Source organism: Aotus nancymaae, unplaced genomic scaffold (genome assembly GCF_030222135.1).
Source record: "Aotus nancymaae isolate 86718 unplaced genomic scaffold, 86718_ANA_hifiasm-v0.15.2.pri h1tg000250l, whole genome shotgun sequence".
Lineage (NCBI taxonomy): Eukaryota > Metazoa > Chordata > Mammalia > Primates > Aotidae > Aotus > Aotus nancymaae.
In genome coordinates this window covers 2,832,524-2,883,154 of record NW_026988665.1, presented here as the reverse complement: position 1 = coordinate 2,883,154, position 50,631 = coordinate 2,832,524, and the positions used below count along the sequence as shown (strand labels likewise).

Sequence of the window (50,631 nt, the reverse complement as noted above, 5' to 3'; positions counted from 1 at the left end):
GAGAGCCCCACTGGGAAGGGGACCTTGGCAGGAATCCAGGGACCAGTGGGGGAGACAGACCCCTCAGGGGGAGGTGGTGGGGCCTGGAACAGGTGGTGAGCGCAGGAGGGAGAAAGGGTCCAAGTGGGATGGACCTGGAGGCTGAGGACCGGAGGGGGCGTGGAGGCAGGCAAGGGACGCAGGTGACTCCCAAGTTCAGCTTCTGCCACTGGCAGGACCGGGTTGTCAAGGGGTACAGCAGAGGCCGTCAAAGGAAGCGTCTGAGAGTGTGCCGACACATGAATGCCACCGTTCACAGGGCCAGGGACTGAGAGAGGCGGCCGAGGGGACAGGAAGGGAGCAGAGAGGGAACAGGAGGAGAGGAGTGAGGCCCAGGTCCCCGTCCTTACTCCTCACACAGCCAGAGGTCAGGGAGCCCTGGAGGAGTCGCCGAAATGAGCTGGTCGTGCCACCTCTGCAGGGTGATGCCCAGACAGGTTAAGGGACATCTAGAACCCAGGCAAGGCCCCGGGGGGGTGAGACAGAAGCACATTTAGCCTGGGTGCTGGCAGTCTCAGCAGCCAGTCCCTGACCCGCCCGCAGGCAGGACTGCGCCTGGCTTCCTTTTGCTGCTCCCAAATTATCCACACTGCCTGGTACAGGGCTAGGCCTGGGGCTCAGCACAGCGGGTGATTGTGTGTGACGACAAAGTGCTAGAGCCCAAAGCACCCGGCGGCTTCCCCAGAGCCGGACAGCTTCCTGGTAGGGCTCAGAGTGCCAGCGAGGGATGTGCACACGTATGCATGTGCTCCCATATGTGCACACTCACACACAGGCACACACCAGAGCACACGCACACGTGCACACCCACACAGTCACACACAGACACATGCACACACACAGGCACACACAGGTACACACCAGAGCACATGCACACACGTGCACAGCCACACATACATGAGAGCACACACGTGCACACCCACACAGTCACACACATGGATACATGCACACACATCGGCACACAGGTACACACCAAAGCACATGCACACACGTGCACACCCACAAATCATACACATATGAGAGCACATGCACACACGTGCACACCCACACATACACGAGAGCACACACACGTGCACACCCACACAGTCATACACATGCACACAGGCACACACCAGAGCACACCCACACGTGCACCCCCACAGTCACACACATGCACACTCACATAGGCACACACCAGAGCACACACATGTGCAAACCCACACAGTCACACACATGGACATGCACACACACGCACAGGCACACATCAGAGCACATGCACGTGCACACCCAGTCACACACATGCACAAGTGCCCACACAGGCACACACCAGAGCACACGTGTACACCCACGTGCACACACCAGAGCACACACAAATGCACACCTACAATCACACATGCACATGCAAGAGAACACACGTGCACACCAGTCACACATGCACATGTGCACACTCATGTATAGTCGCACACATGCACACACCAGAACACGTACACACGTGTGTGCACACACAATCACACCAGAACATATACACAGTCATACACATGCACACCCCCAACCACGTGCACACACTCATTTGCACACATGTGCACGCTCCGGTTCACACTCACATGCATACTCACATGCTCATCGGAGCACGCAGCCTTGGGAGCCTTCTGAGTCCGTGTCCTGTGTCCCCAGCCCTGCCTGCCCAGCTCCCTGTCCCGCCTACAGCAGCGGCCTGTCCCCAGCCCTGTGTGTCTTCCGGTGCTGCTCACTGCTCAGCTAGCTCCAGGAGGGGTCCCCTCCATAGTCACAAGGTCAGGGGATGACGAGAGCTGCACCCCAGCGGGGTGGCTGCCAGGGCTGAGCCTCAAGGCTGCCTGGCCCTGCAGGTCCCTTCCTGACCCACGGAGTCACTGCCTATGTGGGTATCGGCTCTTCTATTCTCGCCCGTCACTGGCTGCTGGGCTCCAACAGGAAGGGTGGGCTGGGAGGCTAGAAGCCCAAGTGGCCTCCCCGACAGCGCCCCTGACCCAGCATCCAGGCCCGCAGCTCCAGGACCCCCAGCACGAAGAGCCCAGGCCGGCTGCACTGCAGGGGGGTCCCTTGACTGCTCAGGAGCTGAGCCTCCTGGGTCCAGCTTGAGACCCCAAGCTGGGAACATCTCAGTCCTAGAATCTCCATGCACTCAGAGACTCCGGCCCAGGGGTGGAGTGGAAAGTCCCGGGACCCAGCGCCCAGGGTCGGGGTTGTGGGCTTGTGCTGCAAAGGCACCCGGCGCCTACTCCCAGCCAGCATCTGGCCCTTCCCGCCTCGGCCCTGTCCCTGGCCTGGGCCGCAGGCTCCCCCGCCCTCCCTGCTCTCCCCTCCAGGGCCCTGCTGATGGGGAAGTCCGAGAGCCCCGTGGGGATGGTGGAGAGCGCGGGCCGCGCAGGGCAGAAGCGCCCGGGCTTCCCGGAGTGGGGGCTGCTGCTGCTGCTGGTGACCGCTGCCCTGGTGGCCTTGGGCGTCCTCTACGCAGACCGCAGAGGTGAGTGCGGGTGCCGCCCCCCGCACGTCCCCGCCCGTCCCTGGGCCCGGGTCCGCGCGGGGCACCCAGAGGCTCCCGGGGCCGAGCTGCGGACTCAGACGCGGCGGGAGGGGCACTGACCTGCGGGGAGCCCGCAGCCCCCTGCAGAAAGCTCTGCCCCAGCTCGGACTGGAGCGCTCTGCTTCTGCGGCTCCGCACCCGCCTCCGCCTCGCGGAACTCCCGGGAGGGCGCAGACCCGGCCCCCGCCCCTCCGCCCGCCCCCTCCCCGCCTGGCCGCGCAGCCCCGTGTCCCTCCCGCCGGCCGGACGCACCTGGCGCGTCCCTCCCCGCTGCCATCCTGCGGAGAGATCCCAGGGGCCTCCAGCCCCCGACCCGCTCAAGGCCCGGTCAGGTCAGTGGAGGGGCCGGGCTGGGGTCCCACGGAGACAGAGGCGTGGCCAAGGCTGCACGAGGGGACCTCAGGCCGTCCCAGGAACAACGACTCCCCACCCCGCCCTCGCTCCCCCTTCTCGGGTGAGGGGCTCCCAGGCACCCGCAGACCTGGCCACCTTCCAGCCGCCCCGGCCAGTCCCTCCGCAGGCCCAGCCCTAGTCCCTCGGAGCATGGGCAGCGCACACATCTGGAGCAGCGCTCACCCGCAGGGCAGGGGCAGGGGCAGGGCGCTCCGACCCGGGCAGGCAGGGGATTCAGAGCTCACGGGGGACCGCGCGCCCCACATCCCACAACGGGGCACCCAGCCTGTGTGACTAGAATGCCCCTCGTGTCTGGAGCCCTCCACACGGCCTGGGACCGCCCATCCATCCCCGCGGGAGGCTGCCTCTGTGGAGCAGAAGTGGGTGCTGCGGCGGATGTGGAGGGGTCCCCGCCCGGGGCTGCCTGGTGGGGCCCATGTGCAGTGTGGCTGCTGCCCAGGCCGCCGTCCCTGGCCCTCCAGGGTCTCCGCCTGGGAGAGAGGGGCCCTGCTACCTCCAAGGGCGGTGGGCAGTGGGGGACGGAAAGGCTCGCTCACCCTGAGGAGCCCAGAACCCAGGGAAGCCCCGTTCAGAGCCTGCTGGGCTCAAAACACCTGCTTTCCAGGCTTTCATAAAACAGAGCTGACCCCCCATCACACACACCCTCAGCTGTGGGCTAGGAGGGGGCCCCTCTCTTCTTCTGGGCCGTGCCAAGAGGCCTGAGCCCACCCCTCCTGGAGAGACCCTCCCTGCCCAGCTGGGAGTGCCTGGGAGTGCCCCTTGGTGCCATGGAGCTCAGCAAAGTCTGCCTCCGCCCACTCCAATGCTGAAACCGGCCCTTGACCCCCTCCCTCCAGGGCAGCAGAGCCCTCTGTTCCCCGTCAAGACGCCTGTGTCCCCCACCAGGAATGACCCCACAGCTGACCTCGGCCTCAGTCTAGGATTGTTCGTGGAAGGTTTTCTAAGCAGTCATTCTCATTTATGTCTACGTATTTTCTCATTTCCATTAAGACTTTTTCGCTGACTTGTAAGTCATTTAGAAATTTTTTAATCTCCAGATGAGAGTTTTTAGTTACCTTTTAAAACTCATTGATTCCTAACTTAATTGTGTTGTTAGAACCCGTGGTCTGCGCCATTATTTACGTGGTTCTTTGATATTTGCTGGGCTCGCTTTGAGGCCAACACTTGATCGATTTTATAAATAACTCATCTGGGCTGCGGAACAGGCTCCATCACTAAATGCCGGGTGACAGTGCCTGCATACGCCACTAGATCAGTCAAGTCTTCTCTATGTTTGCCTTTTTTTCCGTCTCTTGATCTAAAAAGAATGAAAGACTTTGAACGATCAAGAGAATGATTTCTTGAAATAATGTATTGACGTGTACATGTTAAAATCTTGCACTAAAGAATCACTCATGCTGGTAGTTATATCAAATCTTACCTAATTTACCTATTTAAGGCTATATTACTATGTAAATGCAAATTTAGGTATGAATTATAAAATTAGCTTCATCAGTGTAATAAATATTCTATTTAGGTGCACATGCGAAGTTAACATGCCTTTCACCGCTTGTAATCGTGTAGCCACCGTTTCTGTTTTAACGAGGCTTTTGGCCTTAAATCCTATTGAGTCTGACGTGCGCACTGGGTGCTCATCACCGTTGGCTTTGCCTGTTTCTCCCATTCTTTTTCTTTGGAACGTTTCGTGTCCTTAGCGTTAGATGTGGTTCTTGCAACAGCGTGGGGCTGGATTTGGGGTTTGTCTTCCTTTAGTCGGGGGATTTGGCAGCTGATTAAATGTCTGCTGTGTTCTCTGCGCTCCTCATGCTTTTCTTCTCTTTTCTCGCCTCGTTTGGGATCAGCCTATCGTTAGTTCCTCTATTTTCCCTCAACTAACTTAGAAGATTTTTATTTCTACCTTTTTGACAGTTATCTTAGATTTTTTGTTTTAGTTATTTATTTTTAAAGTTATAGATAAACCTTCTTTCATAAAATGAATGTTTTTACAAAAACGACAGTGAGAAATGCAGTCTCATGTCCATCCTAGAATTCTATTCCTCCGAAGCAACTGTATTCATTTTCTAGTACAGGGGTGGCGAATTATGGCCCCTGGGCCAAATCTGGCCCCTCGCTTGTTTTTGTAGATAAAGTTTTATTGGAACACAGCCACGCTCATTCATTTATGTATGATCTATGGCTACTTTTCTTCTAGAACAGCAAGGTGGAACAGGTGAGACGGAGCATGCGTGTGGCCCTCAAAGCCTCAAATATTTACATCTGGCCCTTTACAGAAAGTCCAACCCCCAGCCCGGAGTACCCCTCGTGTGTAAACCTCATCTGTGAACACTTCTCTTTATCGTGCAGTTTAGATCATGAGGAGGCGTTACCAGATTGTGGTTAACACCCAGGCTCATAGTTTTTGACCACTCAGAGAGGTCCATCCACGTCCCTCTTCCCCATATTGCTTTGTCACCAATTTTCCAATCATACTTCTTCCAAGTCCCTGACCATCCAGCCAAACCATTGGCTCCAGCCCATGCGTCAGTGTGTGATCACACACCTGGCCACGTCTCCTTCCATGCAGCCCATGCGTCAGTGTGTGATCACACACCTGGCCACGTCTCCTTCCATGCAGCCCATGCGTCAGTGTGTGATTGCACACCTGGCCACTTCTCCTTCCATGCAGCCCATGCATCAGTGTGTGATTGCACGCCTGGCCACTTCTTCCACGCAGCCCATGCGTCAGTGTGTGATCACACGCCTGGCCACTTCTTCCACGCAGCCCATGCATCAGTGTGTGATTGCACACCTGGCCACTTCTTCCACGCAGCCCATTCATCAGTGTGTGATCACACGCCTGGCCACTTCTCCTTCCATGCAGCCCATGCGTCAGTGTGTGATCACACGCCTGGCCACTTCTCCTTCCACGCAGCCCATGCGTCAGTGTGTGATCACACACCTGGCCACTTCTCCTTCCACGCAGCCCATGTGTCAGTGTGTGATCGCACACCTGGCCACTTCTTCCACGCAGCCCATGCGTCAGTGTGTGATCACACGCCTGGCCACTTCTCCTTCCACGCAGCCCATGCGTCAGTGTGTGATCACACGCCTGGCCACTTCTTCCACGCAGCCCATGCGTCAGTGTGTGATCACACACCTGGCCACTTCTCCTTCCACGCAGCCCATGCGTCAGTGTGTGATCACACACCTGGCCACTTCTCCTTCCACGCAGCCCATGCGTCAGTGTGTGATCACACACCTGGCCACTTCTCCTTCCACGCAGCCCATGCGTCAGTGTGTGATCACACACCTGGCCACTTCTCCTTCCACGCAGCCCATGCGTCAGTGTGTGATCACACACCTGGCCACTTCTCCTTCCACGCAGCCCATGCGTCAGTGTGTGATCGCACACCTGGCCACTTCTCCTTCCACGCAGCCCATGCGTCAGTGTGTGATCGCACACCTGGTCACTTCTTCCACGCAGCCCATGCATCAGTGTGTGATCACACGCCTGGCCACTTCTCCTTCCACGCAGCCCATGCGTCAGTGTGTGATCGCACACCTGGTCACTTCTTCCACGCAGCCCATGCATCAGTGTGTGATCACACACCTGGTCACTTCTCCTTCCATGCAACGTGCACAACCAGGTGCCCTGCTCAACGTTCTGCCCACTGGGAAGATTTCCCTTCAGCGCTGTCCCTCAGGGATGTCCTGGAAAGGGGCTGTGGTGCCGCAGTGTCCACGTCCGGGCGGTGCCTGCTTGTCGTGCAGAACCATCTGTGACCCAGACCCTCGTCTCTCCTCCTCTGTCAGCTGACCATAGGGAACGCCCCATGAGGCCATCGGTGCAGGCTGGGGAGAGAAGGCAGGTGGCAGGAGTGGAGACCATGGGCGTTTCGAGACACTTCATGTAACTAACTTGTACCTTCAGGACCTGCTCAAGCCTGATCGCCTGTGTACCACTTCCCTGTGATGGTGGAACGCTGCTGTGCACAACCCACTCTGTGGCTGTGTGGTCAGAAAGCAGCCGGTTCATGGCAGGCAGTTCAGGTCGCACGGTGACTCGATGACTCAGAGTCAGACGTTCTGTTTCCACCAAAGCCCGGTAACAGGCCGAGAGCTGCGTCTCAGAAAGGGAGTAGTCATCTGCAGAAGACGCCGGGGCCTTGCTCCAAAATCCTAGAGGCCTCCGCTGCGGTTCACCTCTGGGGGCCGCCAAAGGCTCCACGCAGCACCCCTATCTGCCGCTGATACCTCGGGCACCACTGGACCTGCTGGGTCACGTGCCCAAGTGGCAAAGGAGCTGGCACAGTAGCCTGGACCTGCTGCACAGCCTCTGTCCCGGACCCCACTCAAAGCTGGCAGCCTTTTGGGTCACTGGATAAATGGGCCGGAGTAACACACCCAAGGGAGGAATGTGTCGCCTCCCAAATCCAAATAGGCCCGTCAGGCCTGAGACACCTAGTCTCAGATGAGACTTTGGACTTCGAATTTTGAGTTAGTGCTGGAAGGAGTTAAGCCTCTGGGGCACTGTTGGGAAGGCACGATTGGTCTCACAACGTGAGGAGGACCTGAGATTTGGGAGGGGCCGGGGCAGAATGATGCGTCACGGCTCTGTGTCCTCACCCACATCTCCTGTCCGACTGTAATCCCATGTGCCACGGGAGAGGCTGGGTGGGAGGTGCTGGATCGTGGGGTGGACCTCCCTCTCGCCGCTCCCGTGATAGTGAGTGAGTTCTCACGAGATCCGGTCGTGTGAAAGTGAGCGGCACCTCCTCCTTCGCGTGTCTCCCTCCCACTCCATGCCCTTTGCCTTCTGCTGTGACTGTAAGCTTCCTGAGGACTCAGCCACGCATCCAGCGCAGCCTGAGGAGCTGTGAGTCGGTGAAACCCCTTTTCTCCATGAATTACCCAGTCTCGGGGAGTTCCTTAGAGCAGCGTGAGAACGGACGCCTGCAAACACAGACGGAGCTAAGCACTGTTTGCACTGGGCCTGGGGCTCGCTGGCAAGGACATGAGCCCCGCTGTCACTGTCCACACTCGGTATTATCGTCAGGACCATCCCGATGCGGCTGGGGGGCGGCACTGAGACACTTCTCTGCAGACTCTGATATTTGTCAAAACACAAAATAGGTTGACCGATTCAACAGGAGTTTCATGAACAGTGTTTAAATGTTTACATTTGGCGTATGGGGCTTTTTAAAATGGCAGAGGCAGGAGGGTTTCCTAATATGCAGAATTAGGCGCCCCTCCTCATCCGCCGGCGCCCGAGTGTGAGGGACTGAATTCCTCTCGCAGGGTTATGCTGGGGGTTCTTTTGCTGTTGTCACTCTTAGCACAGACGCACGTTTCCGCAGCAGTGAGCTCCCATTCCCTGTGCTTAGAGAAGTCAGCCTAGGGACCGGAGGGTCTCTCCTCCTCCCTGCTCCAGCCTTGGCCCTCGGCAGCCCGGATGCCCGTGACATAGAGGCGCCCCCTCCATACCCGGGTCCCTCTGCCAGTGCTGGGTCGCTGTTGCTGTTGCTGGCCAGCACTAGCTCAAGCTGGTGGTGGGGGCTCCCTGGTGCCGTGGCCCAGTCTCAGGCTTAGGCAGGCCTGGGGTACCTGTGGGGGGATCCACCCCTTGGCCTCCCTACCCGACTCCCACGTCAACCAAGCTTCCCCTGTGTCTGAGGCGCCCACCCCTCCTCTGGTGGCAGAAGACCACGGCTTGATGGCAGTCTAGGATTCTGGGCCCACGAGGATTTCCTGCCCTTCCAGGCAGGGGTTTTACTCCTGACCCTCCTACAGAGCAGGGGATTTGCCTGGTCCCGGGGTGAGAGGGGTTCCACCTGCCTCAGTGGTTTAAAGCTTTTGCTCCCTCCCAGGTGTGCACAGTTTCATGCCTCAGCCAAAGCGGGTCCCTGCCCGCATCCCTAGGCCACCAAGGGAGGCTGTCCCCAGCCTTCTGAGTCCCGCCCCAGGCTCTCTCACAGGCGCCTGGGAAGGACCATGGACAGAGCTTGGGGTGAGTGAAAAACTCTCCATGGTGAGAGCTCCCGGCTACTCCAAACTCGTGTGCCAGCCGCGCTTGGCCTGTGAGCATGTGTGAACATGCTTCTTCTGACTCACTCGGCACATCTCTTATGCTCGGGTCTTGGTCGAGGTGAAACAATTGCTGGCCCGGCCTCTCCTCGGAGGGCTCGTCGCTCTGAAATTCCGATTCCCTGTTGTCTGTGACCTCAGGTCTCGGGTGGGCTCCAAAATGTTGTGCTTTTTGTAGATTATTTGGCTTTTTCTTGTTAGGAAGGAAATGATATTCGATTGTAGCTTTTGATGTCCTAGGCAAAAAGCAGAATGTCTCTCCTGTCAATTTTTATGGGCATATTTATCTTAAATATTAAACTCATCAATACCTCTATTATCTCTTCCAAACAATACGAGCATTTAGGACAGTTTAACTCTTCGCATCACTACCCCATCCTGTTCGTATGTTATTCTGTTAAGAACTTGGTTTCTTCTTCTTTTTTTTTTTTTTTTGAGACGTTTCACTCTTTCACCCAGGCTGGAGTGAAGTGACACAATCTCTGCTCACTGCAACCTCCGCCTCCCGGATTCAAGCGATTCTCCTGCCTCAGCATCCTGAGTAGCTGGGATTACAGGTGCCCGCCACCATGCCCAGCTAATTTTTGTATTTTTAATAGAGACAGGGTTTCACCATGTTGGTCAGGCTGGTCTCGAACTCCTGACCTCAGGTGATCCATCCACCTTGGCTTCCCAAAGTGCTGGGATTGCAGGCGTGAGCCCCCGCGCCTGGCCAGGAGCTTGGTTTCTATCTTGCTTTTTGCCTACTGCAGATCAGCCACGTTATTATTTAATACACTCAGTGTTAACTCAGATATTCCCATATTCTCATGAATTCCATTATGCATCTTTCTTCTTACGTCTTGGGCAGTTCTTATTAAATAATTTTTCTTCTTTCTGAAATACGTACTTCGGAGTCTCCTACTCAAAGTGCGGTCCACAGACCAGTGATGTCGGCCATCGCCTGGGAGCTTGTTAGAAATTCAGAAACTCAAGGTCCCGCCAAGGCTGTAGGACCAGCGTCGGTATTTAGCGAGACCCCAGGTGACTCATCTGCACGTGAACGTTTGGGAAGCACTGGTTTAAAACAGGGTTGACCAAATTTGCTTGATAATTGGAATAACCTGGGGAAATTGTTACAAATCCAGATGTTGGGTCCTGCCTCAGTTTGCCTGGGCTACAGTCACAAAATGCTTAGGTGGCTTTAAAACAGAAATGTATTTTCTCAAGTTCTGGAGGCTGTGACGTCCAAGATCTAGATGCCAACTGAATCAGATCCTCTTGTCAATGAAAACAGTCAGACTCTGTAAAATATTTGAAGAGATTTATTCTGAGCCAAATAGCATGGCTCTTGACACAACCCCGGGATACCCTGAGAACACGTACCCTAGGTGCTTAGATGACAGTTTGGTTTTATACACTTTAGGGAGACGTGAGACCTCAATCAGTACGTGTAAGATGGACATTGGTTCAGTCCGGAAAGGTGGGACAACTCCAAGTAGGGGTCTCCAGGGCACAGGTAGAGTCAAAGGTTTTCTGGTTGCAGCTGGCTGGAGCGTTTACCTAAAGACTTGGAACCAATCGAAGGGAATGTCTGGGTTAAATAAGGGATTGTGGAGACCAAGGTCCTTATGATACAGATGAAACCCCAGGTGCAGGCTTCAGAGAAAATAGATTGTGGTTCTTATCCGACTTCGTCTTAAGACTCTCAGTCTTAAGGTCTCTGGTTTTGTTTGCTTTTAAGACAGGGTCTCACTCTGTCACTCAGGCTGGAGTGCAGTGGTGCGATCACGGCTCACTGCAGCCTTGACCTCCTGGGCTCAGGTGATCCTCCCACCTCAGCTGCCCATGCAGCTGGGACCACAGGCGTGCACCACTACACCTGGCTACTTTTTTCTATTTTTTGTAGAGATGGGTCTCACTGTGCTGCCCAGGCTGGTCTCGAACTCCTGGGCTCAAGCAGTCCTCCCACCTCAGCCTCCCAAACTGCTGGGATCATAGGTGTGAGCCACCACGCCTGGCAGGTGTCTGTTTTAAGGTGAATGCTGGTCAGCTGTCCCTGAATTCCAAATAATGGGAAGTGGGGGCTATAAGGAGGCACGTCCAACCCCCACTTCCCATTATAGCCTGAACTAGTTTTTCAGGTTAACTTTGGAATGCCCTTGGCTGAGGGGATGGTCCATCAGCCACTTGGGGGGCAGTTTATTTCTGGTTTACACTCTCTTCCCACAGGCCACACGCTTCTTTAAATTTTATTTTATCGTTTAAAAATGTGTTTCCACTTCAACACGTTGGTCTACCAAATGGCCATCTTCTTGCTGCATCCTTGCGTGGTGGAGAGAGACAGTGAGTTCCGGAATTTCTCCCTCTTCCTGTGAAGGCACCAGCCTTGCTGGATTATGTCGCCCCACCAGCCCTGCCCGTTGAGCTGATATTCAGACCTCCTCACAGGCCCTGTCTCCAAACCGTCACGTGAGGGGTTAGGGCTTTAAACATGAGGTCAGTCCGTAACTGGCCCCAAACAGAGTCAGACCTGGGAGTCTTGAACGGCCCCCAAACAGAGTGAGCAGGAATCTTGTAGGGTAAGACCTCTGATTCCCGCACACATTCGAGGACTTTTTTGTGATCAGACAAGTTGGGGGAGCCCTGCTTGAAAATAATCTCTCAGCAGTCAACTCTTAGCTCTTGTCTATGTGAGAATAACTTCATCTGGCACTCACCCTTCAGTGATGTAATTGGTTCACTGAGTCTGGGCTTCCACGTCTTCTGACACCCCTTGCTGCTGTTCAGAAATCTGCTGTCAGTCTAACTATGCTTCCGCTACTTTTACCACGAGTTGTCTAGCTGTGAAATCGTTTGCATTTATTCTGCTGTGGATTTGTTGTGATCCTGAAGCTGAGCACCGATAGCGTTTGTTGATTTTAGAAAACGGTAGCCACTGTCTTCCTGGGTTCTGTCTCCCTCGTCGTCTCTTTTCCCTCCTGGTACGTTTTCCGCTGCACGCCCGCTCCGTTTTCCCCACTGTTCTCACGTCTTTCCAGTTTTCTTTCGTCATTTCCACCTCTTTGACTCTGTCCTGCATTCTGGGTCAGTTCTTAGAACTACATTTCATTCCACTAAGTCTCTCTTCTGGTTTGTTACGTCTGCTGCTCAATTCAGACTTTTGGGTTTGTAACAGTTTTTATTTTTTAAATCTCAACAACTATGTGGTTTTATTTCTAGAATTTACAATTTATTCTTTTTCAGATTGATTTTTTATTGTTCCTTGTTCCTGTTTTTGTTTTTTTTGGGGGGGGGGGGATAGAGTCTTTGTCGCCCAAGCTAGAGTGCAGTGGTGCAGTCTTGAATCACTGCAACCTCCACCTCCTGGATTCAAGCGATTCTTGTGCCTCGGCCTCCTCAGAAGCTGGGATTGCAGGTCGTTGCCACCACACCAGGCTAATTTTTGTATTTTTTAGTAGAGACAGGTTTTCACCATGTTGCCCAGGCTGGTCTCAAACTCTGGACCTCAAGTGATCTGCCCACCTTGGCCTCTCAAAGTGCTAGGATTACAGGCATGAGCCACCACACCTGGCCTAGTTTTGATTATTTTTAAAGCATTTCAAACATACTTATTTTATTTTAGCAACTGGGGCCTAAAAACCAGCCCAACACTCACTGGCGTAAAGCAATGATTCATTGTGAGGCACCTCCGCTGTTAGGCCGGGCTCAGCTGGGGTGCTCTGTCCATGTCCATTTCATCCTCCTACTGGAGCCAGCAAGCCTGCCTGTGCAGACCCCTCTCCCGGCAGTGAAAGAAATCCAAAGGGCAGGTGAAAACACGCAGGGCCTCTTAGGACCCAGGCTCAGGACGGGAACACTGTCATTCCCACCTCACTCTGTTGGCCGAAGCAAGTCACATGGGCCACCCACAGTCACAAGACAGAAGAAAAAATATCCTTTGCCCCTCTTGTGGGAGCAACTGTGGAGCCACGTGGCCAAGGCACGGAAGCAGAGAGGGGTCAGGACCCGGGGCCCGTGGTGCCGTCTTCCACGCATTCTGGCTCAGATCGTTCGTAACGGGCAATCTTTTGGGTTCTGGTTTTGCTGTTTGTTGTCTCTAACGTAAGATTTTCTTTTTAGAAAATGTAAATACATATTCAGATCGGCTTTATCGATGGGGCTCCTGAGTTACCTGGGCTGAGAAATGTTTCCTCTGGAGAATATGTGTTTGTTTCCACCAGGAACCTTGGGACACGACCAGCCTGGAGTTTCTTTTTTTTTGAGACGGAGTTTCGCTCTTGTTACCCAGGCTGGAGTGCAATGGCGTGATCTCGGCTCACTGCAACCTCCGCCTCCTGGGTTCAGGCAATTCTCCTGCCTCAGCCTCCTGAGTAGCTGAGACCACAGGCATGTGCCACTGTGCCCGCTAATTTTTTGTATTTTTTAGTAGAGACGGGGTTTCACCATGTTGACCAGGATGGTCTCGATCTCTTGACCTCGTGATCCACCTGCCTCGGCCTCCCAAAGTGCTGGGATTAGAGGCGTGAGCCACCGCGCCCGGCAGCCTGGAGTTTCTTTAAATTGGCTTCTCAGAGAAAGGTTTCCTTGGCCACACAGTTCTGTAAACTCACACCCGACGACTGCATGGCAGCCAGTCTGTGATCACTCACTCTCAGGGGAGGGTGCGTCTTTCTCCACTCTGTGAAGTTCTTGGTGGCTTTTTCCTTCTGAAAGAGGGATTGAGAAGAGAGGAGAAATTTAAAAATGTAAATTATTTAAATCAAGGTTGTTTTAGTCCATATGTGTTGCTCCAAAGGAAATCTGAGACTGAGAAATTTACATAAAAAAGAGGTTGATTTGGCTCATGGCTCTGCAGGCGGCTCAGGCTGCTGCATTCATGATGGGAGGTGATGAAGGGGAGCCCATGTGGGCAGGTCATACTTCAGGGGAGGGACAGAGAGACAGAGAGAGAGAGGAGGTGCCAGGCTCTTTTCAAGCCGTTCAGTGGACTCAAACACCTCCCGCCAGGCCCCACCCCCAACATTGGTTCTCACATTTCAACATGAGACTCCGCTGGGCAAAATACACCATATCCAAACCATGGCAGGGGTGTTATTCAAATCAAGAAGTTCGGAAAGCTTTAGGAAAACAAAATGTACAGAGGAGATGTCAAAAATAGTTTTTAAAATGCAGGAAGCCTATGTAAAAATGAGTGGCTTATTACAGAAGTTATCCACGCAAATATAAAAGAATAAAGAGAAGACCCTGTGTCAATGGAGTGTTAAGGAAAGCTGCTCCTTTTTGGAATTATGGAAAAAAAAATATGCTTTTGGAGAGTTCGTTGATGGTGTTTCCAGTGATCATAGTTAGCACTAGGGTAAGACTTTGTTTCTTCTCAGCCATTGTGTCAGAGGGTCTCACTGTTTCTGCTTATTCTCTTAGAAGAACAGAGATGTTGAACACCAGTATGGAGTCTGGAGGTCCCAACCCTGCCGTTCCCCCTAGGAAAGTGACCTTGGGTGTATGATCTTGCCTCCCCAACAGGTTTCCCAAGAAAAGTAGAGATGGGCAACCTCACAAGCTTCTTTTTTGTTTTTGTTTTTGAGATGGAGACTTGCTCTGTCGCCCAGGCTGGAGTGCAGTGACACCATCTTGGCTCACTGCAAACTCTGCCCCCAGGATTCAAACAATTCTCCCACTTCAGCCTCCCAAGTAGCTGGGATTACAGGCGTGTGCCACCACATTTGCTAATTTTTGAATTTTTAGTAAAGACAGGGTTTCACCATGTTGGCCAGGCTAGTCTCGAACTCCTGACCTCAAGTGATCTGCCCGCCTTGTGCTGATTAAATGAGACACTGTAAGTTAAGGGTAAAAACATGCCTAGCTTGTCTAACTCCGTGTTGAAAATGTTGCCGGAGGAGCCCACTGCATCCTCAGGCAGCCCCTGATCTGCAGCATCTGGTGAATTTCCGTGGGGGTTCCCCCACAAGGTCAGGGGAAATCCCATGTTGGGAGTGCAGCGGGGGCAGCAGAGATGGGATGCAGGCATGAAGGAGGCACCAACTAGACTCTTTAGTTACCCAAATGTGTTCTGGATACACCCGACTAGATGGGAAAGAAAGAACTCGAGGCACTGTTAGGGTCTGGGTCTCCAATCACACTTTGCTGCTCCCTCTTTACCCTTCCCCATGCGCCTCATTCCTGCCCACCAATCCGGTCTTCCCACCATTTTTGTGTCCCTTCTGAGTGACGACCTTTTCACATCAGTTGCAGTACGCATCTGGTAGAGACAAATGCTCTCAGCTTCGGTCTAAAATGCCTTTATTTCACTTTCACTTTTGAAATATGTTTTTGCTGGATATAGAATTCTAAGCTGGTATTGTGTTATTGTTTTTTTCAAGCACTTGAAGAGCTCATTCCATCGTCTTCTGGCCTTCATTGTTTCTGATGAGAAGTCACCATCATTCTTACTGTTGTTCCCCTGAATATGTTTTTTTTTTCCTTTGCTTTTTCTTTTTCTTTTTTGAGCGAGGTTCTCACTCTGTTGCCCAGGCTGGAGTGCAATGGCATAATCACAGCTTACTGGAATATCCCCCTCCCAGACTCAAGCAATCCCCCCACCTCAGCCTCCCAAATAGCTGAGACCACAGGTGTGCACCATCATGCCCAGCTAATTTTTGTTTTGTATTTTTTTTGGTAGAGGTGAGGTTTCTTCATGTTGCCCAGGCTGGCCTCAAACTCCTGGACTCGAGCAATCCACCTACCTCAGCCTCCCAAAGTGCCGGAATTCATGCATGAGCTGCCATGCCCCGCTCCACCGACTGCTTTTAAGTATTTCTCGAAGTTTTTATTTCTGAATTTCTCTTTATCTTTAGTCCTCCACAGTTTGACCATGGTGCTGCTGGGTATGATTTTCTTTGTATTTTCCCAGCTTGGGATACACTGCACTTGTTGGAGTAGATTTATATCTTTTACCAACTTTGAAGATTTCTTGGCCATTATCTCTTCAAAGATTGTTCTCTGGGTCTCTAGTTACATATATGTTAAGCCATTAAATTTTGTCCTCCAGGTCTGAGATCCTCTGTTCAGGTGTCCTTCAGTAATGTTTCAAAAATGTAGAACAATTTTAGATTTGCAGAAGCATTGCAAAGATAGTACAGAAATTCCTACACAACCCCCACCCAGTCTCCCCTATTATTTGCATCTTGCATTAGCATGATACATTTGCCACAAGTAATAAACCAATAGTGATAGATTACTATTAATTAATGTTCATACTCAATTCAGATTTTCCGGTTTTCCCCTCATGCCTTCTTACTGTCACAGGATCATACCCAGAACACCACATCTTCTCAGGCTCCTCGTGGCTGTGATGGTATCTCAGACTTTCTTGGTTTTCCTGTTTGTTTTTGTTTTTTATGATCTTGTCAGTCTTGAGTGTAAGGTTTAAATGAAGCAACCGACGTTCGAATGAGGCAACTGAGGCCCGTTATTGTTCTGCGGTCCAACAGAACCCCTCTTGGGCGTGGGGTTTTATAGGGAGTGGAGGCGTTTTGATTGGTTGTGGGGAAGCAGGACATGGACAGGGCAAGCTGCTATTGGCAGGTAGGTGGGATTTCCAGTGAGCGGGCTGCCCAGGGGGAGTGGGACCTGGACGGGGCAAAATGCTATTGGACGGGTTCTGGAGGGGCTTCTTTAAAATTTTGGGGGGTTTTTCAACGGCTGGCTAGGTGCTGAGTGCAGAGGCTAGTGTTGAGTGCAGATCTGTATGCTGAGTGCAGAAGTGGGCGTGGAGTGGTGACATGGTTTCTAGGCGTGGGGGGGTGGGCGTGTCTGAGCGCCCAGCGAGGCGACCGGCCTTACATTGAGGATTACTGATCAGGTGGAATGACCCTCAGCTGGAGTTAGTCTAATGGTCTTCTCGTGATTGGACTGGGGTAACTCGTTGGAGAGGAAGGCCACAGGTCACAGGTGCACACCCTCAATGACTTGACTTCTCACTGTTGACGTGAACCTTAACTGCCTGGCTGGCGGTGGCGTCTGGTTTCTGCACTGAAGGTTACTTTTTTCCCTTCTTTTTCATAGTGCAGTCTTGGAAAGGAAGTCACTGTGCAGTGAGCATAACTCCACACCTGAGGAGCGGGTAGTTATGCTCCGCGTCCTTAGAGGCAGAGGATCTACATAGAGCATTTGGAATTCTTCTGTATGAGAGATTTGTCTGTTCTCCCTCATTTATTTATTTGCTCAATGATTTGTGAATAATTCATTTTGTACTTTGCATTATAATCCACTACTATATTGCGTTGCTCAAATTGTTCCAACTCTGGCCGTTGGGAGTTGTCAGCTGCTTCAGCGACCTTCTGCGTATCCCCATTACTGTGAATTTGGGGTGAGTTTTGGGGAGGGAGCCCTTTCTTGCTCTTTGACGCTTCCACACGCCCCAAGCTCATCCGGTATGTTTCCTGCCCTAGTTGTATAATCGACCATTTTCCAAGGAGCCCATTTTATTGGATAAAGGTATCAGAAACCAGGAGCTTCCGGGATAAGGTGGTGTCTGAAAAACAAACAAACAGAAGCCCAGGGCCAGATCCTACCCCCTGCTCAGCGCTAGTCCTCGCTTGTTGCTGCTGCTAGCCTGGCTCACCTGGCAGAGCACAGGAATGTGCTTGTATCTGTGACCCCGTCTAGACACCCATCTCTGTGAATATTTCTATATGCACCATCTGCCTCTATATTAAGCCAGAAAAGAGCTCACACTGATGTCTCCGCCACCACATGGACGCTTCCAACCTCTTTCCTTTCCTTGTCTGTAACTTCTCACTGCAGCAGCAGTCAGCCCAGCCACCTGCTACCCACTTACTTTTTCCATTACAATACACATGAGTAGTGGCTTCAGAATTACGCTGGGATCCCATGAAGAGCAGCCCTAGCAACCAGAGTACAGCACTTACCTACGGTTTCTTCTGCCTTTAGTCTCAGACTCTACTCGCTTCTAAAGTTACTTAGGTGAACACCTTCCTCCCCTATTCATTTCAGCGAGTCTGTTTTACGCGTCTCACACACCTGGAGTCTCATTCTGCATTTCATCCTGGGATCTCCTGACTGTCATACAGTAAAGTTCACTCTTCGTGCTATAAAGTTCTGTGGGTTTTGACAAATGCATTCACCATTCACCCTCACGGAATCATACAGAACAGTTTCACTGCCCCCAAAACACCCCTTGTCCCTCATCTACTCAACATCCATTGCCCCAAACTCCTAGCAGCCACGACTCACCATCTCTCATCGAAAGTTTTGTTTTTCCAGAATGTCACATAATTGGAATCAGACGGCGTGTAGCTCATAGCGTTTTTTTGGTTTTTGGTTTTTTGGGGTTTTTTAGATAGGGTCTTACTCTGCCTCCCAGGCTGGAATGCAGTGATGCAATCTCAGCTCACTGCAGCCTCAACCTCCTGGGCTCAAGCAATCCTCCCACCTCCTCAGCCTCCCAAGTAGCTGGAACTACGGATGTGTCCTGCCATGCTTGAACGGCCTTGCCTGGCACGTGTGCCCCTCCTCATGCTTTGATTCCAGAAGCAGAGCGGCCACAGGCCTCTCCTCTCCCGGGATGGCCTCGTTCCTCTCTGGAATTTGATTCATTCTGGTTTCTCTGTGTCCTCGCCGCTCGTGGGTTTCTAAACGCGCCCACGTTGCAGCTTCTCCAGCTTTGCTCTCCTGGCTAGGTGGGGGCCACAGTCAATTTCAACTTTCCACATCCCAATCCGAAGCAGAAAGCCCTTGCCGTCCTTGTCACCACTTTGGTCGGAGGTCAGATGTCCTTCTAATCCACTCTTTGGCGGAGGTGGGGCCCTCTGGGGTCCACAGTCCAGTCTCTGGTCCGCAGGCTCTGGGTTACCGACACTGGCAACCCCACAGGGCAGCCGTGTCTTCCGCTGGCACTCACCTCCCTTCCGTTGCTGGCCTGGGGCTCCTTCGCTCTGAAGCTCAGCCCTGCCCTTCAGCACTTTGCCTTGATGTGAGCAGCACACAGCACTTCCTCCGTTTCCATCTTGAGGGCTGGGCCCTGCTGGGCTCAAGTCTGAACTCCAGTGCCCAGCATGTGGCCTGGTTCACAGCCATCGTCCAATGCTGGATTAATGGCCCTTCGAGTGGCCAAGCCCCCAAGGGGCTGATATTTTTGTGGTTCCTAGCACTCTCTCTGCAGTCTCTGCCCAGGGCTAGGCCAGATTTGAGGCCTGCCGACAGCCCTGACCTGAACGAGCCCTGTTCCCTCCTTCCACTCAGTCCTCTGCATGCCTCACTGCTGGGGAAATTCAGCCCCAAGCCAGGTCTGAGGGTAGCCCGGCCTGGCTTATCAACTCTCTGATGCTGGGGTCCGTCCTCTCCCCACCCCTCCATCCTCTCCTTGGCCCTCCGTCCTCTCCCGCGCCTCTCTCCAGGCAGTTGACAGCCATCCCAGGAGCCCCCGGTGCTGACCAGGCAGGCCCCTCCCAGCAGGCAGTGGAGGGACATGGGGAGGGCGGCTTGGCACCTTCAGCGGACAGTGAGGGTGGGGGGGCTGGGGTCATCAGTCAGCGGGAAATCACCCCCTCCAAAGGGGCCCTGTCCCTCTAAACAAGCCTGCCCTGTGGGACTTCAGGAGCATGCCACCTTGTGTGGGCCTGGCCGGGGTCAGGAAGATCCTGAGGTAGAGGAGGCTATCAGGAGGAGGAAGCACCTCAGGACCCCCCTAGGCCCTGGGACATCCGGGACCGTGGGGTGGGTGGAGGCAGAATTGAAAGGGGGGCTGGCAAGGCAGGGCAAACTGCCCCCATTCAAGCGCAGCGGGAGGCAAGTGGAGCAGCCCCTGCATGCCCTCTGTGGGTCTCCTGTCTCGCTGCCCCAGGGACCAGCCCTCACTACAGGGGCAGGGCTGCAGCACCCAGCACCCAGCACCCAACACCCAGCACCCAGTACCCAACACCCAGCACCCAACACCCAACACCCAGCACCCAGCACCCAACACCCAGCACCCAGGACCCAGTACCGTGGGGAAATGGCGTGCTGCCCCAGGGAGGACCCAGCACCCAGGGAGTTGCTCCAGGGAGGCCCCGGCTGAGCTCTGTGTTTTTCCCCAGGGAAGCAGCTGCCACACCTTGCTAGCCAGCTGTGCTCCTTACAGGAGGAGAGGACCTTTGTAAAACGAAAAGCCCGAGGTAGCCTTGGCCTTCCCTTCCAAAGTAGCCCCGGCAGGCGGGCGCAGGCCTCCCATGGGGCGGGGGACTCCGTGGAGGGGCAGAGAGCCCACAGCCAGGCTGGGTTCTGCCCAACCCTCACATGCCACAGGAGGGGCCTGGGGAGGGACAGGGGCAGGGACCACAGCCCGGTGCATCTGCTGGGCGCAGGAGGCTTGCTGGGCACTGTGGGCGCTCCGCCCAACTCCTATGTGGCCTCGGCACATTCAATTCCACCGGCTGGCACAGGGGTGGGGCAGGCCGGGCAGGCTAGACAGGGTGTGCAGAGAGGGCAGCAGGGCAGGCTGCCTGGAGGAACTGGTCTTAGCAGCATGTGAGTGTGGGCTGGGCAGAAGGCAGGAGGGAGAATGGCCAGCTTCAGCCTGTGGGGCCTGGGGCGGCTGTGGGGTCCACAGAGGCAGAGGGTGTATAGGGGCTCCCAGGTCCCTGCAGGGGTCAAGGACGAAGAACGAAGCTCACCATCACCAAAGGCCTCAGGCCCAGGCCACCTGGGGAGGACGTGGGCTGCCGGGCTGGACCGCCCATGGGAGTGGGAGATGGGGTGGAGGTCCACGCTGCACCCACCCCAGCCTATGCCCTGTTACCCAGGCCTCGCCCTACTGGCTTCAGGTCATGCCCCCACCCACCCTGGCCTTGCTCCACCCACCCCAGTCTATGCCCAGTCCCATGCCACACCCACCAGACCTTGCCCCGCCCACACCCACTCCAGTCCTGCCCTGCCCTCTCCACTGCTCCAGTGCTCAGGCTGCTCCTTGCCTGCAGGGATCCCGGAGTCCCAGGAGGGGAGCGAGGTCTGCACCACCCCTGGCTGCGTGATGGCAGGTAAGCCCCGCCCCCTTGCCCTCCACAGCCTGCCTGGGGCTGGGGGCTCCCAGCTGACACAGGCACAGGCCCTGTCCAAGGCCCAGGGGAGCAGCTCCAAGACATGGCTGTGGAGCCGCGTGGGCTGGACTCGCTGTGGAGTGGGGGGAGCTGGTGTTCTGCTGGCGTCTGGCACCCAGTGGGTCCCCAGTCCCGAGCCTCCAGCAGCCAGGCCCTGCCATGACAGTTCTACAAATAAAATTTTTTAAAAAAGTATTCAGGCAAGGTGGCACACATCTGTGATGCCAGCTACTGGGAGGCCGAGCTGGGAGGATCGCATGAGCCCAGCAGCCCAAGGCTGCGGTGAGCTGGTCATGCCACTGCTCTCCAGCCTGGGCAGCGGAGTGAGACCCTGTCTCTAAAAATAAGTGAGTGAAAACCCTAGCACTGAACCCAGGCTGGGTGATTCCGTCTCTGCAGCTCGGAGAGGGTGGTTAACTCTCCCAGGGCCCACAGCCGCACTGGATGGACAGCAGCCCCTTCCCGAGGGACCAGGCTGTCTCCTGGGCCGGGAGACAGGCTTCTGGGCTGTCCACAACTCTCTTGGTCTCCCCTCTCCCTGCTCCACGCCATGGGGACGAGCAGCCGCCAGGATCCTCCAGAACATGGACCCGACCACGGAACCATGTGACGACTTCTACCAGTTCGCGTGCGGAGGCTGGCTGCGGCACCACGTGATCCCCGAGACCAGCTCGAGATACAGCATCTTCGACATCCTCCGCGACGAGCTGGAGGTCATCCTCAAAGGTGGCAGAGCCCGGCGGGGGCGCAGCGGGTGACGCCCAATGGGATGGCGCTGGCCAGGAGTCGGGCCTGGCTGTGTCTCGCCCGTTTCTGCTTCCTCCTTGGTCTGGTGTGCACAGAGGAGAGGGAATAAGGGCCCAGCAGCTGGGGAGCCGCCTCTCGCCGAGCGCTGCAGGGGTGTGGGGACCTGTGACCTGGCCCCTGCGGCCTCGTCGGGCCTCTGCCCCACCTTCTCCTGTGCCCACAGCGGTGCTGGAGAATTCCACGGCCAAGGACCGGCCGGCTGTGGAGAAGGCCAAGACGCTGTACCGCTCCTGCATGAACGAGAGTGAGTGGGGGTCGTCAGGAAGGGGCCGAGGTGGTGCCAGGGCCTAGCGCAGCCCAAGGACCCCATGGCTGCCCCCAGGGTGACTTCAGGACTCATGCCAGAGGGCCTGTGTGCTGCACCCCACACCCGGCCACTGGGTCCAGGCTCACAGGAATGCCAGCTGGCCTGCGACCTCACCCACACCCCAAGCCCAGCACAGGCCACATGTTCCAGGTTGCGGGAAGACTGTGTGTGTGTGTATTATATGTATATGAGTATGTGTGTGCACATGCATGCATGAGCGTATGTGTGTTATGTGTATATGTGTGTGTGTATCTGCGTATATGTATGTATGTGGTTTGTGCATGTGTGCATGTGTCCATGAGGGTACATGTGTTGTGTATGCACGTATATGTATTGTGTTATGTGTATGCATATATGTGTATGCATGCATATGTGTATGTGTATGTGCATTGTGTGTGCGCATGTGTGTAGTAACGTGTGTATGTGTGTGTTGTGTGCATGTGTGCATGTGCATGTGTGTTGTGTGTTGTGTGTACATGTATGTATATGTGTGTGTATTGTGTATATATGTACTGTGTGTACTTGTGTGTATATATGTGTACGTGTTGTGTGCATGTGTGTGTTATGTGTGTATTGTGTGTATGTGAATATGTGTGTCACATGTGCATGTGTGTGTGCATGTGGATGTACATGTGTGGTATGAGGACAGATTGTCCACGTTTTGGTTTGTATGTGAATATGTGTGTCACATGTGCATCCACATGTGTGTGTGCATGTGGATGTGCGTGTGTGGTATGGGGACAGATTGTCCACGTTTCGGTTCCCATTAAAGGAATTCACGTGCTTGACACACCCCTCCCAGCGCCCTTTAACTCCCCCGCTTGGGGGTCAGAGAGACGGCATCTCTGCTGAGCACCAGGGTTCAGAGCTGGCTGTTTTCCCCGGGGTGTCTTGTGGAGCCTCCGCCTGACTGTGGAACTCACTGGAACCCTGGCTTTAGGGGCTGTCTCTGTAAGACTCCTTTCCTGGGTGCACTGGGCTTGTCTCCTCCCCATGGAAACTGAAGGTCAGGCCCCCAGTCTGGGCCATACCCCCAATATCCCCAAGGACACGATGTCCTGTGTCCCCACCTTTACTTAATTTTTGGCCAAAGAGGCTAAATATACAAAGGGCAGGGGCCAGACCATATGGAAACCTGGAACTCGACTCAGGACCCTGCAGCCCAGCCGGGAACCCAGCCCTTTATCTGCAGTGGGCAGCCCAGGGGGTCAGATGGCACTGCCCACAGCATCCCACCCAAAACAGCAGGGGCCCAACTCATAACTGACCGCTTCCCCTGTGACGCCTGTCCCCGCTTCCAGCGGAGGGCCCCAGCCAAGCCCAGAGGAGCCTGGCTTCTGGTGAGCCCACCACAGCCTCCCCAGGTCAGCGGCCCCCACTCTACCCACCCAGGTCTCCCCTGTGCCACCAGGAAGCCCTCCCGCTCCCTGCCAGCCTCTGGTCTGATGGGGCACCTGCCATGGGTCGCTTTTCCCTCTGGGTGGTCGTCACCTATTCCCACGGTGATTCCCTCCACGTCCCCACCTTTACCTCATCTTCAAGGGCGGTGCTCCTGAGCTGCTTGTGGGGGCCCCACCGTGCTGAGCCGAGACACAGAACACACACGGGCCCCCAGGGCTCCCCTGCCTCCCACTGAGCCCCGTCCCAGCACGCCTGGTGCCACCGCCTGAGTCCTCGCCGAGGCTTGGCCTGCACCCAGAGACTCCTCTCCTCTCCCAGGCTCCTCACCTGCTGGCCGGCTCTCAGGCCCAAGGGGCTCCCACCGGTCAGCCTTTTTGTCCCCCGGGGCTCGTGTGCTTCTGTCAGCCCCCAGGTCTCCTTTCACACCCGAGTCCAGTCTGAGCCTCCACCTCCCGCGCTGCAGAGCTGCCATGATGCTGGTCTGTGATGGGAGGGTGCGCGCCTGCACCGGCCAGCCGCGTCCCCAGGGCTGTGTCATGGTGCATGAGCCACGGAGAGGCTGGGAGAGTGACCACTGCGTCCCTCCTCAGGTGTGATAGAGAGGCGAGGCTCTCAGCCCCTGCTCGACACCTTGGAGGTGGTGGGAGGCTGGCCGGTGGCCATGGACAAGTGGAACGAGACCGTAGGTAAGGCCAGTCCTGGTGGCAGCCTCACAGGCAGACAGGAGAGGACGCCGGCCAGGGCTCCTTGGGGCCGAGGCCTTCCAGGAGGGGACCCTACCCCTAACCCCCAGCTGCCTGCTCTCAGAAGCCCCTAGAGGCCCAACCCAGCCGCAGCAAGCTCAGGGCCCTGGGAGGTGGCTCAGGCTCCATGCTGGAGAGGCTGTGGCCCATGGCCAGTCCCATCCAGCCCTGCAGAGGGTTGCCCTTCCCAGCCCCCTAGGAGGAATCAACTCCCAGGCCCCAGCCAGCCCCAGCCCCAGGGCTCCCCACTCTGAGCGTGCGCTCCATTCTCTCGGGAGCAGGAGTGGCGCCCCACGTGGCTGGCAGCCCTGAGGACCCGGTGCTGTACCCAACCCCCTCCCATCACCTGGGGGCCCGCCTGTCGCTCCTGGGGGCTATTAGAGAAAGTGTCCCCCACATGCCCCAGCCCCCAAGGCCTACAGGTGAGCTCCCCACCCTCTGCCCCTGAGTTCCTCGCTGCGGAGGCCAGATTCCCTGACGAGGGCTGGGCTGGGACCTCAGAGCCGCCGGTCTCCAGCCTGGGCGCTGCCTCCCCAGGCCTCAAGTGGGAGCTGGAGCGGCAGCTGGCGTTGATGAACTCACAGTTCAACAGGCGAGTCCTCATCGACCTCTTCGTCTGGAACGACGACCGGAACTCCAGCCGGCATGCCATCTACGTACGTGCTGCGCCGGTGGGCAGGGGTGGGCAGGAGTGGGCAGGGGTGGGCAGGAGTGGGCAGGGGTGGGCAGGGGTGGGCAGGGGTGGGCAGGGCCCCGAGCCTGGCTGGGGCTCTCGCAGCACAGCAGGGGGACGGGCCAGGTGGTCAGGTGGGCTCCCTGCTCCTGTCCACGGCTGTGGGCTGTGGAGTTCCTGTGGAGCCTCCTGGCCGAGCTGGCGGTCAAAGCAGAACCGGCTCTGGTCAGAGGGGCGGGGGCTCCTGGACGGCGGGGCTGGGGCCAGGGTAGGCGGCCCGACCTCGCGGAGCCACTGCTGGCCACGGGCTGGAGGCCAAAGAGAAACGCACGAAACGAATACGCACCGCACTCTGGGGGAGCCGTGGATGCTGCGGGCCCCTCCACCCCACCCCGCCCAGCACCCCCGCCATCACCCAGAGCAGGGCCTGAGCTCCCAAGTCCGGCACCAGCTCTGGCCCCGGCTCCTGGGCAGAGCGCCGGCCCACAGGGCACAGTCCTGGGGGTAGGTGGCTGCTGCCCGCCTCAGCCAGGCTGTGGGGCCCCTGGGCCCCTGGCCCGGGGTCACAGCTTCTGTGTTTCCAGATAGACCAGCCCACGTTGGGCATGCCATCCCGAGAGTACTACTTCAGCGGCGGTAGCGACCGGAAGGTGGGTGGGGCCTCACTGCAGCACCGGACCCCCCACGGCCCCCCACCCCGTGGGCTGCCCTTCCCGTCGCCCACCCGCTTCACTCCCCGGCGCTGGTGTAGTGAGCACCTGTGCAGTGAGCCCAGCACTGAGGCGGGGTGGGGGAGCAGACGTAACCCGTCACTTGCCACCATCCCAGGAAACGTTCCCTCAACACACCGGCCAGGCCCGGGGACGATCTCTGCTCAGCGGCAGCTCCATGAGGCAGAACGGTCATCCCCGTCCCCACAATGCAGAGCCCCCAACCCTGGCACCCACAGCCCCAGCACCCACCCTGTGCCAACCCTTACAGGCAGCCACACAGTTTAAGCCCCGAGCAGCTCCAGAGGTGGGTCCCCCGGCCAGAGGCTCGGGCACGGGTCACGTGTCTGAGAAGCTCCCCCTCAGCACTCTGTGTGCCCAAGAGCCTACTGGCCAATGTGAGTGGACAAGCATCAGGGCTGCCCCATGTCCTACACCCGCCCCACCCCCACAGAGGCCCCAGGGGCCATGGCAGCCGAGCCCGCCCAGCCCCGCCCTTCGTCCTTTGGCCCAGGTACGGGAAGCCTACCTGCAGCTCATGGTGTCGGTGGCCACGATGCTGCGGGAGGACGAGAACCTGCCCAGGGACAGCCGCCGGGTGCGGGAGGACATGACGCAGGTGCTGGAGCTGGAGACGCAGCTGGCCAAGGTGAGGGGCAGGCGGGCGGGGATCGGGCAGGGAGCCCCAGGTGCTGTGGCTGGCCAAGGTGAGGGGCAGGCGGGCGGGGATCGGGCAGGGAGCCCCAGGTGCTGTGGCTGGCCAAGGTGAGGGGCGGGCAGGCGGGGATCGGGCAGGGAGCACCAGGTGCTGTGGCTGGCCAAGGTGAGGGGCAGGGCGGGCGGGGATCGGGCAGGGAGCTGGCAGGGAGCCCTAGGCGGCATCTGGGCCGCCCACCTGTGTGACCCCTGTCCCTGGCAGGCCACAGCGCCCCAGGAGGAGAGGCACGATGTCATCGCCCTGTACCACCGGATGGGCCTGGAGGAGCTGCAAAGCCAGTTTGGCCTGAAGGTGAGGCCCACACCACCCAGGAAGCTGGTGCTGACCAGGTGGGGACTCGTGGGGGACATGGAAGTGGCCCTCTGAGGGGGCACCTTGCCTCGAATTTAAGCTCAGAAACATCCCCACCCCGAGCAGGGAGCCCCTGTAACATCACCAACACTGCTCAGAGCAGCGCCAGCACGGTTACTCATGTCACCGGGCAGGGCAGCAGCGCCCACTGCGCCGTCCTGGGACAGAGTCACCCATCTGTGCTGTGCTGCGATGACCCCAGTCTCCTGAGCAGGATGGAGGCCTCGGGGGCGCCGGTGTTTGGGGGTGTGCAGAGTCCCACCCAGGGCTCGCAGACTCCGGGTCCCACTCAGAACCTTAGCACGGTGCTGGCTCCTGGTCCTGCCTGCCAGATGGAGCAGCTCCCCCTGGCCACACCCTCAGGAGCTCTCCTCCCCAGTGCCCAGGCCAGGCCCCGCCCTGTGATCTGAGGTGGGGGCTGGAGAGGAGCAGCCCAGCCTGGGAAGGGGTGAGTCCCCCACCTTCTCAGACAACTCAGAGCAGCGGGCCTTCTCGAGGGTCTCCGTCCCCAGGAGACACAGGCATACGGCTGCCGCAAAGGACACCCAAGTCAGAGCGGGGAGGGTAAGGGCAGAAGGGGGTCCAAACCCCTGCCCCCTGACTGGAGGATGTCCCTGAGTGTCTGGAGCCACAGCTCTCACCAAGCGCAAGACAGACTCTGCGGAGAGCCTCGGCCCAGGGCACCTAGTGCCCTGGAAGGCTGGTGGTCCCTGGATGGGTGCGGGTCCCCAGGGCTGGCCTGTGGGGACACACCTTCCCCGGCCCCAAAGCCCGTCACTCCCAGAACACACGCAGTGGGGCCAGTCTTCATCCCCTCGGTTCCAGGGTGAGAGAGGAAAGCGGGAAAGGGGGCGGATGAGCTCAAGCAGGGCAGGAGGCAGGAGGTGAAGCCTTGCGGAGAACCAAGGGCCATGGCCACCTGGGGCCAGCGAGGCACACACAGCAATTCCCAGGGGTCCACAGCAGGGACTTCCGGCTAGTGGGCACTGGGGCTACAGAGACAGCGGGTAGGAAGTCAAGTGGGAGACGCCGTGTCTGACCTCGGGGGCCACTTTAGAGTCTCAGACTCTGCCTGAGGGGTGTGACAAGAGGTGACCTGGTTCACCAGTAAGAGTGAGTGAAGGGGACAGGGCAGGTGGCAGAGAGGCCGATCGGAGGCTGCCAGGCAAGGGACCCAGCTCTGCCAAGACTGGGGTGCCTGTGGTGGAGGTGGCTTCGTGGTTGATTTTGGAGGTAGAGCCAACAGCGTTTGCAAACAGACTAAATATGGAAGTGAGAGAGCTCAGGTGGCCTGAGGTTGCCATGGAGACATCACAGGGGCAGGTTTGGGAAGTGTCCGGGAGCCCAGCGTTTGGGGACATTTGGTTACAGTGTGTTTATGATGTTCAGAATCGCCCTGAAGTGAACAAGTCCACACAACCACCACTCAGATCAAGACTTCATCACCACCGACACCCCCGAAGCCCCCACATGCCCCTGCCTAGCCCCTGTGCCCGCCTCCTTCCCTGGAGAAGACGACTCCGACTTCTCCCTAGAGGGAGACCCCTCCCTGCCGTGGCCTCTCGACCGCTGAGCGGCCTCTGACTCTGAGAACATTCGACAACTCGGGTCCCACTGGGCTGTCTCGGGGTCTTTTCCGGGTGACGTCGTGCCCACCCCTGTGCGTGCTTGTGGCAGGCAAGTGGGCAGGAGTGGAATTGCGGGGGGCAGCGCGTGCGTCTGTTCAACAGTGACAGGCACTGTCTTTCCCAGAGTCATCCGGGATGGACATGTGCTCCCTGGTAGCGGCCGGCGCCACACCCTCACCCACGCTGGGCGGTGCCCGTTCTCGTGTTCGCCGTTTCTGGGCCTGGGTAGTGGGGTTTCAGCTGCGTTCAATGTGACTTTCCCCAAGGCCGATGACGCTGAACGCCACCTCCTGTCAGCCGGCCAGTGCCGTCCCTGCTGGAACGTCAGTTCCAGTCCTGCCCATTGGTTCTGTCGAGTGACCTTTCTCCCATTGATTATTAGAGTCACCTGTTTTCCATGTGATGCCTTGGTCAACTTATGTGGACAAATCTTCTCCCCACTGGGCAGCTTGCTCTTTTCCTCTCATGAGGGTTTGTTTCGAAGGAGGTTATTGAACGGTCCAATGGATTGATTCAGCAAAGATGTGCCGATCTCTTCTTCCTGGTCCGTATTATCTGTGTTCTGCTGGAGAACTCTTTGCCTACCCTCAAGCTTGCTTAGGTCTACAATCCACTTTGAGTTTACTTTTTTAATGGGCGGTGAGATGTAGGAATAGTTTCTTTCTTATGAATTTTCAGATAATCAGCGCCGTTTATTCAAAAGAACCCCCTGTGAGCCCCTGGTCTGGGTGACTTCCATGTCATAAATCAGGTGCCCCTGTGAGTCTATGCGTGGGCCTGTATGTATGTTTCCGGACTGTCTACCGTCCCGCTGGTCTCTTTATCTATGCAAGTGATAACCCCTACCGCCATCACTCCTACAGCTTTATCATGTCTCGACCCTCAGTGGAGTACGTGCGTCAGCTTTGTTCTTCAAAAGTGTCTTGATAGTCCTTCGTCCTTTGCATTTTCATATAAAATAAAAATCACAGACACACACACACACACAGACACACAGACACAGACACACACACACAGACACACACACAGACACAGACACACAGACACAGACACACACACACAGACACACACACACAGACACAGACACACACACAGACACACAGACACAGACACACACACAGACACACACACAGACACAGACACACACAGACACAGACACACACACACAGACACACAGACACAGACAGACACACACACACACACACACACACACACACCCTGCTGGAAACTGGATAGGAATCACTTTGAATCTCTGTGTCAGTTTGGGGCAGACCGACACCTTTGCAAGGCCGAGCCTTCCCATCCCTGAACCTGGTATATGCTTCCACTTATTTATGCTTCAGTTTTTCTTTATAACTTTTAAAGTTTTCGACGTCAAGTTCTTACACATATTTTATTTGATATGTTCCTAGGTGTTTGGTTTTTCTACTGTACATAGAATCATTCTTTATCTTCTTATTTGCTGCTGATATGTGGAAACACGGACTGTAGGCAGGCAGTCTTCCTCATTTGTAGAATACACAGAATCCTGGCATTTGTGAAAAACAACAGGGGGCTTTGGTTTTTTTGTCTTGTTTTGAGACAGTGTCTCACTCTGTCACCGAGGCTGGAATGGAGTGGCCCAGTCACGACTCACTACAGCCTTGACCTCCTAGGCTCAGGCTTCCGGAGGAGCTGGGACTACAGACTGCACCACCTACCACCACCACCCACCACCACCACCCACCACCACCCACCACCCACCACCACCCACCACCCACCACCCACCACCACCCACCACCCACCACCACCACCCACCACCCACCACCCACCACCACCCACCACCCACCACCACCCACCACCCACCACCACCACCCACCACCCACCACCACCCACCACCCACCACCACCCACCACCCACCACTGATCACCACCACCACCCACCACTCACCACCACCCACCACCACCCACCACCCACCACCACCCACCACCCACCACCACCCACCACCACCACCCACCACCCACCACCACCCACCACCCACCACCACCCACCACCCACCACTGATCACCACCACCACCCACCACTCACCACCACCCACCACCACCCACCACCCACCACCACCCACCACCCACCACCACCCACCACCCACCACTGATCACCACCACCACCCACCACTCACCACCACCCACCACCACCCACCACCCACCACCACCCACCACCCACCACCCACCACCACCCACCACCCACCACCGATCACCACCACCACCCACCACCACCACTCACCACCACCCACCACCCACCACCGATCACCACCACCACCCACCACCCACCCCTTGGCAGATTTTTTTTTTTTTTTTTTTGCAGAAATGGGGTTTCTCTGCGTTGGCCAGGCTGGTCTTGAACTCCTGGACTCAAGTAATCCTCCCACCTTGGCCCTCCAAAGTGCTGGATTACAGGCATGAGCCCCTCTGCCTGGTCCATTTTTATTTCTCCTCTTTCAGTTCTTACCGGCTTTATTTCATGTTTGCTCTGCCTGGACTGCCCAGGACCTTGAGCACAATGCTGATGTCACGACGGCAGACGTTGGAAGAAACGCCTGTAGCATCTTACCATGAAATTTCACGTTTGGTTGGGCGCGGTGGCTCACGCCTGTAATCCCAGCACTCTGGGAGGCCGAGGCAGGTGGATCACCTGAGGTCAGGAGCTCGAGACCAGCCTGGCCAATGTGGTGAAAGCCCGTCTCTACTAAAAATGCAAAAATGCCAGGCGTGGTAATTTTTGTCTGTCTCAAAAATAAATCAATAAATAAATGAATAGATTTTATGTTTGCCGTGGAGCTGCTTTTGCTGCTGCTGCGGCTTCACACATTTCCTTCATCAGATTATAGAACTTTCCTTCTGTTTTTCTTTTGTTTTCTTTTCTTTTTTTGAGGCAGAGTCTTGCTGTGTCACTCAGGCTGGAGTGCAGTGGAGTGATCTCAGCTCACTGTAACCTCCGCCTCCCAGGTTCAAGCAATTCTTGTGCCTCAGCCTCTTGAGTAGCTGTGATTACAGATGTGCGCCACCACGCCCGGCTAATTTTTGTATTTTTAGTAGACACAGGGTCTCGCCATGTTGGCCAGGCTGGTCTTGAACTCCTAGTCTCAGGTGAGCCGCCCACCTCAGCCTCCCAAAGTGTTGGGATTGCAGGCGTGAGCCACTGCGCCTGGCCCCTTCTCTTCTTACTTTGCCAAGAGTTTTTATGATGAATAGATGGCAGATTTTATCAAATGCCTTTTCTGCATCTGTTGAAACTATCTGTGACTTTCCTCGTTTATTCAGTTATCCTGGTGAATTACACTGATTTGCTTTTCAGCTGGTACACCGAACTTGTACTCCTTGAATAAATCTAATTTGGCTGTGATGTATTAGCATTTTATACAAGTATGGCTAGGCTCTATTTGCTAATATTTTGGTTAGAACATTTGTACCTATAACATAAATAAGACTGGCTTATCATTTGCTCTGCTTCTAATATTCTTATTTTGGTGTTAAGGTTATTCTTAGCCTCATAAATCAAGTTGAAAAGCATTTTCTCATCTCTGGAAAGGTTTAGTAAGATGGCGGTTTTCCTTAAGTATCAGACAGAACTCACTGATAAAGCCAGATGGGCCTGGAAATTTCTTTGTGGGAATGTTTCAAAGTAAAGATTCCATTGATTTAACCTGGAAGACTATTCGTGTTTTCTATTTTTTTTTCATTTTTGCCAAGGCGTTTTTCTAAGAATTTGCCAGTTATACTCAGCTTCCGCGTGTATCTGCACGATCGCTTGTGTTTTCACAGCTGTAGGAGGCTCTGTAATAATGCCACCCCCTTTCCTGATTCCAGCTGCCCGCATCTTCTCTCTTATTCCTCGGGCGTTCTTCAATGGGGGCTGGATTTCCTTCTCAGATTCCCAGGAACTGTTTCTCCCTCTCTCTCCCTCTCTCTCCCCACTTCCTCTGTCTGCAGGGATTTAACTGGACTCTCTTCATACAAACCGTGCTGTCCTCTGTGGACATCAAGCTGCTGCCGGACGAGGAAGTGGTGGTGTACGGCGTCCCCTACCTGCAGAGCCTTGAAAGCATCCTCAACACCTACTCAGCCAGGTGAGGCCCAGGGAAGGCGCCAAAGGCCTCAGCGCCGGCCCTGCTGTCCCATCCTCCCCAACGCAGCTTCTGCTCCCGGGGGGGACCCTATGACGCATTTGCCCTATGGGCGTGGGACACGAGGGGTTAAGTTTCCGTGGCCAGTGGAGCCTCACATTACAGGTGTGTCGCATCCCAAGCCCCCAGGGCAGACCGGCTGGATCTGGGGGTGGTTGTCCTGGTGACTTTCTCCGGCACCCAGAACTCTGTTTGGGGTGGAACATGCCGGCCAGGGGCCCTAAGCATATCCCCTCCCTTGCAGAGACCACTCACCTTGGTCCCCCCCCACTCACCTTCTGCCCCAGGACCTTACAGAACTACCTGGTCTGGCGCCTGGTGCTGGACCGAATTGGCAGCCTGAGTCAGAGGTTCAAAGACACACGAGTGAACTACCGCAGGGTAAGCCCCGCCCCGCCCGGAGCCTGGCCCGTCACTCACTCATCCCCGCCACGGTGCTGAGCAAATTTTGTGGGCGAGCACGGAGGTCCACACCAGGGCCCCAGCCAGGGACGAGGCGGGGGACAGAGTGTGATGTGGCGGGGAGGACGAGGGCGGGGGCGCTGCTCCGGGGAGGTGACATCTGAGACCTAAAGGCCTGAAGAGACTGCGGGGTGATTTTCCGGGAGCAGAAACAGCCAGGGCCAGGGCAAAGGCTGAGGCCAGAGCAGGCAGAGGCCAGGGGGCCGGACCTGGGGTCAGCAGGGGACAGGAAGGAGAAGAAAGAGGGCCGGGAGGGAGGGGAGGCGACCGCCGGGAGGGAGGTGACCGCCTGCCAGCCGCAGCAGCCAGTTTGGGTTGTACTCCTGTCTGAAAGGCGCTGGGGTGCTAAGAGCAGAGACTCGGTCAGATTCCTGCTCCTGTGGTCACTGTGGCTGCTGCGGGGCTGGGGTCGGGCTGGAGACAGGGAGGCCCTAGGGGCATTCTGGCTGTTCTGGGGAGAGTGAGCTGAGTAGGGGCAGGGTCAGCATGGAGGCTGATGTGGTCACCTGGGGGGAGGTGACGGGCTTGGCCAGGGTGCTGGCAGACAGACACAGGGGAGGTGTGGACCACAGCGGCTGAGGGGCTGGGGATAGGGGCTAAGGGCAGAGGGGAGTCGGGACTCTCAAGACCTTTGCTGGAGTACTGGGAGGGACACAGGCCCCACTGTGATGGGAGACTGAGGCACAGGCAAGCTGGGGCAGGTCAAGCCTCCTGCTGCCATGGGGGTCAGAGACATCTATGAGCCAAGCACTGGGGGGCACTGAGTCTAGGAGCTCTGGGGAGGAAGGAAGGGCTGCCTCCCTTCCCGGAGGGCAGGAAGTCCTGCAGCGTGAGGTGTAGCAGGGCCATGGGCAGAGCTGCCCCTGGGCTGGCCTGAGCCTGGGGCCCAGAGTCCCTGGGTCCCTGGAGCAGGTGTTCTCACAGCTGCTTCAGCAATGGGGAGAGCAGGCCTAGGAGCTGGTGGCTGAGAGAGACCTGGTCCCGGGCCTCGCTCCGGGGACAGCACCAGCCCTGTGCCTTGGGACTGAAGCTGGAGTCCTGGAAAGCAGAGTCCAGCCAGACAACCAGGACAGGGGCCGGGAGGAACTCCTCCAACTCCCCAGGGTAAAGGCCCAGCTCTCATCTAGGGACCCCCCACACTCACAATGGCATCCCATCCTACCCCGGCCGCAGCAGCACCCAGAGGTGAGGCTGAGCCCATCCGTCCCCTCCCCTGGACCCCAGGGCACCCTAAGGCCGAGGATGGGTAGGTCTGCTCCCCACGTAAGCCCAGGGACCCCCACCAGGCCTGGGGAGGCTGACGAGGGTAACTGTGGGATGACCGGCGGCCCCCAGGCGCTGTTCGGCACGATGGTGGAGGAGGTGCGCTGGCGTGAGTGTGTGGGCTACGTCAACAGCAACATGGAGAGCGCCGTGGGCTCCCTCTACGTCAGGGAGGCCTTCCCCGGAGAGAGCAAGAGCATGGTGGGCACCTCATCCACGGCCCACAGGGCCAGCCTTCCACGGGGACGCCCAGCCTCCCTGCCCTGGGACTCCCGCCCCGCCCAGGCTCAGGGGCACCAGACAGAGGGAGGCCAAGGGAAGCCCTTCCCTCACCCCCATGCCCCAACCCCAGCTGCCATCGGGCCCCAGTCCTGGGCCCTGCAGGTCCAGCTGGGAAAGGCACAGGTGGCACAAGTTGCCCCAGGCCCTTGAGGACCCTGAAGGCGGGGTCAGCCCCCGCCCGCCCCACACCTCACCCGAGAGGCTCACAGCTGGGCGGCCCTGGGCCTTGCCCCAGTGGGACTCAGACTAGACCTCCCCAAAACCCTCGAAGGCTGGTCAATTTCCCTCCGGGCGAATCTGGGACACGAGGGCCATGCCTGCCTCCCAGGTCAGAGAACTCATTGGCAAGGTGCGGGCAGTGTTCGTGGAGACGCTGGATGAGCTGAGCTGGATGGACGAGGAGTCCAAGGAGAAGGCGAGAGAGAAGGTACGCGGCCCGCAGAGGCATGGCCGCCCCGACCGGACCTGGGCACAGGCAGCCACCCTGACAGACCCGCCCGATGGTCCACAGAGGCTGGGCAGCCCTGACAGACCTGCCCGATGGCCCGCAGAGGCATGGCTGCCCCGACCGGACCTGGGCACGGGCAGCCACCCTGACAGACCCGCCCGATGGCCCGCAGAGGCTGGGCAGCCCCGACAGACCCGCCCGACAGCCCCCACACAGAGAGGGCCGTCCTGGGAGGCACAGACAGGACCACCCGCCCACTGCAGAGCTGAGGAAAAGCAGGCGGGAGGGGGAACCAGGCCTGGGACATCCCCAGTGCTCCCCAGGAGCCAGTGGGAGTAGCAGTGACCTCGGGAGCGAGGGTCAGTCCCACCAGAAGCCCCTCTGGACCCAAGTGACAGATGGCAGCCAGGTGATCCCTCCGGGGCCCCCACCCAGACCCCTGGAGGGCTGTTGGGTTCTAAGTCAGCTGGGCAGAGCCCCCATGTTCTGTCCCCATTGAACCTCCCAAGAGCCTGCAAGGTGGGGGCCCAGTCCTAGAGCCCCCCAGCCCCTCACACACAGGACAGGGACAGCACAGCCAGGATGCCCCAGCCGACCCCTCCCGCAGTGGGGCAACCACTGACCAGGTCCCCAGCCGACCCCTCCCGCAGTGGGGCAGCCACTGACCAGGTCGCCAGCCGACCCCTCCCGCAGTGGGGCAGCCACTGACCAGGTCGCCAGCCGACCCCTCCCGCAGTGGGGCAGCCACTGACCAGGTCGCCAGCCGACCCCTCCCGCAGTGGGGCAGCCACTGACCAGGTCCCCAGCCGACCCCTCCCGCAGTGGGGCAGCCACTGACCAGGTCCCCAGCCGACCCCTCCCGCAGTGGGGCAGCCACTGACCAGGTCGCCAGTCGACCCCTCCCGCAGTGGGGCAGCCACTGATCAGGTCCCCAGCCGACCCCTCCTGCAGTGGGGCAGCCACTGACCAGGTCCCCAGTCGACCCCTCCCGCAGTGGGGCAGCCACTGATCAGGTCCCCAGCCGACCCCTCCTGCAGTGGGGCAGCCACTGACCGGCCCCTCCTCCCCACTCAGGCCATGAGCATCCGGGAGCAGATCGGCCACCCTGACTACATCCTGGAGGAGAGGAACAGGCGCCTGGACGAGGAGTACTCCAACGTGCGCCCCACACCCCCCCCCACTGCTGCCCTCTTGTCCCCTTGTAGCCACCCCAGTCCCAAACCACCCCCCACACCGTGGACATGGGGCCCAGATTGCCTGCGGGGTGCTCTGTGCCAAGCCCTGCGCCCTCCTCCCAGGCACTAACACAGCCGTCCTCACCGTGCCCTAGGGTGGTGGGTCCAGCACTACCCTCAGTGTACAGATGGGGAAACTGAGGCCTGGGGGGACGAGGGACTTGCTCAGAGTCATGTAAACGCTCACTGCCAGGGTTCACCTGCACCCACAGCCGGCTGTCCACGTGTGGATGCCTGGCAAGGCTTGAGGTCCTTCCCCAACCACCCAGGACCTCTCCCCTTGCCCCGTGGAGGGCCCAGCCCGAGCACCTGGCAGTGACTGGCCCTCTCCCACAGCTGAACTTCTCGGAGGACATGTACTTTGAGAACGGTCTGCAGAACCTCAAGGTGGGCGCCCAGCGGAGCCTCAGGAAGCTTCGGGAAAAGGTGGACCCGAATCTGTGAGTGGCGTCACTGGCGCAGCAAAGGCAGGGCAGGGAGTGGTCAGCAAGGCGTGCAGGGCTACCTGCCGGGCGGGGGGACTGGATGCGTGGCCGGGGTGCAGTGGCAGCTCAGAGGGGCTGCCTGCCAGGAAGCACCCTCTGCTTCCTGGGGCCCAAGTCTCCCCCTCCTCAGGGACCCCAGGAAGGAACCAGATCTTGGGATAGGCCTGGCCCCCTGCTCTAGTGTGGCTGGGGTGGGCTCTGGTCCCTCGAGGCAGGGAGGGGCCAGAGGGTCCCGGGAGAAGCGGCTCCCAGAGACCGGCTTGTCAATCACAGCTGGATCATCGGGGCGGCCGTGGTCAATGCTTTCTACTCCCCAAACCGAAACCAGATCGGTAAGTTCCTCCCCTCCCCCCCGCATGGGCCCTTTGGTGCCAGAGCTGAAGGGGCGGCCTGTCAACCCCTGCCGACCCTTCCTCCTGGGGGCACCCCGGCCTGTTCTCAGAAGGGGAGCAGGCACCCGCTCTCCCACGGCACCCCTTGCTGCCCCCAGGGGAGCATTCGCTGCTGTGCCCATGAGTGGCTCCAGGAGGGACTGCACAGGAGGTGGGAGGAGGTCGGACTGGGGTCCTGGGTCTGCCAGGCACGAGCCCGCCCAGCCTCTGAACCTCTGTGTCCTCATCTGTAAATTGGGGGGTCTTGACCTCTACCTCCCGGTGTGTGGGATGGAATGTCAGAACCCCTGGCGGCGCCATCCCTGAGCCTGGCACATGGGAGACGCGTCCACTCACAGCTTGTTCTTTGTCCCGCCCCTGGGGACAGTGTTCCCTGCCGGGATCCTCCAGCCCCCCTTCTTCAGCGAGGAGCAGCCACAGGCCTTGAACTTCGGAGGCATCGGGACGGTGATCGGGCACGAGATCACGCACGGCTTCGATGACAGCGGTGAGGGCCGCCCCTCCGACCACACTTGCCCTCCCCTCTCCACGGAGAAGAGCCGGAAAGGGGTCTGGGGGTGGCCCATTCAACCCCTTCGTGGCTTCAGTGGGGACACCGAGGGCAGGACCCCAGGGAGCTGTGGGGGCAGAGCAGACCTTGAATGCCAGGCTGGGGCCCTGCATGGGGGCATCGACTCCCACCACAGAGGAAGGGACCCAGGGACTCCAGCTCATGACCCTGACTCCACCTGGCACTGGGCACTTCCCCCCCTCGGCCTGTGACGTGGGGACAACAGCACTGCCCAGCACAGCAGTGAAGCCCGGATCCTGGCCTGGGGGCCTCTCCAGACCCGGCATCCTCCACCCCGGGGGTGTCCAACGCCGCCATGGCCACGCCGACCTCTGCCACTCAGGGGGGACCACCCTACCTGGGACAGGGGCCCCGGCTGGTTTTCCCCTGTGGCTCAGCCATCAGGACCTTCCATGGGCAGCCCCATATCCCCAGGGACCACGTGCTCCCCTCACCTGGGGCTTAGAGTTTGGGCATCACAGAAGGAGCCCTTAAACCCTGGAGCTTTGAGACCTCAGGACCCAGGTGCTGGGCCCTGGCCTCGGGGTGGCATGGGAGGCCACTGAAGGCCTCCCTCTCTGGGGGGCTGTGTAGCTCCAGACAGCCGCTGCCCCTTGGAGCCCGCGACACTCTTCAGGCTCAGCCTGCTAGGACAGTGGGCTCTCTGCGGCGGGGCTGCCTGCCGTGGGGGCAGGAGACGCCGGGCGCAGCGCAGCCGGGGCTGTGTGGGCAGCCCTCCTCTGCCCCTGCCCAGGCCGGAACTTCGACAAGAACGGCAACATGATGGACTGGTGGAGCAACTTCTCCAGCCGGCACTTTCGGGAGCTGTCGGAGTGCATGATCTACCAATACGGCAACTACTCCTGGGACCTGGCGGAGGAGCAGAGCGTGAGCGCTGCCCCCAGCCCTGTCCCGCGGAGAGGGGAGTCGGGGCCGCGGCTGCCCCCAATCCTGGCTCCTGTGTGCAGGTGAATGGATTCAACACCCTCGGGGAAAACATCGCGGACAACGGAGGGGTGCGGCAAGCCTACCAGGTGAGGCCCGGAGGGGTGGGCGCTCGCTCAGGACCGGCAGGGGATGGGGCGCTCGCTCGGGACCGGCAGGGGATGGGGCGCTCGCTCGGGACCGGCAGGGGATGGGGCGCTCGCTCGGGACCCCGGCAGGGGATGGGGCGCTCGCTCGGGACCCCGGCAGGGGATGGGGCGTCGGGGCTCGCTGGAGACCCCGGCAGGGGATGGGGCACTCGCTCGGGACCCCGGCAAGGGATGGGGCGTCGGGGCTCGCTCGGGACCCTGGCAGGGGTGGGGCGCTCGCTCGGGACCCCGGCAGGGGACGGGGCGCCGGGCTAGCTCAGGACGGGCGCTGTGCAGTGAGCTGCCTGGCCAGGGATCCCACCCAGAGCCCAGCTCAGGGTTCCCTGAGTGACAGGTGGTGAGCGCTCACCCGTGGGGTCTGCGAAGGGGCCCTGCACAGGGTCCCTGCAGGAGTAGTTCCCCCACAGAGGTAGCTCCTGGAGCCAGACCTCTGCTCTGCCCCAACACCTGAGGGCTCTGGAGTCCGGGCTGGCAGCCCTGAGCCCAGCTCCCGTCCGGTGCCTGCAGGCTTACCTCAAGTGGATGGCAGAGGGCGGCAAGGACCAGCAGCTGCCCGGCCTAGCTCTCACCCACGAGCAGCTCTTCTTCATCAACTACGCCCAGGTGGCAGCCGCAGTCCTGGTCCCACCATCCCCACGACTCCCCGCTCATCTCTGGAGGACCCGCTGTGGGGACCAGAGCCCAGCGTGGAAGGCCCCTTGGGGGAAAAGCATGAGGGGCAGGGGCGGGAGCTGGAGAGGGGTCCAGTGCTGACGGGAGGAGGGGGACACCCACTGGCTCCCCCCACCCCACCCTAGAAGGGGCAGCCTGGGGATGGAGGAGACCCTCCCCACCCCTCCCGGCCACCCACCCCTATCGTCTGTAACCACGCCCCCCACACGCCCACAGGTATGGTGCGGGTCCTACCGGCCCGAGTTTGCCATCCAGTCCATCAAGACAGACGTCCACAGCCCCCTGAAATACAGGCAAGTGCTCCCGTGCCCACACCCCCCTTGCCACCCATGACCCCCTCGCCCCCACCCCAATGGCCTGTACAGTTAAAGAAAAAAGAAGCACAGAAAGCGGCTCCACGGTCAAAAACAGGTTTACTCTGGGAATGAACCCGAGTGGGCCTTCTCGCTGATTTCAGGAGCATTCTCTTACAGACTAAGAGGATTTAAGGTTTAGGGAGGGAGAGCTTATCGCAGGCTCAGAACGTTTCTGCGTGAGGAAAGTTTTATTGCAGGGTTGGCACATTTCTGGTCGGAGGGAGTTTATCTCACAGTTGGCATGTTTCTGGGCAGAGGGAGTTTATCTCACGGTTGGCATGTTTCCGGTCATGCTGACATTAGCCATTAGGCTGACGTTGGGCTGCTTTCTAGCTAAGGGGAACTAAAAATGGCCGTGTTTGTGCAAGATGGCGATGCTCCTGCTCAGGCACACCTGCCCATCCACACACCCACAGGGTGCTGGGCTCGCTGCAGAACCTGGCCGCCTTCTCAGACACGTTCCACTGCGCCCAGGGCACCCCCATGCACCCCAAGGAGCGATGCCGTGTGTGGTAGCCAAGGCCCGGCCACACTGCGAGGCCCACGCCCACCCGATGCTCAGAGGCCTGTGTGTGGAGAAGGGGCAGCCAGTGGAGACCCAGCGTACGCCCCGCCCCAGCTGGCCGTGCCAAGCCTGCCTGCCAGGCATCTGCGCCTGGCCTCCAGTGCAGCCACCTGCCTGACACCCAGGGATGAGCAGTGTCCGGTGCAGTGCCGGCCCCGAGCCCCCTCCACAGACACTCTCAGGGCTCAGCGCCCCACCACAGCCCTACAGAGACGGTCCACTGTGTCCTGCCCGCCCTCCAAAGCGCACTGTCTCCCAGTGTCCACAGCTTCAGACTTGAACTAAGTAAACGCTTCAAAGAAATCGGAGGCCTTGCTTGTCTGGGATGGACTAGGATGGGCAAACAGGTGGCAGTGGCCGTGGGCAAGACGGCTGCCCAGGGGTGGGGGAAGAGTGACAGCTGGGAGCTGAGGGGGAGGGAGCCGGTTCCAGCCAGATTTCCCAGGGTCCAGTCCAGGGTCAGCAGTGACCAGGGTGCCCCCAAGTGCCTGCCCCCAGGGACCACACGTTCAGATGCGGGGAGCCCCACTGGGGAGCCGGGGGACCTAGGGAGCTGCCGCTGGAGCCGGGAATTTTAGCTGTGTAACTGAAAGCCAGAGGACGGGCTGAACGCAAAGGGGTGTGGTCCCTGCTATGCGTTTTTTAAATGGCCGCTGAGAGGGTGGGGCTGGGGGCGGGAAGGGAGCCGGGAGGCCAGCAGGAGGCCACAGTGGTTCCCGGGTCTGGACTGGGGGCACCGGGAGCGCTGCGGTTGTCATCGGCCTGCATGGGAGGGGAGGGCCCTGAGCAGGGAGTCTGACCTGGGAGGTGAGGGGCTCTGCTCTGGACCTGTTGGGACCCCCAAGGAAAGGTGGCCAGGAAGCTGGACATATCTAACTGGACCAAGACCCTCCCAGGCCGCTGCCACACAGGCCTCACAGGCCATCCCCAGCGGGTGCAGTGATTCTGACATCAGGAAAGGGTCTTGCGGCGGGCTGGCCCATCACCTGAGGGTCCCCAGGGTCCACGGCCCCACCAGGTGGAATCAAGCCCATCTCTGCCTTGTAAACCCACTCTCCTGAGTGGTTCCCACCAGACACAGGCACTGATCCCGCCCTGCTGGAGCCTCGCCCTGACCCCATGCTCCTCGCCCGACATGGGCTGGGGTCTGTCACCTTTGAAGGGAGTGACAGGGCAGTGAGGTCACCATCCCCTCCTCAGTGATGCACAAGCTGAAGGCCCAAGGTCTCCAGAGACACTCGCAAAGCGGGAAGGTGACCCCCGGGACTCACAGCTGCCCTGCGAGCGAGGTGGGGGCCACGGGGGCTGCAGGGCTTAGAGCTGGTGAAGCAATGCCCGCCCAGGAACTGCAGGTTTAAGGCTCGTTGCTGTCCGCGGATCGAAGTTCAGCAGCCCGGCCCAGCGACACCAGAACAGTTCTTCCAGGCTGACTTCCAGCTCACCCAGGGCAGCAGACACCTCCCAGATCCTGGAGGCCAGGGCCTTCACCTCCCTCACAACTCTTTGTCACACTGCGGGGACAGGGACAGGAGGGACACGAGGCAGCCCAACCTGTCGGTCACTCCCCTCCATTCGGGACATAAGAGGCCGGCCACCAGGACCACACCAATGCCTGACAAGACCCCTCAGACAATCCCAGCCCTCCCGAGGCGGAGAGGACAGGTCCCTCAGACGATCCCAGTCCCCCAAAGGCAGAGAGGACAGGCCCCTCGGCCCCCGCTCGTGTGCAGCCCCCACCTCTGAGGACAGCCCCGCAGTGCCTGTCCATCCAGCCACACTGCCCTTCTGCCCCTCTCAGCCTGCCCCCTCTGCAAGTGGGGTCACAGTGGCATCCACATCCCAGGGCACAACTGGCATGATGCCCGAGAGGCTGTGGCTCAGCTCCCAGCCAGGCCAAGAGCTCCTCCCAGGGGACCTGGGAGCGTGGCGTGGGTTGGCAGGCAGTGCCCCCAAGGCCCAGCTCACCTGAGGCGGCCCGCTGGCACACACCTCTGCAGAGATGCCCAGGATCTGCAGGATATGCTCCCGGGGAACGTGGTCGCCTGGAGACTTCTGGACGAAATGCAGCAGCACTTTGTCACCACCTGTAGCAGCAGGCGGGCAGTCAGGGCACCCAGAGGCTGCCAGTGTCACCACCTGTAGCGGCGGGCGGGCAGTCAGGGCACCCAGAGGCTGCCTGTGTCACCACCTGTAGCGGCGGGCGGGCAGTCAGGGCACCCAGAGGCTGCCTGTGTCACCACCTGTAGCAGCGGGCGGGCAGTCAGGACACCCAGAGGCTGCCTGTGTCACCACCTGTAGCAGCGGGCGGGCAGTCAGGGCACCCAGAGGCTGCCAGTGTCACCACCTGTAGCAGCGGGCGGTCAGGGCACCCAGAGGCTGCCAGTGTCACCACCTGTAGCGGCGGGCAGTCAGGGCACCCAGAGGCTGCCAGTGTCACCACCTGTAGCGGCGGGCGGTCAGGTCACCCAGAGGCTGCCTGTGTCACCACCTGTAGTGGCGGGCGGTCAGGGCACCCAGCGGCTGCCTGTGTCACCACCTGTAGCAGCGGGTGGGCAGTCAGGGCACCCAGAGGCTGCCTGTGTCACCACCTGTAGCAGCGGGCGGGCAGTCAGGGCACCCAGAGGCTGCCAGTGTCACCACCTGTAGTGGCGGGCGGGCAGTCAGGGCACCCAGAGGCTGCCTGTGTCACCACCTGTAGCGGCGGGCGGGCAGTCAGGGCACCCAGAGGCTGCCAGTGTCACCACCTGTAGCAGCGGGCGGTCAGGGCACCCAGAGGCTGCCTGTGTCACCACCTGTAGTGGCGGGCGGTCAGGGCACCCAGAGGCTGCCAGTGTCACCACCTGTAGCAGCGGGCGGTCAGGGCACCCAGAGGCTGCCTGTGTCACCACCTGTAGTGGTGGGCAGGCCGTCGGGGCACCCAGAGGCAACCTGCATTTTGCAGCCATGTACTGGGAGAAGGGGGAGCGGGGCAGCCCTGGCTGGCTATATCCCCCACCTGGCTACCCAGATGAGTGAGCTGTTCTGCCGCAGCCCCGCCCAGCCCAGCAGACATGAACTGGCCAGCTGCAGAGGAGGGGCTGTGATGAGACTGACAAGCCAGAGAGAGGGCCTGGGCTGGGCCACCTCCCTGAGGCAGCAGCCGGGCCCTCCCTTAACCCACCTTTGCTGACCACCAGCAGCCCTCCACTCTGCAGCAGGTCCCCAGACAGGTTTCCCTGGATGCCAGTAGCCTTGGCCTGCCGGGAGTGGGCAGAGCCTGGGTCAGACCTAGAGGGAAGGCCCCTGGGCGCTCCCACCACCCCCGTCCGGCACAGCCTTGGCCTGCACAAATCGCACACGGGCTTCTCCAGGGCCGCAGGGAGGATACTCAGGCGAAGGCACCAGCACGCTTGGCAGATTCCGGAGAAGCCTGGGTCCAGAGCCTGCTCCAGCAGCCATGAGACCAGCTCCAAAGTCACGCCCCACCCCGCCCTACCCACCCACCTCACCAGGGCTCAGAGATGGCACAGGCAGCCAGATCAGCAGCCAGCCCAGCCCACTGGCAGGCTGGACCCCAAGCCCAATGGCTCCTGGCCAAAGGCCCACAGAGGGTGCAGGGAGCACGGATGGGGCCCCAGGCTGGGTGGGCCCAGGGATCTGGCTCAGCTGGCAGCTGCCAAGCAGGGGAGGTGGCCTGTGGCACAGACACTAGAAAGCTGGCATGGCCACTGATGGGGCACCAGGCTCCCCCCAGAGGTGGTCTGGACACCGAGAGCAAGACCCGGACCGGGGGGGCTCGTTACACCAAAGTGAAGGCCTGGCGGAAGGGTTGGTCGGCAGTGCCACCAGAGCTGCCTTGCCCAGGAAGGCTCAAGGGGGCAGCACCACAGAGGGCAGCAGGGACAGGAGGTGGCAGGGAGTGGTGGGCACCCCCGGGCCCTCCACCCCACACTACCCCTTGGGTGCCCGCCCCCACTCACCGCTTGAAGCCCAGCTCCTTATAGAGCTGCTTGCTCTCATCCAGGTAGAGCTCTGGAAATCGGAAGGCACAGGCGTGTGCCCAGGCCCGGAACCAGCCCCCAACCACGGCCACCAAGGATCGCTCTCCTCCATCCGACCCTCTGTTCTTCTGTCCACCTCTGTGCCCAGCCCACCGACCCAGGGCCGGGAGGGGCAAAACAGGGCTGAGTGTCCCCCCTCCTCAGAGGAGGGCTGAGTCCCAGAGGCAACAGGAGGAACCGGCGGGGCAGAGCTCGCCCAGACTCTGCTGCTGGGCCCAGGTCTTTGCAGGGCACCACCGGGCCACCAGCTTGGGGGCAGGGAGTCAGGGAGATAGGAGGGACGCTGACCCGTGGGCATATCAAGGCCGCTCCAGGAGACAGAAGGGCCGGGGATTGGCAAGAAGGACCCGAACACCCTGAGTTTAGAGAAGAGTTTCCGCGCCGCTGCGGCTGAAACAGGACGCACCTCCCGCGAAGTAGCCGCCGTCCAGGAACTCCTGCAGACCCAGGGCCTCGGGCCCCACGCCCGCCAGGCGCAGGCCGTGCTGCTCCAGGAGCCCCGCGAGGCTGCTGAGGTCCCGGGCGATCCAGCGGCACACCGCGCACCCGAAGCGTCGCAGCCCGGCCAAAACGCACGCGCGCTCCCGCCACAGGCTCCGCAGCTCCACGGCCTGCAGGGCGGTCGGGTCAGGGGCGTGCCCCGCCGACCCCGCGGCCCTACCACCCCGTCGCTGCCAGGGAGCTCCCCGTCCTTCTCCTGCCCGGCCTCACCTCCCCGGTCACCGCATGCTTCAGGACACACGCGCCCACGCGGGCAAGGTCCACAGTGCTCATGGCGCCCGCGGCCCATCAAGTTTCATAGTTCCCGGCTCCTGACTCCCAGATCTAGCTCCGGGCCCCGCCCCGAGATGCCTGGCCCCGCCCCGAGATGCCCTGGCCCCGCCCCGAGATGCCTGGCCCCGCCCGAGATGCCCTGGCCCCGCCCCGAGATGCCTGGCCCTGCCCCTCTCGCTGCCCCGAGGCCCCGCCCTTTCGGGCTAGTCTCCGCCCCGGGCCCCGCCCCCAAGGTAGCCGCGGCGCGCCGGGTCACAACCCGGGCCGCACCCCGAGCCTCCGCTCCGCCCCGTCGGATCCGCCCCTAGTCCCGCCTGGTTTCTCCGCCCGCTCCAGGCCAAGTCCGGAGATCGCAGCGCCAAATCCCGCCGCCGCCCGCTTGGATCCCTCCCGCCTCCTCACTCCCGGCTGGCTGTCCCGCGTCCCGCATCCCGGTCCCGCCCCCAGCCCCGCCTCCCCATTGGGTCCCAGTGTTGGAAGGAAACGCCCACCTCATTACATATGCGAGCCCGGCCTGCCCTCGGCGCTGCGGGCGGAGCTGGGCGGCGCGCGCCTGTGCGGAAGGCGGCGGTGGGGGGCAGCGGGCTCGGGGTGGTCCCGGGGCGGGGGAGTGGCGGGGGGCGGGCAGCGGGCTCGGGGTGATCCCGGGGCGGTAGCGGGGGGCGGGCAGCGGGCTCGGGGTGATTCCCGGGGCGGGGGAGTGGCGGGGGGCGGGCAGCGGGCTCGGGGTGGTCCCGAGGGGACGGCGAGGGGCGGGCAGCGGGCTCGGGGTGGTCCCGGGGCGGTGGCGGGGGACGGGCAGCGGTCTCGGGGTGGTCCCGGGGCGGGGGAGTGGCGGGGGGCGGGCAGCAGGCTCGGGGTGGTCCCGGGGCGGTGGCAGGGGGCGGGCAGCGGGCTCGGGGTGATCCCGGGGCGGGGGAGTGGCGGGGGGCGGGCAGCGGGCTCGGGGTGGTCCCGAGGGGACGGCGAGGGGCGGGCAGCGGGCTCGGGGTGGTCCCGGGGCGGTGGCGGGGGACGGGCAGCGGGCTCGGGGTGGTCCCGGGGCGGGGGAGTGGCGGGGGGCGGGCAGCAGGCTCGGGGTGGTCCCGGGGCGGTGGCAGGGGGCGGGCAGCGGGCTCGGGGTGATCCCGGGGCGGTGGCGGGGGACGGGCAGCGGTCTCGGGGTGGTCCCGGGGCGGGGGAGTGGCGGGGGGCGGGCAGCAGGCTCGGGGTGATCCCGGGGCGGTGGCGGGGGACGGGCAGCGGTCTCGGGGTGGTCCCGGGGCGGTGGCGGGGGGCGGGCAGCGGGCTCGGGGTGATCCCGGGGCGGTGGCGGGGGGCGGGCAGCGGGCTCGGGGTGGTCCCGGGGCGGGGGAGTGGCGGGGGGCGGGCAGCGGGCTCGGGGTGATCCCGGGGCGGGGGAGTGGCGGGGGACGGGCAGCGGGCTCGGGGTGGTCCCGGGGCGGTGGCGGGGGACGGGCAGCAGGCTCGGGGTGGTCCCGGGGCGGTGGCGGGGGGCGGGCAGCGGGCTCGGGGTGGTCCCGGGGCGGGGGAGTGGCGGGGGGCGGGCAGCGGGCTCGGGGTGGTCCCGGGGCGGGGGAGTGGCGGGGGGCGGGCAGCGGGCTCGGGGTGATCCCGGGGCGGTGGCGGGGGGCGGGCAGCGGGCTCGGGGTGGTCCCGGGGGACGGCGAGGGGCGGGCAGCGGACTTGGCGTGGTCCTGGGGTCGGGCAGCGGGCTCGGGTGGTCCTGGGGGGTGGCAGAGGGCGGGCAGCGGGCTCGGGATGGTCGTGGGGGCGACGGGGAACGGCGGGAGGCGGCGGGCCCAGGGGTTGTCCCGGAGCGGCTGGGGCGGCGGGGCGTGGCGGGACCATGGGTGGTCCCGGGAGCGGCGGGGTTCTCCCTGCGGTCTTGCGTGTGACTGAGCTGGATTCAGGGTTGAGGGGACGGGACGAGCGAGAGGTCTCGAGCTTGGGTGACTGTGGAACGGGGATCCCAGCAGTGGGGGTTCGAGGGCTTAGCCTTTCCATGTGGTCTGATTTTGGCTTGAAAATCCCCGCAAATGCAGCGGTATCTCAATTATACATGTACGAGTTGTCTTTAATCATAAAATGCTGTTCATTTCATGCCGGTTGCGTATCAGCTTTAACCCCCAAACCTAGGGCAAAATGGACCCAGGGAGATAAGCAGAGCTCCCAGAAGTGCACCGCGGTCCAGCACCCGGCAGACGCGTCCTGTTCCTCCCACTGCAGCCCTGTGACAGCTTTCATCGCCGAGGCGGGGTGAGGGCTGGGTCACAGCTTCACCCAGCCTGGGCTCCCACCTGGGTGGGCCCAGCCTAGCAGAGTCTGATCTCCTGGCACTGGGCCTCACTCCCCAGGCTCCAGGACAGCTCTGGGCGCCTGGACAGGCTGGAGAAGGAAGGGGGAGACCCCACACTGTATTCCACAGGACCCCAAATAAAGGGGGGCCCAGGAGGGGTGCTGCTGCCTCCACCTGTGCCCTCGCCCTGGGAGAGGGTGCTGGGGTGGTAACGGTCCAGACAAAAGTGTTACTATGTCAGACAGGGCAAAAGGCAAAACAAGGGAGGGGAGGCACGAGGAGCGAGCAGCTGTGGCAGCTCCAGAGCCCAGGGGTGCAGCCCCCAGAGACCAGAGCTGCTCCTCGACTGTGAGGGGCTGTGCAGGAAGGGGCCCCTCTGCCGTCTGGGGCTGAGCAGGAGGGGCTCCTCTACCTTCTTGGGGTGTTCAGGAAGAGTCCCCTGCTGTCTCGGGCTATGCAGGAGGGGCTGCCGCCTCCTGGGAAGCTGGGATCCCAGATGGGATTCAGCCATTTTCAGACATCCCCAGAAACAAGAATATGAGATCAGTTCTTCTCCTGGCGTCTCCCACCAATGCCGTCCGCTGCAGGAGCCTCACAGGAAGCCAGCGGGCAGAGGAGCGTGGGAAGGAGCTTGCAGCCTCCTGGCGCCAGTGCTGCAGAGCAGAGGTGGCCAGGACGCTGAGAAGCCGTGTACGTGTTTGCATATGTAGGGCCTGAAAAACTCCACCTCCATCCTTTTGGGGTCCTGGCTGGGCCCAAGAGTTAAATCAGGGTAAGACAGGTCATCATGCCAGTGTATTTGATTCAAGTTGGATGTGGCTCGGGAGCCCTCAGAAGGAAATGAAGACCCAGTGAAGCGGACTCAGTCACTCAGGCGCTGAATTGGACAAAGAGCAGTGAGGTTTGAGGAAGCAGCTAGATGATACGGGCAGGCTGGAAAGGTGAGTCGTTTAATCAGGGGCTGCACAGCACTCGCCGCTCTCAGCTTCTCATCCTTGAGCATCAGAGCTTTCTAGTGTCGGGAGAGCATCTTTCCCATGGGAATTTCCATCTTCTGCTTTTTTTTTTTTTTAGAAAGAAAGAAAAAAAAAGAATGAAGAAGAAAGAAAAAGGAAGAGAAAGAGAGGGAGAGAATGGGAGTATTGCTTTCTTGCCCAGGCTAGAATGCATTTTAGAAATGGGTATTGAAAACCTCTTTTATACCAATAATTATACTTAATGATGTAGACAGGAAGGAATAAGGGAAGAAAATAACAAACAAGCAGCCAACCAATATTTCATTTAAACCTATGAAATGCTAAGCGATTACTGAGGAGTGATTTACTTCCAATTATGTAGTCACTTTTGGAATAGGTGTGAGGTGGTAATGTATGTTTTGTGTATTTGAAGTGGAGAGTTCTATAAATGTTTATTAAGTTTACTTGTTCCGGGTCTGAGTTCAAGTCCTGGATGTCCTTGTTAATATTCTGTCTGGTTGATCTATAGAATCGTTAGCTCTTCTTGTTACATTGATCCTTTTGCCATTATGTAATGTCCTTCTTTGCCTCTTTTGATCTTTGTTAATTTAAAGTCTATTTTATCAGAGGCGAAAATTGCATCTCCTACTTTTTATTTATTTGTTTATTTTTACTCTCTGTTTGGTTGGTAAATCTTCCTCCATCCCTTTGTTTTGAGTCTTTGTGTATCATTGCATGTGAGATGGATCTGGATGCAGCATACCGATGGGTTTTGGCTTTTTGTCCAATTTGAATATATATGAGTTTAATACTGCCATTTGATGCTAGCTGGCTGTTTTGCCCATTAGTTGGTGTAAATTTTTCATTGTGTTGATGCTCTTTGCTTTTTTGATATATTTTTGGAAAGGCTGATATTGGTTGTTCCTTTATATGTATAGTGCTTCTTTCAGAAGCTCTTGTAAAGCAGGCCTAGTGGTGGTGAAATCTCTAAGTACTTGCTTGTTTGCAAGAGATTTAATTTTTCCTTCGCTTGTAAAGCTTAGTTTGGCTGGATATGAAATTCTGGGTTGAAAGTTCTTTTCTTTAAGGATGTTAAATATTGGTCCCCACTCTTTTCTGGCTTGTAGGGTTTCTGCTGAGAGATCTGCTGTAAGTCTGATAGGTTTCCCTTTATGGGTAACCTGACCTTTCTCTCTGGCTGCCCTTAGTATTTTCTCCTTCATTTCAACCCTAATAAATCTGGCAATCATGTGCCTTGGGGTTGGTCTTCTTGAAGAATATCTTTGTGGTGTTCTCTGTATTACCTGGAGTTGAATATTATCCTGCCTTGCTAGGTTGGGAAAGTTTTCCTGAATAATATCCTGAAGAGTATTTTCCAACTTGGATTCATTCTCTTCGTCACATTCAGGTACACCTATCAAACGTAGATTAGGTTTTTTCACATAGTCCCATCTTTCCTGGAGACTTTGCTCATTCCTTTTTATCCTTTTTTCTGCAATCTTATCTTCTTGTTTCATTTCACTGAGCTGGTCCTCGACTTCTGATATCCTTTCTTCTGCTTGATCAATTCGACTGTTTAAACTTGTGCATGCTTCGTGAAGTTCTCGTGTTGTGTTTTTCAGCTCCATCAATTCACTTATATTTCTCTCTAAATTGTCCATTCTTGTTAACATTTCGTCAAACCTTTTTTCAAGGTTCTTAGTTTCTTTGCATTGGGTTAGAACAAGTTCTTTTAATTCACAGAAGTTTCTTATCACCCACGTTTTGAAACCTGCTTCTGATAATGGAACGCACTCGTTCTCCATTAAGCCTTGTTCCGTTGCTGATGAGGAACTGCGATCCCCTGTAGAGGGAGAGGCATTCTGATTTTGAGTATTCTCTGCCTTTTTAGGCTGGTTTCTTCCCTTCATTGTATATTTATCTGTCTGTTGTCTTTGTAATTACCGACTTTCTAACTAGGTCTCTGAGCAGACGTCCAACTTGTTGATTCCCAGCGCCGAAATCTGAGCAATCCACTGCGCCGGCCAAAACAGCGGTGTTAAGATTGATGGTGCTTTTCTGCCTGGGAATCTCGGGACTCTGCACCAAGAACTGCCGCGCTGAGGCGCCAGCAAAACTGC

General features: G+C 58.8%; 2 protein-coding genes across 4 annotated transcripts; one reads left to right on the top strand and one right to left on the bottom strand.

Annotated features, from left to right (window-relative positions):
* The first annotated feature begins 2,376 nt into the window (after window positions 1–2,376).
* On the top strand, window positions 2,377–40,662 carry MMEL1 (membrane metalloendopeptidase like 1). The gene is made up of 23 exons (XM_064371971.1): window positions 2,377–2,524; window positions 20,140–20,217; window positions 21,019–21,078; window positions 21,703–21,864; window positions 22,109–22,189; window positions 24,244–24,339; window positions 24,934–25,052; window positions 25,654–25,719; window positions 26,294–26,428; window positions 26,699–26,788; window positions 32,445–32,581; window positions 32,926–33,019; window positions 34,436–34,564; window positions 34,974–35,072; window positions 36,168–36,251; window positions 36,665–36,768; window positions 37,087–37,145; window positions 37,573–37,692; window positions 38,510–38,643; window positions 38,724–38,789; window positions 39,357–39,452; window positions 39,738–39,814; window positions 40,294–40,662. Exons 1-23 carry the CDS (start codon window positions 2,377–2,379, stop codon window positions 40,391–40,393), a joined length of 2,334 nt encoding a protein of 777 aa, XP_064228041.1. The 3' UTR covers window positions 40,394–40,662.
* Window positions 40,663–40,753: 91 nt separating this feature from the next.
* On the bottom strand, window positions 40,754–45,282 carry PRXL2B (peroxiredoxin like 2B). Of its 3 annotated transcripts, none has more exons than XM_064371972.1 (7): window positions 45,194–45,282; window positions 44,889–45,093; window positions 44,402–44,453; window positions 43,768–43,808; window positions 43,603–43,709; window positions 42,408–42,494; window positions 40,754–41,953 (listed from the first exon to the last, which is right to left on the bottom strand). In XM_064371972.1, the coding sequence occupies exons 1-7, from the start codon at window positions 45,254–45,256 to the stop codon at window positions 41,936–41,938; spliced, it is 573 nt and encodes a 190-aa protein (XP_064228042.1). In that variant the 5' UTR covers window positions 45,257–45,282; the 3' UTR covers window positions 40,754–41,935. The 3 variants fall into 3 exon arrangements, with proteins under 3 accessions (XP_064228042.1, XP_012316387.2, XP_064228043.1); XM_012460964.3 differs by having other exon boundaries at window positions 42,408–42,526; window positions 43,779–43,808; XM_064371973.1 differs by lacking the exon at window positions 43,603–43,709 and having other exon boundaries at window positions 42,408–42,498; window positions 43,764–43,808.
* Between the last annotated feature and the right edge of the window lie 5,349 nt (window positions 45,283–50,631).

Coding starts and splice junctions, on each gene's coding strand:
- MMEL1 (XM_064371971.1), top strand. CDS start 2,377: ATGGGGAAGTCCGAGAGCCCCGTGGGGATGGTGGAGAGCGCGGGCCGC. Junction 22,190..24,243: donor CCGCTCCTGCATGAACGAGA/GTGAGTGGGGGT, acceptor GTCCCTCCTCAG/GTGTGATAGAGAGGCGAGGC. Junction 25,720..26,293: donor GCGGCGGTAGCGACCGGAAG/GTGGGTGGGGCC, acceptor CCTTTGGCCCAG/GTACGGGAAGCCTACCTGCA.
- PRXL2B (XM_012460964.3), bottom strand. CDS start 45,256: ATGAGCACTGTGGACCTTGCCCGCGTGGGCGCGTGTGTCCTGAAGCAT. Junction 45,094..45,193: donor AGCATGCGGTGACCGGGGAG/GTGAGGCCGGGC, acceptor ACCGCCCTGCAG/GCCGTGGAGCTGCGGAGCCT. Junction 43,809..44,401: donor AAGGAGCTGGGCTTCAAGCG/GTGAGTGGGGGC, acceptor CCTTCGCCTGAG/TATCCTCCCTGCGGCCCTGG.